We start from the raw sequence: 72,089 nt of genomic DNA, 5'->3' as shown, positions 1-72,089 counted from the left end.
CAGCTCATTACCTTTTGACATGAAATCAATTTTTTGATTCTGTAATTCTTCTATTTTAAACTAATATATATTTAATATTGATATGTTGTCTTGCAATCTATTATACATGTATTTTCTCTTATAAATAACAATAAAGACATTTGAACAAAAAAAAAAAAATATATATATATATATATATATATATATATATTCACTGAAAAAACCATAGGTTATAGACCATATATAGTTAGGAATTTGCATTTACAAAACCTTGAAAATTCACTGAAAAAACCATAGGTTATATACCATATATAGTTAGGGATTAGCATTTACAAAACCTTATTTTACTCGCACAAAACCATTGAAATTCCATATATAGTTAGTTGCACTAACTATATATCGCGCACCCGCAATCCACTGCTAATGATGTCACATATTACATCATTCATGACATGGTCAGTGACATCACTGATGACATCACTGATGACATTTCAAATGACATCACTGATGACATCACTGATGACAACACCCAGTGACTGTATGTTTCAGTAAAGTTAAAATATGTCTTACATATTGAAGAATGAGTGGATGTATAAGTGTCTGGATGAAGGATTTAGTAGGTGCATGACTGACTGTATGAGAGAATGATTAAATGTGTCTCACTGAGTGCATGGGTTAGTGACTAAACTGTCTTAATTTGGCAATCATTATATATGTTGTTCTGTAAACTGCTGCATGTTTAAATCAGTAGCTATATGAGTAACTATATGGGTTATTGAATGGTTGCCCAAGTATTTGTATGGGAGACTGAGTATGTGTGTGGGTGGCTGGGAGGTGTATGACTCTGTGCATAGATGTGTGAGCAGTTGATTCACTAAATGTAGGGGTTCAAAAGTGCATGTGGAAACAGCTGTATGGGCGGTTGACTGACTGCATGAGTGTATTGGTGAGTGAATGGATATCTCAGTGCTACATGTCACAGTAAGTACATATGTAAAACACAGTCCATGTGAGAGTTGACATATATAAATAACTGAACATAAGAGCCAGTGAATGTGAGAGTGGCTGTATCGATCATTGTGAACTTGTATCAGGGATTGTATAAGAGAGTAAATATGTGTTAGTATATGTTTGAATAAGTAAGGTGTGTATAACTGTATAGTTGAGGAAATGGAGGTGTGATTAATTTTTTGCATGACTGACTAGGTGTGTGAGTAACTCCATGGATAAGTGACAGTCTGTGAGTGTCTGTTTATACTGATTGTATCTAAGGTTATATTAGAGTCTGAAGATGTTCATTGTATTATCACATAAATGATATCATCAGTGATGTGATCAGTAATGTCAAATGAGATGTCAGTGATGTCATCAGTGATGTCATTTGAGATGTCATCAGTGATGTCATCAGTGATGTCATTTGAGATGTCATCAGTGATGTCATCAGTGATGTCACTGACCATGTCATGAATGATGTAATATGTGACATCATTAGCAGTGGATTGCGGGTGCGCGATATATAGTTAGTGCAACTAACTATATATGGAATTTCAATGGTTTTGTGCGAGTAAAATAAGATTTTGTAAATGCTAATCCCTAACTATATATGGTCTATAACCTATGGTTTTTTCAGTGAATTTTCAAGGTTTTGTAAATGCAAATTCCTAACTATATATGGTCTATAACCTATGGTTTTTTCAGTGAATGTCATTGTTTTTTTAAAAGCTAATATCTATAGCTGTAAAATATATTCTTTATTACGTGACGTATCACGTAGCCCGTGAGACGCCTCATGATGCATCGCATAACCGTGACGTATCGTCTCTGCAGCGCAAACAAAACCCGTAACGTAAGCGCGCCAGAGCACGCGTAAAGATATATATATATTTTTTTAACCTTAATTAGACAAAATACACACGTGCACATATCACAAACGTTCCAAAAACACAATATGTCGGACTCCCGTTACGCTGCCGGTTAGCTGCCCGGTTAACGTACCGGAAAGCACCTCTACCGCGAAAAATCGCAATATTTTTTTCTTTTGCCCCGCGGGGAACCTTAATAGCCCTTTCATCAATCCTAGGGGTTCAGGAGGGGTCTACCTTACCCCTTTCCTTCATTTACACCTTTTTTTTTTCCACCTCTTGTCTCTCGATCCCACCGAGAGACAAGATGGCGGCCGCTCCAGACTGTTTACAATGTTAACAGCCAATCAGCTTCTCCTCAGACTCCTGTTACGCTGCCGGTTAGCTGCCCAGTTAGCTGCCCGGTTCGCGTACCGGCACGGGCCTCTACGGCGAAAAATCGCTTTTTTTTAATTATTTTTTTTTTGCCCCGCGTGGCTCTATAATATCCCCCTCATCAATCCTAGGGGGTCAGAAGGGGTCTACCTTGCCCCCTTTCCTTCATTTCCCCCTTTGTTTTGGCCTCCTCTTGTCTCTCGATCCTACCGAGAGACAGGATGGCGGCCGCTCCGGACTGTTTACAATGTTGACAGCCAATCAGCTACTCCTCAGACTCCCGTTACACTGCCGGTTAGCTGCCCGGTTCGCGTACCGGGACGCGTCTCTACGGCGAAAAAATCGGATTTTTTAATTATTTTTTTTTGCCCCGCGTGGCTCTATAATATCCCCCTCATCAATCCTAGGGGGTCAGAAGGGGTCTACCTTGCCCCCTTTCCTTCATTTCCCCCTTTGTTTTGGCCTCCTATTGTCTCTCGATCCTACCAAGAGACAAGATGGCGGCCGCTCCGGACTGTTTAGAATGTTGACAGACACCGGAGAGCCAATCAGCTTCGCTTCGCAAAGTTCCGTTACGCGAAAAGTACGCGAACCGGAGCGCTGCCCGGAGCGCTGTCACAGATATATATCTTATTTTGAACGTTAATTTCTCAAAATCCACTGGAGCACATATATTGAGACCTAGCAAAGGCACATCGGGCTAACAGTCCCTACAATTTTGCCAAGTTTCGTGCAAATCCATTCAGCCGTTCGAGCTAAAAGTGAGGCCAACCGCCCTACGGAAAAATGAATGGGAAAAACGCGTTTTGGGACCCCCCTTTTTTCTCGGTCCCCCCTTGATGAACCCCCCCAAATTTTCAGGGGCTGCTCAGAAACAAAATGTGCCATTTTCCTGAAAATTTCAGCCAATTCCGTCCACAAACGCCAAAGTTATTAGACATAGAATTTTCAAAAATCCCATAGAGAAAAAATCCGAACTATATATACCTACTGGCTATCGCCAGTAGGTAATATATATATATATATATATATATATATATATATATATATATATATATATATATATATATATATATATATATATAACTGTATTATTCAGTTTATCAAAAGAGCACCTTGCAAATGCCAGAGACAAGAAAGACTCTGGCAAGTTAGATGCGTGATGAGGAGAAGACCCAACCCTTAGCTGAGGACAAGTAGTTGGCTGTATCTGGAGAAATGTGTCCAGTATTTTGGAGGTGGTGGAGGAGTTTAATCTTTTCCAAGGTTGTAGAGTTGTAGAGTGAATTGAGGTAAGCAGAGATAATGCTCATCATTAAGGCCCCCATACTGACTGGAAAATCCTGATCTCTATACAAATGGGAGTTTACACATGGATTTGAATTGCAAGTTTAGTGGCAATCACCATACTTTCTACAATGTTCCTCTCATAATTTTCAGCAGGTTTAACCTCCTGAAATTGGTCAGTCGAAAGGGGCATGGAAAAGACAAAACATTTGGCATTTGGTGTTGTAATCCCAGTTTCCCACATGTTATGCCTTGTTTCTCCCCAGAACATATAGTCTATGAGTTATTTACTGCATATGATGAATACCCCACCCCAGAGTGACAATCTTTCATGGAAGATGGAAATGCCATTCCTATTCAAACTCACTCGGAAGTGGAGCATTTAATTGTGTGAAAGAATAACGTTGACCACCTGGCCCTGCATTGTTCATAGACTTGTATCATAAAATTTGGGTCCTCTCCTGGACAAGATACAAAGAGAATGTGAGAGGTGCGGGCCCCTAAATTCATGGATCTCATCCTACATTATTTTTCAAAAAATGATACTGTCAATGTTTCTGGGCAGCCTTTGCAAACAGTGATCGTGTATAAAGTGGTCCCAGTCAAAGCAATATTCTAAATGCACAATCTCAATTTTTATACAATAAGCATATTTTGAAAATAACTTTTCAAGACAGAATATTCTGAGCGATGTTATTTAATATACATCCTCAAATGCAGATCAGTTGTCAGAGCAATCAACAAGAACAATAATAGACATTTAATCTTATTGCCCAAGAGGAGGGGCGTGGGAAAGGAAGGACAAGTGAGGGAAGGGACCATGATCAGGATAGTGTTAGAGTTAAGTAAGTTGTAAAGTAAATAACAAGTGGTCTTATATACATTTGAAGTTCAGTACCACATTGACATATATACATTGTCATTCAAATAATTATACATTTGATATTCCTATCCCAATAGCACAATAACACAGCCACTTCTGTTGTCAAATGGGTAGAAACAAAGGAAAAAGGTGTGTCGACGTTTCGACCCCAAAAAGGTGTAGGCTGAATCCTGCCTTACTGCGGGGTCTTCTTCAGGACAAGTGGGGGGTGGGGAACCAGGGTGGTGAAGAAGGGCACCTAAGAATTAAAACAAACTGTTCAGTTTGAGAAGATCTAATGTTACTCCTAATATGTGCAGTGTCAGTCACATCATATTACCTAAAAACCACATCTATGTCGTGTGGCACCGTCTACGGTATATGATGTGCCGGAGGGCTCCATTGAAGAGGGAGAGCGCATGAACCTAAAAAGAATTAGGCTTAAATTAGGAATGTGGACAATTACAAAAAGCGTCCCACATTACAATAGATTTTCATTCACACATCGTGCTTGAATTACAAAGCATCCAAACATACCCAGCCGGGTTAAAAAAGGGGTTGTTATGTCATACGTGGGCGGATGAACCAACTAAAAGCTCACCAGGATAAAACCACATCGTATCGCCACATTAATACATCACAGGGCTGTGGAATCTATGACCATCATAGTCAGTCTCAAAGGAAAACGAGGTATTGCTACTGGAATATACATTGTGAAGTCAATTCAGAAAAAAACAGCGATATCACTCGCCACAATTATCATATTATTTGTAATTACCTAAAGTTCATGTACTCGATCCGAGCTTCATAAGCTGAACTTCGTAGATAATCGTTTCCAGGGTATACTTAAGAGATATCGTTCGGCCTGCATGGGATGGAGTAAGGGATTCAATTATGATAAAATAAAATAAAGCCCCGTAGATTAAGTCAAACACTAAGTTACTCTACGAACAACATATCTGCCGTTCTTACCACAACAAGTTATGGCGCTGGCATTCAATGCCGACTTTAAACATCCATCGAGTCCGATTCCAGGTTGCAGATCTCGGGAAATTATGGCATAGTAGCTCGCCGGGTTTCTCAAGTCGAGTGAAACCAGGGTGACCGTATCGCGGTTATTTAAACCTGGCGTGCGCGTGTTGGTGCAGCAGCTGGATGGCTATTAATCGTTTAGCCAATAACAGACTTTTGGTAGTTTAGAAGAGAGACTACTGAGTTGTAGTTTTAGGACCGGCTCAAGTGAAGCCCACAACACCATTAGAACGAACGGTGGTTTTCACGGAACTCAAATCTTTTTGGGTAAATAAGCGGGGGAATTCGTACAAGCGGATTTATCTGTTTAGTGCCACCCATATTTTTTATAAAAGGTATATTAAAGGAAAAAAATCAATAATTTGTTCGATTCATTGTATCAGGCACTGACATTCTCAAAATATTTCTTCTTCCATTCCCGGTTAATAAGTGGTATTACAAACCACAATTGTTAAAGAAGGACACAACATAATGGAGGGTCCTACTGAGGGTTGCATGACTGTACATAACGTTATTGAAACATTCAATCGCATTTGAAGACCTGAAAAGATGTAACTTTAGTGCCGATGGTGTGACACCTGTGTTGCAACAAATTTCACGGAGGACAGAATAATACCATTCAATCTATGCTAGGTATTCAGAGTACAAAAACATCATTATAACAGGTTACACCAGTTTGATCGATACATGTTTCAAACGAACTCCTCAGTTATAGTCAACAGATAATAAAGCATTTCATGAAAACTTTGTAAACATTGTCATTCTGTTCTTCTATGCAGGATCTGAAAAAGAATTCATCCGGAAGAAATATGTATACATTTCATTGAAACAGTTAGTGTAGGCATGCTAACTGAGCATAGCTAGTGTCATGTTCATTTAACCCATGTTGTATAGTGTTCAAACGGTTCATCCATTTACTTTCCCTTAGGTCAAGAATGGCATTGATGTTGCCACCCCTGGGTCCTAGGGATACTCTCTCAAGGACCACCCATTGTATCTCTTCCACAGTGTGGCCTGCCCTTCTGTAATGGTCTACCAGTGGTGCCCCAATGACCTCACATCTGATCCTACTCTGGTGCTGGAGGATGCGTACCTTGACTTTCTGCTGTGTTTGTCCTATGTAGGCTAGGCCACATGAACATAGAATGCAGTAAATAACATTGTTTGTATTGCAATTTGTGAATGTCTTCAGGTCTATGTTGTGATGTTTGTAAATAAACTGTTTTGTTGGTAGACCCATGGGACAAGCTTTGCAATGTCCACACCTGTAGTTGCCCGTCATCACAGGTAAGTCCCACATGGCTTGTAAAGATGGAGGCTCTGGTGTTTCCAGGAAGGAACACACCACATGATCCCTTATGCTTCTCGATTTTTTAAGGAGTGCATAGGTAACTGCGATTGTCCAATCTCCTCAGATACTAATGGCCAGTACTTGTTGACAATTTTTCTTATGTTGTTAGTTTGTGTACAGAATGTGGTTACACAAATCATCCTCTCTTTGTTGTCATCTTGTTTAGGCTGTGGGTTAAGAAGTTCATCCCGTGGGCTATACCATGCCCGTTTCTGAGCTCTCTTCACGAGTCTCCGCGGATAGTAGTCGTCTTTCTTGGAGCAGTTACGCCGTATTCTGAGGAATTGTCCCACCGTAACTGCTCCAAGAAAGACGACTACTTCACAGAATCTGACGATCTGAGTACGAGGTTGATGGAAAGGGGATATCCGCGGAGCATAAGGGATCATATGGTGTGTTCCTTCCTGGAAACTCCAGAGCCTCCATCTTTATAAGCCATGTGGAACTTAACAGTGATGACGGGCAACTACAGGTGTGGACAATGCAAAGCTTGTCCCATGGGTCTACAAACAAAACAGTTTATTTACAAACATCACAACATAGACCTGAAGACATTCACAAATTGTAATACAAACAATGTTATTTACTGCATTCTATGTCCATGTGGCCTAGCCTACATAGGACAAACACAGCACAAAGTCAAGGTACGCAACCTCCAGCACCAGAGTAGGATCAGATGTGAGGTCATTGGGGCACCACTGGTAGACCATTACAGAAGGGCAGGCCACACTGTGGAAGAGATACAATGGGTGGTCCTTGAGAGAGTATCCGTAGGACCCAGGGGTGGCAACATCAATGCCATTCTTGACCTAAGGGAAAGTAAATGGATGAACCGTTTCAACACTATACAACATGGGTTAAATGAACATGACACTAGCTATGCTCAGTTAGCATGCCTACACTAACTGTTTCAATGAAATGTATATATATTTCTTCCGGATGAATTCTTTTTCAGATCCTGCATAGAAGAACAGAATGACAGTGTTTACAAAGTTTCCATGAAATGCGCTATTATCTGTTTGACTATAACTGAGGAGTTTGTTTGAAACATGTATCGTTCAAACTGGTGTAACCTGTTATAATGATGTTTTGGTACTCTGAATACCTAGCATAAATTGAATGGTACTATTCTGTCCTCCGCGAAATTTGTTGCAACACAGGTGTCACACCATCGGCACTAAAGTTACATCTTTTTAGGTCTTCAAATGCGATTGAATGTTTCAATAACGTTATGTACAGTCACGCAACCCTCAGTAGGACCCTCCATTATGTTGTGTCCTTCTTTGACAATTGTGGTTTGTAATAGCACTTATTAACCAGGAATAGAAGAAAACATATTTTGAGAATGTCAGTGCCTCATACAATGAATCGAACAAATTATTGATTTTTTTCCTTTAATATACCTTTTATAAAAAATACGGGTGGCACTAAACAGATAAATCCGCAAGTACAAATTCCCCCGCTTATTTACCCAAAAAGATTTGAGTTCCGTGAAAACCACAGTTCGTTCTAATGCCGTTGTGGGCTTAACTTGAGCCGGTCCTAAAACTACAACTCAGTAGTTTCTCTTCTAAACTACCAAAAGTCTGTCTTTGGCTAAACGATTAGTAGCCATCCAGCTGCTGCACCAACACGCGCACGCCAGCTTTAAATAACCGCGATGCGGTCACTGTGGTTTCACTCGACTTGAGAAACCCGGCCAGCTACTATGCCATAATATCCCGAGATCTGCAACCTGGAATCGGACTCAATGGATGTTTAAAGTCGGCATTGAATGCCAGCGCCATAACTTGTTGCGGTAAGAACGGCAGATATGTTGTTCGTGGAGTAACTTAGTTTTTGACTTAGTCTACGGGGCTTTATTTTATTTTATCATAATTGAATCCCTTACTCCATCCCATGCAGGCCGAACAATATCTCTTAAGTATACCCTGGAAACGATTATCTGCGAAGTTCAGCTTATGAAGCTCGGATCGAGTACATGAACTTTAGGTAAATATAAATAATATGATAATTGTGGCGAGTGATATCGCTGTTTTTTTTCTGAATTGACTTCACGAGGTATATTCCAATAGCAATACCAGATTTCCCTTGAGACTGACTATGATGGTCATAGATTCCACAGCCCTGTGATGTATTAATGTGGCGATACGATGTGGTTTTATCCTGGTGAGCTTTTGGTTGGTTCATCCTCCCACGTATGACATAACAACCCCTTTTTTAACCCGGCTGGGTATGTTTGGATGCTTTGTAATTCAAGCACGATGTGTGAATGAAAATCTATTGTAATGTGGGACGCTTTTTGTAATTACCCACATTCCTAATTTAAGCCTAATTCTTTTTAGGTTCATGCGCTCTCCCTCTTCAATGGAGCCCTCCGGCCCATCATATACCGTAGACGGTGCCACACGACATAGATGTGGTTTTTAGGTAATATGATGTGACTGACACTGCACATATTAGGAGTAACATTAGATCTTCTCAAACTGAACAGTTTGTTTTAATTCTTAGGTGCCCTTCTTCACCACCCTGGTTCCCCACCCCCCACTTGTCCTGAAGAAGACCCCGCAGTAGGGCAGGATTCAGCCTACACCTTTTTGGGGTCGAAACGTCGACAAACCTTTTTCCTTTGTTTCTACCCATTTGACAACAGAACATTAAGTGGCTGTGTTATTGTGCTATTGGGATTGGAATATCAAATGTATAATTATTTGAATGACAATGTATATCTGTCAATGTGTTACTGAACTTCAAATGTATATAAGACCACTTGTTATTTACTTTACAACTTACTTAACTCTTACACTATCCTGATCACGGTCCCTTCCTTCACCTGTCCTTCCTTTCCCACGCCCCTCCTCTTAGGCAATAAGATTAAATGTCTATTATTGTTCTTGTTGATTGCTCTGACAACTGATCTGCATTTGAGGATGTATATTAAATAACATCGCTCAGAATATTCTGTCCTGAAAAGTTATTTTCAAAATATGCTTATTGTATAAAAATTGAGATTGTGCATTTAGAATATTGCTTTGACTGGGACCACTTTATACACAACATTGAATACCCAGGTCCCAGTACCATTGGGTCAACCCTTACTTTATAACATTTGCAAACAGTGAAACATGGCTCAAGGTGAAGGGTGAAATTAGTGGTCACACTCCGGACTAAGATCTGAACTGGGGTCCATTTTCCTCTTTTGATGAGAGGTTGGAAACTCACAAGCATTATGTGATCTTTGAAGGTATTGAAGATATGTAAGTTTTGTGTATCTTCGTCCCATCAAAGGGGTTTCATTTACGGAATAAGAATCTTTATTAGTCAACAAGTTAAACCCATTTATCGTATTTAGTTCAGTTTTTATTAATTGCAGATCTTGCCAAAACAAATCGTCATATTAGAATCATGGAGTTCAGCAAGCAGATGAGAGGAAAACAGTTGAGTGGGAGGAGTAGTAAGCAAAATATGGCCTCAAACATGAAAAAAAGGGTGTAAGACATAAGTAACAAAACCTAACAGTAATATATTTAGGAGCTCACAAAAAAAACATGGGGAGACTGTGAACGACCAGTTGCCCTGTAAATGTTTGCACTCGAAAATACAAGGGTAGGAAGCAAATACACCTGTCTATGACAGAGAATATATAAAGCAATCCTCATCGTCATAGAAAAAAGGTCAAATTTCGCAGAAAGATGGTGAAATAGCTGAAGTAGTTTTCACTCTCTTCTAAACTCTATTTGGCGAAGGAGTAAGTTCAAAATCGGAGAATAGACTGCCATACTTTGGGACACTCGCCTCTCCACATAGATACTATGGGATGCTATAACACGTTTATGTCTCATTTCCCCAGAGTATATCACACATTTTCACAATCATGAATCAATGTAAAATCAGGAACTAAATTAAACAGTATTGTGCAGGAATGGTAATAGGTCTGGGGTTATGTTGAAAAAACTAAAGTAGATATGACAACTCAAGCAACCAAAACTCCTCTGTTTGGTATGCAGTGTGGGGCTTGTTGAGATGGAAACTTGCAAGATTGCAGGTAAAGGAGATGCAATATTCTGCCACATGTTAAAGCATCGATTTTCCAAATATCACGATCACAGAGGCAGATTATAAACTTTTCATTCTATGGGGGTGAATAAAGTTCCTAAACAGCATTTTAATGGCATATTTGCAGCAATCTGCACAAGAAAGGTGTTATATCCTAAGGCTTACATTTATATGCAAATCAGCCTAGGTCCTCCTAGCTGCTCAGCCAGGGTGAGAGATGGTGACGGAATGTTGGTGTGACTGTGATGAATGGAATGCCTGTGAAAGGCGATCTCTATAATGTAAAAAAAAACTTGGAAAGAGGATTACAGGAATTAAATAATGAAGTTGAAAATAGTTTTTTAGAGATGAGTACTGTGAAAAAATATTTTATTATGCTATATTTTACCAGGAGAACAGGTTAAAAAAAAAATATTATATACAGTATATTCTTAAAAATAAGTGTGTGAAAACATATTACACCACTATGAATATACATATGTACGTAAATCTTGTGTGCAGCTGGAAAGCAAATGTTTCATTCTGATTTAAAGTTTTATCCTGTATTGGGTTCACTGACAACTTTGCAAGGTCATTGTAGGCCCAGGTCCCATTACATCTTGTGAAGTACAATGCGCATCTTTGCAAGGGTAACCACATTCTCACACCTGGCAGGGGGAAGTAGGGATTTTTTGAGAGGAATAAAGTCAGTATTTGTGGATATAAGTGCTATAACTTTTAAACAGCCCTTCAGGTGCTTCCTCAGAGGAAAAGTTCTGGAAACGTGCTTGTCATACAGGTTTCTTCTGAAATTAATTCATTGTTGTGATCTGACTTTCGCACAATAACTTGTCTTCAAGAAAATGTATACATTTTAGATTAAAATGTGTATGTTTTAGCACACTGTTCCAAATTACTATTTTTAAAGCTTGAACCCTAGTAAGTTGAAATTACATTTGTATTTGATATTTTTTCTCTGCTGCCTGTTGCATTTCATTAATGCTTTTTGGAACTGGGCTTCCTTACGTGTTGTGTTTAATTTCTAACAAGTACATTTGTAGTCTTAGTACACCGCTAATTTATGCTTAGGGGTAGAAATTAAGAATTTACCAAAATCTCGAGGCTCTACATGCGGAGATATTTACAGTGAAATGGCGCAGTGCAGCGTCTCGAGCTATTTTGCAGCGCTGAGCTGTATCATTTAAAAAATGCAGGTATGCCCTATATTTACAGGAATACAGCGCATCCCTGTGCTCTCCCCTGCGCTGGTGCCAAAAGAGCAGCCGTGTTCCAACACAGGCACCCTTGCACCATCGTGCAAGGGGGCCTGCATTGCAGGGATGATTGTGTTTGTACAGGAAGGGCCAATTTGCAGCACACATGGAAATAGAAAAACACGAGGAGAAATAAAAATAGTTCTCCTTATTGCGCCCCTTTAACACCTCCCCTTAAATCACGTTAGTTTTTGGCACTACCTCAGATTTACCAAACCTTGTAAACCTGGGACATTGTAAAATAGCCTTGGGTGTTGCATGGGATCACCCACAGCGACACCCAGCAAATACTGCATAAAAGAAGGCCATATTTACAAGGTTGTGTAAAACCACCAAAGGGGCTTTGCGTGGCATTGTAAAAATGGGCCAACACACAGCGCCACCAAAACATCAAAAAAGTGATCCTCCAGTGATGCTAAGGGTTTGTAAATATGCCCCACGGTTTAGTATTCCACTAGATTGTGTAATGTCTTTCTGACTGAAGGTAGGGGGGGAGGAAAGGAGGGTAATGTATAATTTCAGAACTTTTGTAAAAAAAAAAGAGATTTTTAGATTTCTTTTGTGATGTCAGGAAAAATGTTTGTAAATAATAGAAGTGTCCATTGCAATATTTAAGCTATTCCTTGATCTCAATCGAAGCCTTCACTCAATTAAAACACTATATTTAGCACAAGAAAAAGCAAGGGACACAGATTATTTTCAAGACTTTATGTGCCAATCTCAAGTCAATTAGGGGGTCATTAGGATGACGGGCGGACTTAGTCCGCCCGCCATCCTATCGGATTACAGGACCACCCGCCATGAGGGCGGGGGTCCAGTGGGAGGGATTAGGATGCGCCCGCCACAGTGGCGGGCGCATCCTGCATTTTTAACATTGTGGCGGGCGGTGTTCTCAGCACCGCCCGCCACAATGCTAAAAATGCATGTAATGCATGTGCATACACAAAGCAGCAGGCACCGCACGGTGCCTGCCGCCTTGTGTATGCAAATGCAGCGGGGTTCTACAGGAACCCCCCATGTGCACCCCCACCTCGCCTTCACCATTGGAGCCCGCAGGGGGCCCCCAAAGTGAAGACCGCCTGCCTTTCCATGGTGGCATTGCCGCCACTAGAAGGCATCTCCCAAATTCCGTACTAATATGGACGGCGGTGTCTGATAGACACCGTCACCATATTAAACCGTTTCCACCCCGGTTGCAAGGTGACCGGAGCGGAAAAGCAGCGGACGGTGTTTCCGTCCGCCGCGGCCCCCCCGGCCATAGTAAAATGGCAGGGGGGAAATGGCGGGTGGTGGGTGGGCATGGATATCTGGTGGGTTGCCACCGCCCGCATGGCGGTGGGGATCCACTAGACATCCTAATGGGCCCCTAAGTGTTTATTAAAAAACAGATGAGGTCGAAAATAGTAGATTTCGCAAATCACTTAAATCGTCATTCTAATCTTCTTGGCATTATTGTGTGGTGAAATCACCCAAGATAAATTCTTGCATTTTTAAACCAGGCAATTCGACTACACCATTCTGAGTTTGACAGGTCAGAATGGGGTACAGTAGTTAACTGCACCAGTTTTCCTCATTTCTTCCCACTTACCAACCTATTTTCCATGTCCGTGCAGGGAGAATTCAGGGATTCAGTTGGTCATTTTGAAAAATCCTGAATTGGAAAATGTGCCTGAAATTTTATTTGCTGCCGCACTCAAAATAAAGCCCAATAGAGAAAAGATTAAATCATAAAAACGAATAGAAATAGTCAAAGGCTAAAGAAATAAGAACACAAGCTCATATCGATCTTGTGTATTGTCAAATTGCCATATTGGCAATTGACAGCTAAACGGATACATTGCACATTGTTAGAATGGGGTCTCTAGCTGTCCGAATATGCATCTTGTCAAAGTAGGGACCCTTCCTTCTAGCCAGGGTAAAGGGATTGCACATCTAAAATAACCCATGCTCACCCCCTTGGTATCTTGACACTACCAGTCAGGCTTATCTCAGAGGCAATGTGCAAAGCATTTGCAAATAACATACAGTACTACAGTGAAAACCCTAAAAAAGGACACCAGACCAGTTTTAGAGAAATAGCCAATATTTATCCATGTGAAACAAAACCACAACGATAAAAATCTATCATAAAGTTATGAAAATACAATATTGCAAAAATAGCCATAAAATACAGTTACTTGAAGTTGGGGCTATTACGGCATTGTGAATAAATAAATGTAACAGTTCAGGCTGACCGTGGCATTGAAGGACAGCTATGATATGGGAAGACCCGCAAAGGGTACCTTGGAAATGCAGGGCATTGTGGCCCTTGTGAAGGAGGTCCGAAGATGCAGCTTTGCACACATTGGCTTTGGAGGTCAGTGCAGGAGATGTCGGGCTCTTTGTGTAACAGATGTTGCAGGTTAAACTCTGTGAGCTTGAAGTCAGGAGCACCAGCAGGCTTTGGGGTTGCAGTACAAAGTGCAGGAGTGTGGTGTTCAGTGCTGTCAGGTCATGGTGCAGGCAGTGGCTCAGTGAGCGCATCCAGCAATGTAAGTGAGACCAGGGCTGGTGTGTGTAGTTGGCATTGCTCGTCGCAGTGCTGACAGGTGATGGTGCAAGCTGCAGAGTCATCGATGCTGAAGCCCTGTCGTTGGCAGCCGATCTTCAATTGCAATTTGCAATAAGTACCTGGAGACCCTCTCGGGTGACAAGCCGCACACTACAAATACAACTTGATTGATTTTTCTTTAATAAATTGTTATAAGCTAGATGACAAAATCCAAAAGCAAGCATTAGAGCCAATGGTACAACATCTCAACACATACAAATAAAGAGTGATACCCACAAAGACTTTTCACTATCCAATCTTCCAATTGCATTACCCTGGAACCCTTTGATAATTGAATTAAGTTGGTAGCAAGATCAAAGGGTATTATTTGGTACAGACATTTTAAAGCTTACAATGTTCACAGATGACATCATCATCCCGGTCTGTTACTTTCAAATAACTCAACTTTGATTCATAGCGGAGTAGGGACAAACACTGGAGTTGTGTTGCCCATATAATTACAGGGATCAGCCCCTGGATGATGGGGTGGTTAAAAAACAATGGGACTGGAGCCTCCACTCTTCCAAGAGACCAAAGTCCTGATATCGAGTTTAATTTGATAGGGTCCTCCATCACAAACATGCCAGAGTATCCTGTCCACCAAAAACTTTGTCCACCTCCTCTATTTAGAGTCAGACAAACCTACATGTTTCTGCCGGCAGAGCGTACACTGGCTCTCCAGGAGGACGTTTTGGATGAATGGCAGCATGGACATCAGACCATTGACCAATTGACCTCTTTAATGCCAGGCCTTTTACCCTCCTGTCCCACTCCTTTGTTTGGCTATTTCGGGTAGTTCGCACTTAAGCCCCCAAAAACATTTTGTCCACATAAGGTATCCATGCCTAATTTGTGTCCTTTTCTTCCAATATCTTGAGATTTTCAAAGGTACCCAGGGTTTGTGGATTCCCCGGGAGGGCACTGAGAGAATAGGCAAAATAAAGCAAAATGTTTTTTTCTTAACAAAATGGGAATAAATGTCCTGCAGAAGACAGCATCTGTTTTTTCCCTGCAAATGGTATCAACAAAGGGTTTGTCATGCTGTAATCACCATCTTCACAGCTTTCAGGAACAGCAAAACCTTTGTAAGAAAACCAAAACTTTCTACACAGTTTTGGCATTTTAATGGGACATAGCCTATTTTTCCTATTTGTTGTGCTTTCAACCGCATTTCTGTTAGTGGTAGAAATGGGTGTAAAACAAATAACGGATCCCAGAACACAATACAAGTAGACAAAATTCTGAATTCAGTAAGGGGTCATTCGTGTTGATCTTTCAAATTTTTCATAGAAACAAACAGTTGAAAATTAAATATATTGAAATTGAGTTAACAAACGGCCATTTTTGCCAACGTTTTCACATGTAAAGTCTTATAATTGTGACAGATTTTTTATAGCAGTATACTGTTACATCCGCTAGACCCTTCTCATTGTAGGGATATATAGGACTTGTAGGTTCACCAGGAACCCAAGGAACAGATAGCCAATAACTGAGCTGCGTCTTGTAATGGTTTTTCATTGTTTACCGGGTATATAGCAATTTATTTGGTAAAATATAAAAATTGAAAAATAGGTATCAAGGACACCTAAGTGTTTCCGAATGGGAACAAAATATAGAGTTTAGAAGCAGTAGCAGTTTGAACATATCCAAAAATGTGGCTACCCATAAAAGCATTTGACATATAGGACATTTTTTAAAGTGACTTCTTTTTTACACATTGTTTTACTTTTGGAAGGTAGAAATGCATAGTAAGTCAATCGGTAACAGTTGCTCTACAATTATATGTTCCCCTAAGTTGCCGTATAAAAATGGTACCTCACTTGAGTGGGTAGGTCTTGTGCCCCTGAAAGGAAATGGCCCAAAACGCAACATGGACACACCACTTATTAATAAGTCTCTAGCTTTGGATTTTGAACCCTACCTTTGCCGGCACCCAGGAAAACCCAGCAAACCTATACATTTCGAAAACTAGACACCCAGGGGAATCCAGGAAAGGTTGACATGTGGGGCTTTCACCAAGTTCTGTTACCCACAATCCCTTGCAAACCTCAAACTTTATTAAAAAAAACATTTTCCTCACATTTCTGTGAGGGAAAGTGTTGGAATCTGTGTGGATCCACAAACTTCCATTCACCCCTCATTCCCCAAACTCTTCTGATAACAATGCTGCCTCACTTGTGCGTGTAGGCCTAGTACCGTGGCAGGAAACAGACCAAAACATAACTTGGATACACAACATTTTTATAGTGAAAACTGACTGTTATTTTTTCAAAGTGCCTAGCTGTGGATTTTGAACTCTAGCTCTGCCAGCATCTCGGAAAATCTAGAACACCTTTACATTTTTTAAAATTAGAAACCCAGGAGAATCCAGGAAGGGGTTACATGTGTGACTTTCACCAGGTTCTGTTGCCAGAATCCCTTGCAAACCTCAAACTTTGTCACAAAACCTCAAATTGTGCTTAAGAAATCAAATTTTTGTTAAAGTTTTTTTGGGGGGGAGTTGCTGTGCTGGCACACATTTCCTACTACCCAGTTTTCCTCGTTTTCTCATGAGTGAAATGATACCTTACGGAAAAACGGGACTTTTAGTGTTGGGGTGGGGTCATTGGTACGCCGAATGTGGGCATCCCTCGACCCTCTTTCCTAAAAAAAAAAATCCTTGATGCCTAGTGGGATTTCTACCCCCCCCTGCCATATCAGGGGCTATCTCCCCATCTGCACAGCTAGGGGAGCAAATATTTTTGGGAGGTGTGGGGGCATTATTGAGCCTATTTAGGGCAGCCCCCACCCCGAAGTATCAAGGAACAAATAATCCTTAATGTCTAGTGGGCTTTCCGCCCCCTGGGGGGCCGATCACTCAAAAAAGTTACCTTGTGCATATGTATGTAATGGTATTTCTAGAACATGACCCAAGCCAAAAGGTAGAGGTACATGGTCAAAGGCAAGCTTAGTCAATGAGTAATACCATAGAAAGCAGGGTTGTGGACAGGGGATTTGTGATGTAGTATTCTTTAAGGAGGTAAGTCTTCATCGCTATCCTAAATTGGAGAAGCTTTGGGGCAGTCCAGATGGATATGGAAATGTTGTTCAAGATCCTGAGCACATAGATGGAATGGGCCTGTTGTCTTATTTTATCTATTTAACACTTTGGAGTCTAAAGTCTGATAGTTTCTTTACTACAGATGTGTCGAGAATTGCAAGAGATGGTGAACTTGATTCAAGATTAGCAGGACTGCTGATCTTGACAGCTTTGTATGCAAGGCATCTGATTTTGAGGATTATGCAGGCCGGCAAGGAGAGCCGATGGAGTTCCAGCTGTTTGACAATGATATGATCATATTTCTTTAGGCCCTAAATTAGACATGCTGCAACATGTATAATGCTCCAAAAGGGAACCTGTGTGGAATCTGGAAGGACATGGAATAAGGTTTATCACCATCATGGCATACGAGTTCAAGGGTTTGAAGATACATTTTGAAGTCCTTTTTAGGAAGAAGAGATCTAACTTACTATGGATGAGAGCGCTGGTACCATACCATCTTTGTGTTGTTTGGCAATGGTTTCATAGAGGGTGAGTTTGGTGTTCATGGTGAATCCAAGTAACTTGTCATTCAGTGAGAATTGAGGTTCAAAGTAATCAAATTTCATGTCATTGTGGCAGTTTTGTACTGTACCATGTTTGTTGTTATTGGCAAATAAAAAGAGTTTGTTTTGGTTGAGTGAGCTTCAGGTAGGCATTGGACATCCAGTTCAGGAGGATGTGCAAGCAGTGCTTGAGGTGTTGGAAGTCTGAAGCAGAGAAGACTTTCAAGTAGTAGTATATATCATTGGCATATTGGTGTATATTGATGCTGTCATCTGTGAGTAGAGCACCGAGTGGCTCAATTTAAAGGTTGAAATTGACAGGAGACAGAAAGGAGCCATGGGGGATTCAACACATGATTGAAATTTTTTTTGACCTAGAGGTGCCCATGTGAAAATCCAGTATTTGTAATGCGAAAAATAATCTCCTTTAAGAGTCTCAAGGCGCTTGGGGCCATCGGAAAGATTAAGCAAGTTATTGTTTTGACTCACATGGTGCTGGGTTAAGCTGCCGCTGGGTGTCAAACAGTGAACCCCATGCTTTGGAGTCAGTCACCCTGGCCGCTGAACCACACCTCTTCCTGAAAAAACTGATATTGTTTGGACAGGTAGGAGGAAAACTAATGAGAGATTGCTGGTGAATCCCATTTGTGACTCAAAGGTGCATATGAGGATGGGATGGTCGACTATGTTGAAGGTACCTTAGAAGTCCAGCAATATCAGGAGGCAGGGGTCAACTTCATCTCTGCACAAGAGGGCACTGCCTATGATACTCAAGGTGGTTGTTTTCGTGCTGCAGCTTGAACTGAAGCTTAGTAGTCGTGCAGGAGATGTTTAGTGTTGATGTGATCTTGGAATTGAACATAAACTGTTTCTTTATTGGTCTTGCTGATGAAGGGTAGGTGAGGGGGTGAGGTCATCAGGTTCTAGTGTAGGATTCTTTAGGAGATAAAGGCTATGGGGAGTCTTGACAGCTTCTGGGAAAATGCCTCAAGTGAGGGAGGCATGGGCAATGGTGGGTAGGGGTGTTAAAGCATCCCCTTGGAGAGCTTTGATGAAAGACAATGGTAAGACATCATTTTTATAATAAGTTCTAATTGTTTTGCATATTGTAACCACCTTTTTCCTATTCATTATCTTTTTCTCTATTTATCCTTGCTCTTGAATCTAAGTGTCTAGCATCATATATAAAGCTAAGTTATTCTATTTTTCATTTTATGTAAAGCACTCTCATATCTTCGGGTCTAGCTAGTGCTACATAAAACTTATATAGATAAATAACAGTCATATAAATGACACTCTTCCATTCAGAATTAATTATAATACAATCTATTAACAAAACCCTTCTACCATTATTGTATGTCACTTGGGCGGGGCAGTCTGAGTATGAAGGACAATAAATGAAGCATAGCTGCTGGTTTGTCAATAGTGATGAGAGGGCTTTGCCCTTCATGGTTGTTTTGAAGTGGATAATGTCTGGTTTGAGAATGGCTAAGCAGTAGTCTTCAATCAATACCTCTCTGTTGGTAACGGCATTAGATTGTTGCCCATTCAACTCATCGCATATTAGTATTAAATGCCTAGGCCATTTGGCAAACCACAAATACCTTACAGTCTTCAAATTCCTCTCCAATACAATCTATCCAGTCAAAGCTTAACCAAACCACCTGGACCTCAGAGGGTCAGCCAGGCAGGATATAGACATTCAGTATATCAACAAAAAACAGTTTCTAAGCCAGTAAATCGAACCTTCACATGCAAAACATTAGAAGAGAGCTGCACTGCAGCTGCTCGGTCATACTGTTCAACTTGCAGGACACTCATATAGAGAGGCCCACTAATGGACACCCCATTCTATAGAGTCCAAGAAACCATTTACATTGCTTCCAGATAAGGCCCATGTTTTCTGAAAACAGCATATAGCATGGTTGATTACACATTTTAGCCAGTCCTCATCCTCCCGTTTGCTGGCTAAACCTGCAATGTTCCAGGAAACATATACAAACAGCCATCATTGATGCAATCATTCCATTGTCCCCAGTTGCCCTACAGGGATCTTTAGCAGCAGCTGGCAAAAGTTGATTCTCCATTAATCAGTCGAGTCCTCATTTGATAGTGCTTCTACTACTGCTTGTAAGAACCGTTACTATCCATGGTCAGTCTTGACAATCTGGTTTGACCACTGTTTCTCCTGAGTTTTAATCATCCCTGAATGATCATTTATAGTACTTCAAAGATTTTCATAGATATCCTTTTTAGAAACTAGCTGCTCGTTCTTTCTGGTGCTCCTTGGAGGGCATTTTTTGTGGGGGCATGACGGCCCAGGCAACTTTTTTTGGGGCCGATTTTGCCATGGTGAAACTTTATCCCTATGTACTTGATGGATACATGGGAAACATCAACTCCTATTACATGGAATCCGTCGAGATGGTTTCAGACGGGAAACATCATTTACAACGAAGGCATTACTAGCCTGGATTTGCTGGGTGCTGAAAACTTCACTTTGGATGTTTGAACAGTGCCCAGTCCTGGCGGAGTTAATAATGCAGGTTGAGTATTACTCTCTTTATGACACCATCCTTAACTCAGGGGCGGTGTTGAAGGCGGCTAATAGCTTCAATCCGTTCAGGTGATTCATACATCAAACATTAGGAAAGAGATGAATGAATTCTAAGAAACAGGTAGTTACATTTTGGTCATTTGAGTTTACCTTACCTGCACAGGGGCCAGTGATCACAATGTTGTCCTTAGTGGGAGTTCTAGTGGATTTTATTCTTGAACAGCCCCTAACACGTCAAGGGCCCTAGCATCAAATCATTCATTCTGAGTGGTACAGGAGCCGTCATTCGGAGGTGTTGTACATCTGGGCTCTGGGGTGATTTCTGCTTCTGCTCTCCTAATGCCCTTTCTCCTAAGACAGGGTATCTTCTTCAACATCCTTTTTCCAAACAGTGTTGGCTTTTTGGTCAGATCGTTGTATTCATCGAAGCTCACTTCACTATCTCTCTCTACTGTTGGTATGCTTTAAAATCCCTTCATAACCTTTGGCCGTATGATGCGATAGATGGATGTTCATGCCTGACCATGTCCACTTTACAGCGTCAGGTCTCTTAGCACTTTTAGGGTCCGTTTTATCCTTGTGCATATTACGGTTAGAAAAAAGACATTTCAGTGAGTATACAGGGTATTTTAACCCCTTCCTTGATATTTTTACCTCTTCCTTCAGCATTCCTTACACAACTCCCAAGGTTTACCCTCCAATCTTCGTTTGTCTCCACTTTGTTGGCCTCTGGCTCGATCTTACGTTTACGTTTACATTTACGTTTACCCTTGGGCTATTAGTGCTGGTGTGACAACTACCCATGTTGCTTACTTTTTCCTCTTTTTGTTTAACTTCTTAGCTGACAACCCTTTAACATTGTTAGCTATACTTGTGTCAGATGGATTACTAAATGCTGTGTTCTTGGTCACTTTAACCACTGTTCCTCTTCCTTCATCCATCTGGGAGACTGTGGAGATGTTTTGTTTTGTTGACATTAACCCACGAAGTGATGAGGTCAGCCAATATGCTATATGCTCTGACCCACCTAGAAATGTCTTCATCAACAGGAGTGCAGGCGAAAGTACCCTATGCAGGGCATTCATAGCTTGCAAGGTAATTAATTCTTTGGAATTTTCTGGTGTAAGAGTAGTGCTCTCCACATAACCGTTGACCAGAATGTCCAGGAAAATTGAATTGTCTAATTGTAGGCCCTTGTTGTAGAGTCTGCTACTCGCCGTGAGGAACTTATCAAGCTCACCAGGCCTATCAGGTTCTGTGTCTCCTTCTGTATTATCAGTGCCAACTTTGTCTGGGTTCCTTAGGTTAATAGTATTTATAGGCACATCTGGAAGAGTGTAGTCAAATAAGATTGGGGAGCTGGCACTCAGTGGTTCATTGCTTAGGGGTCTGTAAGCTTTGTGGGCTTGGATGATCTTGTGAATATCACACACCACATTGGCGCTGTTAGCGGGTTTGAAATTCATGGTTTCGCCTTCCGTGCTAAACTTCTTGGTAGCACAGACATAACAGTTGGCTGACTATACTAGCTCGGCTACTGCATCAACAAGCAGGTTACAAAATCCAAATAGCTCAGCTCAGCTCCCTGGTTTTAATTTACTGTTCTCTTCATCTTTTTCAGTGTGTTTCTTTTCTTTAACATTATTCTCCGCTTCGTCATCGGCTTTATCCATGGCTTCATTTTACCTTTATTTTGTAGCTTCCTCTCTTTACCAGATAGAATATCAGCCAATGTTTGATTGGCTGAGTCGGTATTGATGTTAGTGGCGGGTGCTACTTCTTTAATAATCTTCTGGAAAAACTTGTTAGATGCTTAGGTGTGGATTGGGAGCAAAAGGGAATTGAACTGTGAGCACTTGGAGGTCCATAAATTGAGCCATAGTCTCCATCAGGGATACTCTTTTTCTCTTTGGAATGGTCATACTTAGTCTACTGTACACTCTCAGGGAGCATCTTTGTATCACCTGCTTCCCATTGGCGTGTCTATTCCTGATTGTCATTGCACCCTACAATTTAGTGAACACTAACTCTGACCTGACCTCTGTTTTCAAAAGCTTTTGCAGAGCTGATGAAAAACCAGGATTCCGTAATTCCCTTGTTATAGAACTCAAGGAGGGAACTTAGTGCGATATTAGACACTGAGGGCCTTATTAAAATGTCATTTTGTACACATGTCTGACTAACCTCTAGTCCGCTGTCCTGACCGCTGAATTATGATGCGACCGCACCAGCTCCCTTTTCTGTATTGGAGCTTGTGCTGCAGTCGTAAACTGGCCGCAGCACAACTCTCATATAGAAAAGGGAGTTTGTGTTCATCCCTGCACCGTGTGGCAGGCACCTCCAGGTGACGGTGAGGAATCAACCGTGCCCCCTCTGATGCTAACTGGAGGCCGCAGGAAGAAGGGGCCTTGCTCACTTTCCAACAGGCTTTCTATGTCAGAAAGCCTGGCATGGAAAACCTGTTGGAAACCGATCATCTTAATCCCGTCAGCGTGAAATCCGTCCATAGGTATTACATGCCGGCTCTAACTGGCAGACAGGCTCCTTGAGCCAGTCGGAAGCAAGACAAAATGTCTGGATAGTTTCAAAACTGACAGCATCTATTGTAATGAGGCGGTTACTTTTGAAACCATGATGAGGCTTTCTGAGCCTCATCGTAATCGGTCCCTGTGTGTCCAGAATACTAGAGCTGTAAGTCGTAACTCCACCTGACCTCCTCTTAGGCACTGTGTACCACACCTTTAACTGCACAGGAAAGCAGCATGAGCATGCTAGTTAGGCCTAATTGTGGAATGGCAGCTCTCTATCCAAGCGCAGGGGATGCAGTTGCAGACATACATAGCCTGCTTTTGTGGCAAACAAAAGTATTTTTATTCACTATCCAATAGAAAGACTTGTTTTGCAAATAGCAATTTTTTAAAGAGAACAGGAATGCAGTAAGGGTTAGGAGCAATTCACAGAAGTAAAATCTCTCTTCCTTCTTTCTGGGTGTCCAGCCAGTACTGTGAGAATGTATTGTCCAGAGGGCCCTAACACTTCCCTGCATAGACTTGAATGTCAAGACACACTGCAGTCCACAGCACAATACAGAAGTACAGCAACACTGGCAAAAATTAAATGGAGGTATGAAGCGGTGAAGCTGGAAGATCAATAGATATAGGACTGGAAAAAGAGAGCAACCTTTAGAACCACAGGCCTCCATAGGTAAGCAATATGCATCAACCTAGTGTCAGCTGCCTCCTCTCACAAAGAGTGCCAGTCAAGTATCTATGTCACTCCTGCATTGCCCCATCTGCACTGCCCCGTGTGCCACAGCTGCAGTTCTCCTTGCGCTTTGATTCATGCTCACACTTACTCTCTTGCAGCACCACAGCTGCAGAGCCGCGGGGTCACAGAGCTAGAGAGTCACAAACACACTGAAGGGACTCCAGGGCATGCACCTAGCCAAGATACGGTGAGCATGGGGCTTGAGAACCACTCACCCACATGCTCGTTTGTCAGTTTGCTTGTGGCCCCACCTCTCATGCCACTCCTCTTCTGCTCTCGGAACACTCCTCTCATTTGTGGATCAGCTTGTCCTATTGGTGCAAGGTTTTTGAATCTAAGCCTTCAGCCTCATGCCTCTCCCCCTCCTTAGAAGACCCTAGATTCTATGTTGGCTCTTGCTGATCACGTTAAGTAGTATGGATTAATGTTTTCTGAATTTCTGTTCCTACGCTTTCTTTTGTGTCTCCTATTTTGATTGTATTTTCTAATATAGGGGCATATTATCAAGGGGGTTTATCTCCGCTTTTTTGGTTTTCAAAGCCAAGAAAGCGGAGATAAAATTATCTCCCTATTACCTAGCTGTCGCTAACACCACTTAGCGACAGCTAGTAGGAGATAGCGACCATCTTGGGCCCCGCTTTGCATGTCAGTGATATTTATCACTAATGACATGCAAAGTGGGTGTGCCAAGATGTTAGCGACTGGAAACAGTCGCTATTATCGCTATCTCCTATTACCAACTTCTGGAGATATTCGCGCTAAGCGCGAATATCTCCAAAAGCTAACACCTGCCCCTGAGCAGTTCTTAGCCATGTTATCCAATGGGAGGTGGATAACATGGCTAAGAGCATTAGCTCGGTAATGCATGAATATCGCTGACTTCTCAGTGATATTCATGCATTTCGGCCGATTTTTATCACTTAGGAGATATACCTTGATAATAGCAAGGTTCCTAAGCGATAAAAATCGGCGCAACTCGGCGATAAAAATATCGCCGCTAAACCAACATAGCGATAATTATCGCTAGTTGTTGGTAATATGCCTCTCAGTTTTTAGTCTAAAATATGAGTTATTTGAAACAGGGGCATATGCAGCAAGCTAGGCAACTGCGATTCCTTAATAGTGATTATTAAAGAATCACTATTATTAATGAATCGCAATTGCCTATGGTCGCTAAAGAAATAGCGATTCCTTCACATTTCCTAATGTGACTTGCAAATTGTGTTTCGCTATTAAGAAATGCATTCCCATTCATTCCTATGAGCCTAGAGGCTCATGGGAATGAATGGGAAACCATTCGCAATTTTTTGATTACCAAATATGAAATCGCAAATTGCGATTGCAATTTCAAGTGTGATAGGGGTCAAAAGGCCACCCTCATTCACCCCCATAATTGGCATGGGTGCATATGTGCCTCACACATGCAATAAGGGCATGTGTGATTTATAAGTTACAAGGGAACCCAAGGAAGCAATATGCTAGGGACCTTAGGGTGATTATATCTATGAACAGGACAGTGGTCCCTAGACAGAGCAATGATGTCAGGTAAATATAGGCTAAATAGACACTATATTCTTTGTCCAGCTGGACAGATTTATTTTGTAATAGACAAATTACAGAAAACTTATATAAAAAGTGTTAACAGCAGGACACCAGCCGATGTCAACTGACACACTAACAAGGAAAACAGACAAGGCAACTCAACAGTCTGTGTAATAAATTCACATTCAGACAATATTATAAACACACTATTGCTAGAGTCAATGTATACATTCTAACTGCATATAGTGTGGTTCAGTCGACGATGTTTCGAACCTATAATTAATACAGGTTCATCCTCAGGACATTAGATATATGCCTTTTCACTTTTTTAGAATTGTAGCAAGGTTTAGATTAACTTGCTCAACCCCTAATTATAATTTGCCAAAACATATATATCAACAAAACATAAGAATCAGATGGGAGAGAGAAAAAAGGAAACAAACAATAACATAGATTAGGGCATTGAAAAAGATTGTCCATACACACTTATCCATAATAATAGCCTCCTTCATATTACAGTTGCCAACGTTAAAATCAACAAAGTGAAGCCACTGATTTACAGCCAATACTGGTTCATGGCATGATCTTAATCCGCGTTAGTGCAAGGATGGTTATGATTTAGACGCCCATACCGTGATCCCAAGGTACATGTTTGTAATTATATTTAAAACAACTGACTATTTAGTGTACATAAAACCACAGTGTGAAGCCAGCGTAACGACGAGGAATTGGGGACCCGTCACCTCACCTCATCAACCCTTAATAGAGATGATTTTTATGATTTTTACCTGTGGGGATGGCGCAAAAAGTCGCTATCCTAAGGGTGTGGGAGTTACCTAGATAGAAGGGCAGGAGAGTTATAATCGTAGATATTAACCCTACACCATTTTTAAGCCGGGTAACATAAAATAGGCTTACCAGATATGGCAAGGTATTGGCTCCATAACAGGGAAGTATGCTGGAAGGAAAATAAGTCGAGTTACTAACCCAGCGCTGTCGAGTTATAAACTGAAAATTTCCGAAAACTATTCAGAAGCCCGAACTGTGGGCTCTTACCTGTTTAATACAGTCAGGAGCCGATAATGCGGTCCAAGTCCGAGGATAGAATCACCCTACCGGCGTGGTCCCAGCGTCAACAGGAAATAATATCCCCGCGATCACGTGGTCTGAAAAGGACCAATCAAGGGCCGGTATTCGGCGGCCATCTTAGAGCAGTGAGGAAGTATACACTTCACTCACGTGAGGCCATATAACCTATCAGTTGTGGGTTTAAGCGGGCCATTTAGATTAAATCGGGGGCATGAACAAGTTCACCGGTCATGTAAACAAGGCGCCGGCCATGTAAACAAACCACAAAATTAATTCTGCATTGTGTTACAAAATGTTATTACGAGGGTCAGGCTAATCTATTTTGCATACACGATTATTCAACAAACATCAGCCTACATTTGAGGGTGATTGAATGTACATTAACCATACCAACACCACGAATTTCAATTGAAATGTTTATACTATCACATGGTTATATTGGCAGAGAAGTCAAGTGATATCACTTATTATTTACTTAAACCCAAATTACTCTAATAATTATTTGGGAAACAGAGGCAACAGCAAAATATATTTAGCTCTTAAAAGAAGCATGCTGCAAAAGAGCAGTCAACCAGTAATTCACCCACACAAAGCAAAAAGTACATCATATTATATACTTGCAGACCACAACAGGATCAGGTTATAGGGTTCCATTACAAAGTTCAGAGCAATGAAGTCCAATCCTCGGCTCGGTTGAGCCCATTCTGTATGCTCTTAGTCTTAAGTATCCAGTGAAGCTCTTCTTTATTCAGAAATTGTAGCAAATTTGCCCCTCTTGGAGGTATCTTAATTTGAGTTATCACAGTCCATTTGAAATCCAGTTCTGTATGGGCCATTGCACCGAAATGATCAACTAACGGTGCATTCGGTGTCCTACAGCGAATCCGACTTCTGTGTTGGCACATCCTTAGTCGTACTTTTTGGGTCGTCTGACCTATATAGATTTTTGAACATGGACACAGAATAGCATAAATAACATTCACGCTGTTGCAATTAGTGAGGTGTCTACGTTTACACTTTACATCCTCAAAACTAAATTCCTTGCCTTCAATAGTGGTATCGCACATAGAACAATTGCCACATTTAGCATGACCAGTTACCCGAGGTAAACCCCATAAGTCATTCAGGGTGTCCGTACTTTTGGTGGGAGGTAAAGCAGCCCTCACTAAATGATCCTTGATATTTTTAGATTTTTTGAATGCAAATAAGGGTCTGTCTACAGTATTGTAGTGGGCTTACATACACCCTAGCCACTAGCCATGTATCTATTCCCTTCTTGGACCTTAACATTCAGTACCATGAAGGTCGCCTTATTACAGGATTATATCGCAAACCTACAGAGCGTAATACTCTTTTAAGTTATCAGAGCCATCATCCTAGAGCCTTACGTGACTCTCTTCCATATTCACAGTTCCTGCGGTTGCGCAGGAACTGCTATATGAAAGATGACTATTTTCGTGAGGCAGCTCATCTAAGTTCCAAACTAAAAATGAGGGGCTATCCACACAGACTTATTCGGAGTTCACTGAAACGAGCATGGTATTGCCCGAGGGACATCTTACTTGAGCCAAAAGCAAAGACTACAGAGAATCGTCTGGTATGCGTAACTACTTTCTGTCCGGCATCAAATGTCATTACTAAAAGTGTTAAAAAACACTGGCCTGTAGTAAATGCTGGAGTACTTACTGTAGACAGACCCTTATTTGCATTCAAAAAATCTAAAAATATCAAGGATCATTTAGTGAGGGCTGCTTTACCTCCCACCAAAAGTACGGACACCCTGAATGACTTATGGGGTTTACCTCGGGTAACTGGTCATGCTAAATGTGGCAATTGTTCTATGTGCGATACCACTATTGAAGCCAAGGAATTTAGTTTTGAGGATGTAAAGTGTAAACGTAGACACCTCACTAATTGCAACAGCGTGAATGTTATTTATGCTATTCTGTGTCCATGTTCAAAAATCTATATAGGTCAGACGACCCAAAAAGTACGACTAAGGATGTGCCAACACAGAAGTCGGATTCGCTGTAGGACACCGAACGCATCGTTAGTTGATCATTTCGGTGCAATGGCCCATACAGAACTGGATTTCAAATGGACTGTGATAACTCAAATTAAGATACCTCCAAGAGGGGCAAATTTGCAACAACTTCTGAATAAAGAAGAGCTTCACTGGATACTTAAGACTAAGAGCATACAGAATGGGCTCAACCGAGCCGAGGATTGGACTTCATTGCTCTGAACTTTGTAATGGAACCCTATAACCTGATCCTGTTGTGGTCTGCAAGTATATAATATGATGTACTTTTTGCTTTGTGTGGGTGAATTACTGGTTGACTGCTCTTTTGCAGCATGCTTCTTTTAAGAGCTGAATATATTTTGCTGTTGCCTCTGTTTCCCAAATAATTATTAGAGTAATTTGGGTTTAAGTAAATAATAAGTGATATCACTTGACTTCTCTGCCAATATAACCATGTGATAGTATAAACATTTCAATTGAAATTCGTGGTGTTAGAATGGTTAATGTACATTCAATCACACTCAAATGTAGGCTGATGTTTGTTGAATAATCGTGTATGCAAAATAGATTAGCCTGACCCTCGTAATAACGTTTTGTAACACAATGCAGAATTCATTTTGCGGTTTGTTTACATGGCCGGCGCCTTGTTTACATGACGGTGAACTTGTTCATGCCCCCGATTTAATCTAAATGGCCCGCTTAAACCCACAACTCATAGGTTATATGGCCTCACGTGAGTGAAGTGTATACTTCCTCACTGCTCTAAGATGGCCGCCGAATACCGGCCCTTGATTGGTCCTTTTCGGACCACGTGATCGCGGGGATAATATTTCCTGTTGACGCTGGTAGGGTGATTCTATCCTCGGACTTGGACCGCATTATCGGCTCCTGACTGTATTAAACAGGTAAGAGCCCACAGTTCGGGCTTCTGAATAGTTTTCGGAATTTTTCAGTTTATAACTCAACAGCGCTGGGTTAGTAACTCGACTTATTTTCCTTCCAGCATACTTCCCTATCATGGAGCCAATACCTTGCCATATCTGGTAAGCCTATTTTATGTTACCCGGCTTAAAAATGGCGTAGGGTTAATATCTACGATTATAACTCTCCTGCCCTTCTATCTAGGTAACTCCCACACCCTTAGGATAGCGACTTTTTGCGCCATCCCCACAGGTAAAAATCATAAAAATCGTCTCTATTAAGGGTTGATGAGGTGAGGTGACGGGGCCCCAATTCCACGTCATTACGCTGGCTTCACACTGTGGTTTTATGTACACTAAATAGTCAGTTGTTTTAATTATAATTACAAACATGTACCTTGGGATCACGGTATGGGCGTCTAAATCATAACCATCCTTGCACTAACGCGGATTAAGATCATGCCATGAACCAGTATTGGCTGGAAATCAGTGGCTTCACTTTGTTGATTTTAACGTTGGCAACTGTAATATGAAGGAGGCTATTATTATGGATAAGTGTGTATGGACAATCTTTTTCAATGCCCTAATCTATGTTATTGTTTGTTTCCTTTTTTCTCTCTCCCATCTGATTCTTATTTTTTTTTATATATATATGTTTTGGCAAATTATAATTAGGGGTTGAGCAAGTTAATCTAAACCTTGTTACAATTCTAAAAAAGTGAAAAGGCATATATCTAATGTCCTGAGGATGAACCTGTATTAATTATAGGTTCGAAACGTCGTCGACTGAACCACACTATATGCAGTTAGAATGTATACATTGACTCTAGCAATAGTGTGTTTATAACATTGTCTGAATGTGAATTTATTACACAGACTGTTGAGTTGCCTTGTCTGTTTTCCTTGTTAGTGTGTCAGTTGACATCGGCTGGTGTCCTGCTGTTAACACTTTTTATATAAGTTTTTTGTAATTTGTCTATTACAAAATAAATCTGTCCGGCTGGACAAAGAATATAGTGTCTATTTAGCCTATATTTACCTGACATCATTGCTCTGTCTAGGGACCACTGTCCTGTTCATAGATATAAGGGCATGTGTGTGCGCCACATTGCACTTAGAAAAATGCAATTTGGGATTCCTTAATGCTAAGTCGCAGTCTCAAAATACATCTTGCATTGCAATTAAGGAATCACAAATTGCGATTCCTTAAAGGCATTCGCAAAATAGGTATTTGCAAATTTTACGATTACCTATTTGCAATTGGGTTTGGGCTTGATGCATCCCAAATGGCTAAATACTGGTCACAAAGGGGCCAATTCTGCGAATCGGCCCATTTGCGACCGGTAATTAGCTTGAGGCATGTGCCCCATATAGTATTGATGCGGGTGAATAGTAAAATGCTGATGTCAATCTCTGTGGATTCAATTCTGAAGGCATCTTGTTGATCTTAGGTGGGCTCTATTCAAATAATTTTCCACTGATTTTAACGAAATCCTCAGGGGTCCAGTTGTTAAATATTGCTTTTTACCCCGGTCCCAGGTGGAGTATTATGTAGCCTCATGAGTGTAACACAGAATCGAAGAGTATCAAGCCTCAAATTGAAACACAGAGGGGCAGATTTATGTCGGACTTGCGCCACGTTTACGCCGTTGTTGCGTCACGCAACGACGCGGAAACGTGGCGCATCCCTGCAACCTATTTACAACGTGACGCATCTAGGCAGATGCATCACGTTGTAAAGCCCTGCGCCACATGAAACATGCGTCAGGTTTCATGAGGGCGTTCTGTCACAGGGTGGGCGTTCCCTCATAGGAAAGCCCCGTAAAACTGACGCAGTGAAATCTACAAGATTTCACTGAGTCAGTTTTACGACGCTGCTGGGTCAAATCCTTACGCCTGCTTGAAGCAGGCGTAAGGAGTGATGCACCACGTTATGTATAGGTGGCCTCTGTACATTGCAGGAGTTGCGTCGCACTTGCGACGCTACTCCAGCAATACGCATCTTGTGGTGGGGTACACTACAAGATGCGTCACGCATCTGCCCTTCCTTGCACCATGGTGCGCCGCATTGTAAATGCGGCACATCTGTGGTGCCGCAAGGAGGGAATTGCGTGACGCATCAGTTCTGGCGCATCCCTGCTGATTTGCAGAGATGCACCAGAACTCATAAATCTGCCCCAGATTATCTTGGAATCCATTGTAATACTAAAGTATGGACAGTAGTTTGCAAAATGTCAATGCTGGACAAATGAACTTGTCAGTAAGCCAAGTATATCCCATCCCGGTTTTAAAGTACTTGGGAAAGGACAGTGTGGAAGGTGTTATAGAACAGTGCATGATAGTATGAATGACCAACGTGTAGGAAAGAAGGCAGCTCGGAGAATACTGTTGAGTAATGAGCGTGCAATCACTTGTGATAGTATTTATATTGGGAGACATAAATACTGCCTTGGTGCAAAAACAAACCTCAAAGAGAGACACCCAAATATTTGTCCCATGCAGTGGCAGCCTCTCATTAAGGGTGGAGGGTCCCACCCTTTTGCAAAGCATATAGAGTGTCTGCTAGAGCAGAGGCCAGCCTGGCAGATACTCTTCATGGGCGAGACAGGCAGCCAGGAACTTTACATGTTGTAAATGCGCAGAACATTTCACAGTCCTGTGGGCCTGACTTCCTCTGCCCAGCAAACTACAGCAAGATCCTCCCTTTCCTGAGGAGGGGGAGTGTGACTGATAACCTCGGTCCTGGGTGCTTGGTTTAAGCAGTGAACTGCCAAGGGCTGAGTGTCTAGCATGGCACCTTGTCACAGAGATAGCAACTCTCACCATGTATGTGTGCTAAGAATGGGTTGTGCGTGTGTGTGTGCACTTGTGAATGATGGGTGTACGCTTGTGAATAGATGGATGTGAGTGAGTGTTCATGTTTTGAGTGTGTCTGCCTCACCTCTACCTCACATTACAGGCCGCCACTAGTCAGGTTGCACACTGTGAGAAGCACAATGTTAATATACATGTCTTTTAAGTCATTTTCTTAATTGCATGGGCGACATCCCTGTTAATGGATTCCTGGTTATTAGGCTTCTGAGCCACGCCTCATTTAGACACCCACATATTTATCTCCACTGAAAACACTGAGCATGGAGAAGAACAGACTAACGTATGCACCTGTGCGATATGGGCTTCCCCCAAAAAGGAAGATTATATATTTGCAAGCTGCCGTTGAATTTTTACTATTGAATTTGTTAGAATCATACTGTGGAACACGGTTTTTCATTCCTTCCACATGGTCATCAAGTGAATATCATCAGCACGGTACTGAGCGAAGAGAGACCAGCTGATTTAAAATGGCGCAGGACGCCTGTATGCAAAATATTCAATAATAATAGCCTCCATAAATATTCATGCGTTTCCAACCTGTCTCCAAGATACAAATCATGTTTCAGTAGAATAAAGACCATTTTGTGTTTCTTTGCCTCTATGGGAAAGTATGTGGAAAATTAAACGAACATTGGATAATGTGTGCGGAATATGTAATATTTTCCCAAAACAGTAGTTGTTTTGTTGATGTTATCACAAGGTGAGATTATTTACTGTGCAAGAATTTTCTCACTGAGGAATGTTAGCTTTCACGAATTATGATGACGTTCTAAGCATTTATTTCTCTGGAAGGGGACTGTTCTATTGTCTGCCTTTTCAAAATGACTTGCACAAATCATTTAGCACATTTAAATAATTCAACAGCTTCGGAATATCGCCCTGCCAAGCATTGTGCTGGCGGGGTGATGGAAATTGTAAAATACAAGCACTGCTTTCTGCATAAAACACATCAATTCTTTTATGAGCAGGGCTGTGGAATAATCTACTTTTACCAGTTTCGCTATGCTGCATAGCTTTCACACACGGGAATATATACCAGGAATGGTACATTTGTGTCTTCTAGGTGCAAGCTGTCAGAAATAGATGTTTTATATTTTTGTAAAAAAAATCGGAAAAGGTTCTTGTTATTCTTCATGACATTTTCGGGGCTTCAACTGATGATAGCTGCGAACACAAAGCGCACCATCGGAATAGACACTTATGGCATCCATGATGTAATGTCAGGTGTCATCAGTCATATTATCAACGGGGTCATACAACATATCATGATTGAAGTAATATGTGACGTCATAAGCAGTGCATGGCACGGGTGTGAGTTACTGTACCTCACTTAACTCTAACGGTGAACCTCTGTGTTTTTTTTTTTGCTTTGAAATGCTATGTTTAAACTGACATTTTCACGAAACTATAATGCCACTTTAACCCTTGTTTTTTTTGTGAATTTCTAAGGTTTTTGTTAAAAGGAAAGTACAATATTATTCAAGCATCTATCTATAACCACACTTTAACCTGTGTTTTATTCAGTGAGGTTTGTTTCACAATAATATAAGTTTTAATTACCAATACGTAGCTGTGCCAGCCATGCAGTACATTGGTCAACCATCCCTGGGGCAGGCTTGCAGTGCCGCAGATGGCCAAATTCCGGGCCCTGCACCTAATCAACAGTATGCAGCCAATCCACCAAAGACACCAATAACCCTTTACAAAAAACATGTTTTTCTGATCCTTAGGATCTCTTGCAGAAGCCAGCATGCTCCGGTGTTCCAGCGAAATATATTATAGCCTTATAGCCTGCCGTAGAGGGCTATACCAACTATTAAAGGCCCTCTCCAGCGTTAAAGGCCCCGAGCCGAAGGCGAGGGCCTTTAACAAGGGAGAGGGACTTTAATAGCGGTATAGCCCATCTACGAAGGGCTATAAGGCTATTAGAACATTCTGTCACTAGAGGACAGAATGTTCTAACAAAAAAACAAAGCCTTTTGGGAGCGTGAGGGGATTGGAATCCCCTCAGGTTCCCTGAAGCCTTTGCCCACAGCCAGAGCTGTGAACAAAGAAACATTGGAATGTTGGAGCTCCAGGCTTATACCAGCCATTATAAGCCCAGAGCACTCCATTGTTTTCAATGGAGCTCCCAACATTCCAATGTTCTAATATATTTTGCATCGGGGTCTCTCTAGAAACGCCCGACAAGGTCAAGGGGGTCACAGTACCCCTGCTTGCCCCCTGATACTGCCACTCCTGTACAATTACCATTTGTATGCTTCCATCTTGTATAAATGTGTCCAAGAGGGGAATGATTAAGTTCAATTTGGAAAAAAGAGGTGATCAAGCAAGACACACTGATGTATGGCACGTCATTACTACTGCCAGGAACAGCGGTCTTTATCTGCGCAGAAAGCATTGTGCACGTTTGCGCAAAAAGGCAAGGCCAGAAAGAGGTTGATCATTTACTTATCAGTTACTCAGTTGCTCAACAAATGAAGTGTTATATTATAGTATAAAATAGGAGTAACCATGGCAAGAATGTTCAGCTCCTTCAAGTTACTATAAGCCAGACCACATGATCCTTCCCTCTATCGAATTTGCTCCAGTTTGTCAATGCCAGGGCTTGCTTTCACCCCAAACATATGGGTTAAACTTGTATTCCAAGAACAGTGACTTTAAGGAACGACTAATGTCACACAGTTTAAAAGGTTCCAATAACTTCCTGTCTAGGCAGGATCATAGTTTACTCTATCCTGGTGATGGCACCATGCCAGTGAGAAGAAAGCTTTCGCTTACTACTGTGATTGGATACCGTCCATAGCAGCTTTCTCTTGGGGAAAACAGAAAACAGCAGTCTAGGGCCCCAGGAGGTGATCCCTTATGCTTCCTTCACCTGCATTCCATCTAGTGCTATAAAGCGTTCCTCGCAGTCCTGTCACGAGGGATAGTGTCCACTGTAATTTCCTCCGTGGAACTACAGGATTCTGTAGCTCAGGGTCCCTAGAGTCAGTCACTGGTGCTTCCTTTGCCTGCATTCCATCTAGCACTAAAAGGCACTCCTCACAGTCCTGTTGCACAGGACACTGTTCACTGCAGCATTATCTGGGGGACTACAGGATCCAGCAGACCAGGGTCCCAGGAGGCGTTCTCTGGTGCTTTCGCCACCTACATTCCGTGTAGCTCTATAAAACGATCCTCGCAGCTCCATCGCAAGGGACTCGAGTGGGCAACATCGAGGAGAAGCCAGGGCCATGGGTAGGCCCATCTGGCGCCCATCAGCAACCGCAAGAGGCCATATCCCTTGGTTTTACCGCCTTGTGGGTGAGTTGCTTTGACTTTCTAAGCAGGAACTCCTCCATTAGCTTGACCGACGGGGACTGAAAAATTCTTGAGGACTCATTGACTCAGAATGTGTGTTTTGCATCATCATGGTTTATTCCTTCTTTGTCTTTGATTTTTGACTATGACCCCTCTTGCAAATATATTCAGCACAATGTGTTCCCATAGCAACTTATGGTACAGGTATATGGGACTTGGGTGAATGACTACCCTTCAAAGGGAGGAAAATCGATTCTGTCACCCCAGGTCAACTGCTAGCTTTATTTGCCACAATGAACTAAGATTAGAATTTGTGAGTGATTTTATTCATAGCCGGCAAATTCTCCTGTGGCCATCTATCTGGAGCTCAGTAGAAGCAAAACTAACTAGAGAGATAACTTTAAACTGTTTATCACGTGATAAGTGTCTTCTTGAAGTTTTATTGACAACCTCGGACAGCACAGGTGTTGAGGTGTGAGCACATCCACTGCTACACCGCGTCTGTCTCTATTACATTCTCTTTTACCTCCTACAGAATACAGAATCTACATAACATGCTAAACTCTACAATCTATTTAAAGACACATTACTACACATACCACCGCCCCCGTGAATGGACATTTTGCACACAACTTCTTAAAGTATATGTTGCATCAAATTGACTGACAATATTTGAGTCCTGCACTGTGACTGTGTGTTTACAACTCATTTTTTTTAAGTTCAGAGTAAAATTTATTGAAAATAAAAAGGTGTCAATACATTAATACAATAATATTGAAGAGGAGCAAAATAAATTGGTGAATCTTTGCAGACATAATCAAATAAAATAGCAAAGATAAAAATACAATAAAAATATACATCAGTTGAAAATCAAGTTAAAGCAAACATTGAGAAGAAAAATTGAAAAGGAGTAGTAAATCTGTTATACATGAAAATGATTAGGAACGATTAGGTCAATCAGGGAGGCTTGGGAACTTCTTGTTGAGGTGGTAACAAATGAAACGATTTTTTAGCAGAGGCATCGAGGTATATTGATATAGGGAGCCACAAAACAGTGCGCTTCATAGCCATTTGAGGAGGAAAAACAAAGGCAGTGTCTAATCTATGATTGTGACAAACATTATACCACCATGCTTTATTCGATATCTTCATAAAATCTTTCCAATTAGCAGTAATTTGTTGGAATGCAACTGCTATCAGTAAATCAATAATCCGTATGTCAAAAGTAACCTGGTCCCAGCACGGAGAGAGACTTCCGAGAAAAATATGAGTAAAAGTAAAGGGGATGTGGGTGTGGAAGATATCGTTAATTTGGGACCAAATTTGCTTCCAGAAGTTCTGAATAATAGTGCAAGAAAAGAGCATGTGGAACAAAGTAGCAGTAGGAGTAGAACAAGACCAGCAGAGATCAGGGACAGAGGGGAATCTGGTATGAAGTAGAAACGGTGTAAAAAGGAGTCTATTATAAATGAAAAATAGAGTTTGGGTGAGATTGGCAGCTCTGGACGATTTGCGAAGTTTTATCCACAACTTGTCCCAAAGTGAAATGGGCCAAGAAGTAGCAATATCACTTTCCCATTGCTCCTCTACTTTAGATTTTGGACGAGGAAGAGATTTGGAGCGCAGGAAAGCATAGATACGGGAAGCTTTGGAGTGGGAGGTCAGGAAAGAGTGGAGTAGTGAGGTAGGAGTAGGAGATGGAGAAAGGCTAGGAGAGTGCAAAAACTGGGCATAGATAGGCCGGATAGCTTCTTTCAATAAGAGATATTTACGTGCAAAGGAAGTAGGCAAATCGAAGGAAAGACGCAACAAGGGAAAAGATAGAAAAGTGGAGTGAGAAAAAAGTTGAGAAACCCAGATCAAACCTCTCTGTCTCCAGGACTTCCAATAGAAAGGCCTGCCTTTAATAAGGATAGCGGCATTATGCCATATAGTGGAGGATAAAAAATCAGCAACAGAGGAGGGGGCGGGTGGGGGATAGGATAGAAGTAACTTGGAGGTGAATTTATGTATGGGATGAGATGATGTGATAAGTGTCTTCTGATCCCCTGGATAGCGTATGTCAAGAAATCTCTGGAAGCCATTGGATTGGCTGATATGTTTTTAGACAGAACGCTGCGGGCAACAACAGTTAGAAAGCAAATGCAAGTTTTGCTGTGAAAGTAAGCTAAAGAAGAGAGGCTGAGGGCTAAAAGACAAAAATGTAGTGTTAAGTATTATTTATGTTAAACCTGGGGCTATTTCTACCAACACTTTACAGAAAGCCAATAAGAGTTGGGACAGGCTTTTATTGTTTAGCTTCTGGGTGGGTACAGTGAAATATTTTCCAGCAAGATACCAACCTCAACTGCACTCTAGGGAATGCCCATATACCATCTTGCACAAACAAACTGTTACATTCTCTCTTCTTTATATTAACTATAAAAAGTATACCATAAAATTCCACATACCATTTTGGAGGCTTAGAAATCTATGGCTATGTATGCAAGCATGCTGATTTTACTGCCATTTCCAGATGTCGAAACGTGTTGAAATGTGATTCTGTTTCTTGAAGCTTCAGTTCACGCCAGGAGGTCGATGCTTTTAGATTAGTTTTAGCAGAATGATGAATTTGCACCAGTCTCTGTTTTAAAATTTGATTTTGTTTATCCCAGCCTGTTTTATTTAGAATGTTGGTGATGATTTTATGTATTCTATTTGCATGCTTTTAATAATCTGTAAGTATTTCATAGTTTTTTACACATATCTTGCATGCTTAAATGGCTGTTCACAGCTGGATAAAGAGAATTCTGATTCAGACACTAGGGGTATATTTACAAGCCTCTTGCGCCACCGAAGTTCCACTCTTTGTTTAACACCTTGGCTGCTAGGCGTTTTCCCGCTGTGTGCTGGAAAATGCTTTATTACTTTATTCATGACGAGCTCAGCTCGTCATCAGCACAGCTCAACTGTGCATCATGACGAGCTGAGCTCGTCATAAGCATCGAAAGGGTTAAACTTCGGAGGCGTAGTTTGATGGCCCATATTTACTTGTCTTACTGTTGAAATATAATTTTGAAAATTGCAGGACCCCATAGAACTCCAGTGCACAGTGCTCAGTGTATACTACCACGCTGGGTAGTATTTTTTCCTTGTATTCACTCACTTGTACAGGCAGCAAGCGCCACACTGTAGCACCATTGTTAGTTGATCAACACAATAGGGTATGCACATCAGTAGAGGTGTGCGCCTCCTTCCCCCAATACGTCCATATTTACAAAGCCACAAAAAACTACCCTGCATGACTTTTATGGCCTTGTAAATATGGCCCCCTTTCACGCATGACTGTGCGTGAAAGGGACGTTCCTTGGGCGTGGCCGTGGATGGTCCCACATAACACCCATGGATTCTGATGCATTCCCGGATTTGCAGGGTTTCGTAAACCTGGGAATGAGTCAAATTCAAATGCCTTCCAGTGGAGGTGTAAAAGGTACAACGAGGAGAAATACCCTTATTTCTCTACGTTTTTCATCTTTCTATGTGTGATGCATTTTGCAGCACACAGAAAAAATCATTATGAATGATTGTTTTTGTGCAAGAGGGGACACCTTCCTGCACAAAAACAATCATCCCTACAACGCAGGCACCCTTGTACCATCGTGCAAGGGAGCCCTTGTCAGCACTAGGCAGTCTAGTGTGCGCCAGCACACATTGAAGCACAGGGATGCGTTGTATTGTTGTAAATACAATGCATCCCTGCACTTTCCTAATGACTCAGCTCGGCGCAGCAAAATGGCTGGCAGCGCCACGCTGCATCATTATCTTGTAAATATTCCCCTTGGTGTCTACACAGCTTTTTACTTCTTCTCTTTTTTCCCATTTGTTGAGTAGGGTGTTTTGCGTGGTTGTTCTTCTTTTTATGTGTTTGCTCTTTGTGGTTCTTCATTAGCGCCTACTCTCTCCATTATTGCTAGACCCTAGCCTGAGGCCCCTGGCATCAGAAATATGGGAAAAAGGAAAGCGGAGTTAACAAGCATGATGGACATGTGCCCCAGGACAAGTAATCTCATCTTATCATTTCTTTCCAATGTAGTGGGGGCATTATTTGAGGAAACTGTCAACTAAGAGGAACAACTCATCGAATCCCAGCAGGCCTCGGGTCCCTCACTCCCCTTTTAGACTATATTCCCATGAAAACTGTGGGCTCTTCCCTGGATCAGTTGCAAACCTCCAGCCACTTTGGCCCCAAGTGTTCCACATTATGATATATTGAGCTCTCCCTCCCAACTAGATCAGTGGAACCAAGGAGGTTGGGCGGTAATGAAGCTAAACCCAAACCCACCAGGGGGACACATAAGATCAATCAAAATCTAGCCCCATACAAAGTAGGGAGCAAGAAGAGGGGCATAACCTTCGCAGTTAGGGGTATAATTCTCCATCCAGCACACCCAACCAACTTGAAAGTAAGATCCGAGGGCTCTAGACACCCATAGTCAGAGAGTTGTAGAGCTAGAAGCTAAGGTTACCTACCTAGGAAAGTGTATTGAGGACATTTCAATACAGTTGGCTTTCCCAGCCCAGGAACCCATATCTTTGTCAACCTCTGCTTTGCCTTCCTCTGTGTCCCCAGTAGCTCTTAGTACCCTGGAAAGAGAATTACCCTCTCTCACCATAATGGGAGAGGGCGAAGCCTGGTGCCCAGCTCAGAGCTCACCCTTCTTTATATTGTTTATCTGCCCCCACCCCCCCGGCGCCCGGTCAAAAGAAAAGTAACAAGTGCCTGGGGTTTTACCCATTACATACCCCAGCCATATTTCCCTTGTAGCTGGCAAACAGAGCAAGCATATTAATCCATTAGATAGATTGACCTTGAGCTCCAAACTAAACGAGGTGGTCACCCAGCTTCCCCCATCCTGCTCACTGTACGTACTAATTCTTACTAATGTACCCACACTTAAGCACGAGGACTCAGAAACATATATTTGAGTTAAGCACAAGGTGATGCATTGGCTGTCTAAGAGACTTCCCAGCAAGAATGTCAATGCCTATACAATGAAATCATCATGCTCAGGAGAACCGTCTGGATTGGGACCTCACCAAAGTTCCTGGGGCCTCGTTTATGAGAAATGACGCATCGCTGCGTGAAAGCAGCAATGCGTCACTTTTCAGTGCACACTCCTTGCGACATTCCTGATGTGTCATATTTAATGTATGACGCATCATGTCGCAAGGAGTTACAGATACGTCAGTATTTCTGACGAATCTGTAAAAGCAAAAGTGACGCATTGCTGGAGTGTGTCACAAAAGTGACGCAAATCCAGCAATGCGTCCTTTCACATGGGTCAAGCCCCATGTGAAAGGGCCTGCGTCAGTCTTACGCCAGCTGTGAGGCAGGCGCAAGATTTTGACGCAACTGAGTCCTAAAAGTGACGCAGTGAAATCTCATAGATTTCACTGCGTCACTTCTACGACCCTTCCTTGCGTCAATAGGCCCCCCTTGCATACATTATACCTGGCGCAGGTATAATGTGTTGCAGGGGTTTACAAAGTGACGCATCTACCTAGATGCGTCACTTTGTAAATATGGAGCAACACGGCGCAGTTTTTACACCACTGATGCGTCACAAAAAGTGACGCACCGGGGCGTAAAAGTGACGCACAGCCTCATAAATGAGGCCCGTGGAGAGGGACTGTATTATTGTGAATTTTGCTAATCCTTTCAGGGCAGGCGCCATCCTAAGAAATGTCATGTTTATTCCTGCCACCCCCTTTCCTATCTCTGTTCTTCCTCTTGGGTTCTTTTACAAGCCCAAGATAGCAGGTGGTGCCTTCCAGATGGAGGTTTGTCCGTTCTAACTGATGCCAGGCACATCGAATTCCTTCTGTGGGTAGCACCGTCCCCCTCTTTTCATATTCGCTTCGAGGTGATGAGTGGTTTAAATGCTCCAGATTGACTGGCTATAGCTGGCGCAACTACACCCTATCCTAATCCTGGAGTAGCTAAGGATCTTGAGCTGGAATTGTGTGGATACTCAGGGCAAACTGGGGGACCCTGTTTAGATTGTCTTTCTCTCAAGTTTCGATATCATTAATCTACAAAAAACTTGAGACACTAATAGTGATTTACACATGGATGGTTATGTGTTCTTTAGTTTAAATTGTCTTTCCTTCTAAAAGTGGGAAAGCAAGAGGTGGCCTAGTTACTTTTGTTAAATTATATGTGGCTTCCAATCCCACACTGATTCCTTTCACTTATTTCTTTTAGGGAGTTGTTTTGCCCCTCAGCCATCACTCATCAATCCTCTGTACTAACATCTATAACCCTATTCATGCGAAGGAAAAATCAGATGTACTCTCTGAAGTGGCCAACTTTCTTGATTTGTTCTTTCTTTCAAACTCGACTAAGTTTGTGGTGCTGATGTTATTGGGGGATTTTAACCTTCATCCCTTTAAGGAGTGCTATTTGTATTATACAGATGAACCAGAAGTTCCGTCATAAGACCAGCCCCATGTGAAGTATACTGCCCAGGGAGCAAAGCTAAACAATTTGACCACACAATGTATTCTCGTCAATCTCCGTTCCAAAAAAGCCCTGGAAGCACCTACATTTAAATGCATTGATGCTGGCTCCATTATTGACTACATTTTTGTCTCAGGTTTCTTTTTCTTCATTGTTAAGCTTTGCACCAGTATGGAACCCACATAGTGACCACAGACCTCTAAGTGTAACTTTTTCTGTGATTAAATGACCTTTACAAAGCCCTAATTAAGCCCAAGGACCAGGGTCACAGGATAAAATGAGGGAATGCCATCCCTGAGCAATGTAACACTCTTAACATAACATGTGTATTTGTAAAGCACATGTTCACCCCGAACAGGGTATCTTGGCACTGAATAACAGAGGTTTTTGTTACCCAACTCAATGGTACTCATTTTATCAACCTCAGATGGATGAAAGGCTGAGTGGACCCGCTGGGATTTTAACCTGTGGTCATGAGGTCGAAGACAGGCCCCTGCAGTTGATGCATTAGTCATTTAAGTCAGTTAAGATCATTGGGAGAATAATCTTAGAGGGACTCAGTATGTGGTTGGACGAGAGGGCTATTCTCTCTAACGTCCAACATAGGTTTATGCCTGGCAGGCGTACTGTTGAAAATAGCCCTAATCTTTACCTTTTGAGCTCCAAATAAACATAAGTCAAGGGGCATGACCTCAGCTCAGCCTTTGATAAAGTTAATAGGGAGAAGCTCTGGGCTGAGTTGTAGTCTATGGAGTTGGACCAAGGCCTAGTGGCATTTATAGGAGATCTTCATGATGGACTTAATGGGGTGGTTAGATATGGATCTAATGGTGAGTGCACCCGGCTGTTTGAACTTAAAAAGAGTGTCTGGCAGGGGTGTGTCTTTGCTCAATTTTTATTCATCATGTACATCAATAGGCTGGAGGACACTTTAATTTATATCGAGGCAGATGTCCATAAGGTCGGCTGAGACCTATCCTAGTCCTTCTCTATGCTGATGATGCTGTTTTAATAGCACACACAAACAGGAGTTTGCAATATGTTTTAGATTCTTTAATTGCTTTTATGGGATCACTGACAGAACATCGACTGGCAAAATATCGAGAGGACCGAATATCGAGTTAAAAATATCGACTACAAGAATATCGACTTCCTATCTTCAAACAGGTAAGTACAAAAATATCGACTCCAAAATATTGAGTCTAAAAAAGTTAGACTGTCAAAATATCGAATTTTTAAATGTCTTAAAAGTAAATTAAAAGTAATATAATAATAAATTAAATTAATGTAAACATATTTAAAATACTTAAATGAATGAAAAATTGAGAAATAATTAATGTAACTAAAAATAATTATGTATTTTTAAAACATATATATATATATAGTAATATAACTTTATTTCGATACAGTACGTATCATAAAAGCAGTACAACATCAATAAAAACAGTACAGAATATACAATATAGTGCTTTAAGATTCGAAGGATAAAAACAATAAAAACAAGTGTGCAGATAATAATAACCTTTTCCATATATACACCAGCTTGGAATTCAGTTTTATCAACTTTACTGGAGCAGCAACAACCTTGAGGTTCTTAAGCGCCAAGCCCAACCTAAGAATTTCGCCATGCAACATGCAAAAAACGGGCGTGCATCTGAGCGCAATATACGTAGGGCTTCAACATGTGACCTTGTTCCCAAAGTCTTACACAGGGGCTTTAGCCATTTCGATCTTGGCGCTGCATAAATTACACACTCAAACAGAAAGTGGGCGACAGATTCAACCTTTGTGACACAGAACGGGCAGTAAGGAAGCGTTTGGAGCGGAGGGTTCCAAGAGGAAGTGAATAGTCCTAGAGGGAGCACACCCACCCTAAACTTAAAATACAGCGATCTATCTCCAGAATTATAAATTTGGTCCAGATAGGGTTCCCTATAAGGTAACTCCTTAACTAGCAAGAACTGGACGACAGATTTACAGTGGTTGGGGTTGGTCATTCGCTTATTATCTACCCAGAGCCAATACACCTTCTTAAGAAGCTGTTTGGGAGGTGCAGTTTTGTTGACCCAGGCTTCTCCCAAACCCAGCTCATAGAGCAGGAGTTTGACTTCCCTCAACCAGGGTACCTTATTACAGCCTGGAAGCGACAGAAGATCTCTTAGAGCATCAGCATAGCTACAGAGTTCAGGGACATTCCATATCCGAGACCAGAGTAGCAAGGGACGCAATTTTGCTTGCTCACAGATTGGACGTGTGCCTGTATCTAACAAGAGAGGGATTGTGGGGGTACTGTGAGGGAGCCTCATCAGATCTTTATGAAAGTTGTTTTCGAGATGGGCCAGGGTATCAACTCTCTGCAAACCCCACAGTTCAGCCCCATACAGGGCTGCGCTCACAACCCTTGCTCTATAGATATCAATCAGTGCCCCAATTGGTTTTAAAGATGAGGCTCGCTGTTCTTTAAGCAAGGCTCCAGTAGCCCTTTTGTGAGTCAGGAATACCTTCTGGTGGTGTGCTTTCCAGGTCATGGTATCGCTGAGACGTATTCCTAAGTAGTCGAATTCTTTGACTCTTTCCAGAGGGATAGAGTCTAAGACAGGAGGAATAACGGATATATATATATATATATATACATACATATTATTTACAAAACATATACAATATTTTTTACGTAGGATAGCAAAAGGGTTAAATTTACTGTAACGACTCCAGTGAGCGCAACAGTAGAGAAAGCATTGGATAGCGTAGGGGTAAAAATTACTATTTCCACTCCAGCGAGTGCAACAGTAGGGAAAGCGTTGGATAGCGTAGGGGTAAAAATTACTATTCCCACTCCAGAGAGTGCAACAGTAGGGAAAACGTTGGATAGCGTAGGGGTAAAAATTACTATTCCCATTCCAGCGAGTGCAACAGTAGGGAAAGCGTTGGATAGCGTAGGGGTAAAAATTACTATTCCCACTCCAGTGAGTGCAACAGTAGGGAAAGCGTTGGATAGCGTAGGGGTTAAAATTACTATTCCAACTCCAGTGAGTGCAACAGTAGGGAGAGCGTTGGATAGTGTAGGGGTAAAAATTACTATTCCCACTCCAGCGAGTGCAACAGTAGGGAAAACATTGAATAGCGTAGGGGTAGAAATTACTATTACCACTCCAGAGAGTGCAACAGTATGAAAAGCGTTGAATAGCGTAGGGGTAAAAATTACTGTTCCCACTCCAGTGAGTGCAACAGTAGGGAAAGTGTTGGATAGCGTAGGGGTTAAAATTACTATTCCAACTCCAGTGAGTGCAACAGTAGGGAGAGCGTTGGATAGTGTAGGGGTAAAAACTTACTATTCCCACTCCAGCGAGTGCAACAGTAGGGAAAACAGTGGATAGCGTAGGGGTTTAAATTACTATTCCAACTCCAGTCAGTGTAACAATAGGGTAAGCGTTGGATAGTGTAGAGGTAAAAATTACTATTCCAACTCCAGAGAGTGCAACAGTAGGGAATACATTGGATAGCGTAGGGGTTTTATTACTATTCCAACTCCAGTGAGTGTAACAGTAGGGTAAGCGTTGGATAGCCTAGGGGTAAAAATTACTATTCCAACTCCAGAGAGTGCAACAGTAAGGAATACATTGGATAGCGTAGGGGTTTAAATTACTATTCCAATTCCAGTCAGTGTAACAGTAGGGTAAGCATTGGATAGCGTAGGGGTAAAAATTACTGTTCCCATTCCATAGAGTGCAACAGTAGGGAAAGCTTTGGATAACGTAGGGGTTTAATTTACTATTCCAACTCCAGTGAGTTGCATCTGTAGGGAAAGCGTTGGATAGCGTAGGGTTAAAATTACTATTCCCACTCCAGAGAGTGCAACAGTAGGGAAAGCGTTGGATAGCGTAGAGGTAAAAATTACTATTCCTACTCCAGTGAACGCAACAGTAGGGAAAGCGTTGGATAGTGTAGGGGTAAAAATTACTATTCCAACTCAAGTGAGTGCAACAGTAGGGCAAAGAAATACTTCTTATATAAATAAAAATAATATAAATAGTAACACCAATTACAAATTATTTAAAATATATGATAATTGTGTAAAATATATTAATTAATCAATTTAAAATGCAAATACAAATTATTTAATAATAAAAATTACCTACTAATACTAACTATTTACCTATTAATAATAAAATATTTAACAATTTAAACGTATTTTGAAAAATTAACTCAATAAATGTTTTATTCAAAAATGTTATTACTTACAATTAAATTACTTCACAATCTATTCCCCCAAAAACACACAACCCACTACAGAAAATAAATTACTAAAAATAAAGTATATATAAATTAATCAATTAAAATTAATTAGCAATTATATTTTAATTAATTGCCAATTAATAATTAATTAGCCATTAATTCTAAATAAATACCCAAAAATTAAATTACATATTTAGTTAATTATAATAAAATTACTTCCCACCCAGTTTCAGTTTATAAACTTTATTCGATTGTTAATAAAAACATCATAAAAGTGTACAGAATAAAAAAGGCACTTAAAAATTGATGAAGAATGGTGAATAAAGTACATAGAGTACACAACATAATAAAGAAAGCATGGACTAGCATCAAAGGATATTAACCCACATTAGAAGACCATACTTTTTCTAACCCAGACTGATTTAAGAATAAAGGTAGCAGTAAAAAAGCAAATGTCCGGGGTGGCAAGTGTGAATAAAAATCTCATGGCATTAACAGTGGTGGATATAGAATATTTTTTAAACAATGGTTTGAGATATAAAACTCGCAGGGATTTGAACAAAGGGGATATCAGCATAAAGTGCAACGTGCTTTGCTTAGTAATTCCGTCACACGGGCAAGGGGTGGCAGAGTGTATGTTCATGCTTGGGAATGCTACCAAGTTATGCACAATGCCCAGTCTCAGCCTGGTTAGTACATATTGATGAGGTTGTCTAGTGATGACTTACAAATACATAGGAATCCCAGACCCTTCATCCAGATTAGAAAAATAGAATGCATGGGTAGAATAATCACTAGATTGTACTCTTCGTCTATTAGATTTATGGTTAAAAAAAACACCTTTAACCTCCAACTTTGGAATATCAACAGCACACTTTGGGTCTTTGAGAACATCTAGGTCAAAAAGTTCCTTAAAGGTTGAAATGACGTATTTTATCCAGGGAATCCGGAGTACATTATCCAGGCGTAGAAAGTCTTGTATTATTCCCCTGGTAAAGCTGGTTTCATCCTTTAGCCAGATGGACCTCCAGGCCAACAGGGGTCTCAATCCAGTCAAATCAGTTATATAGTCCAGCCCTAGTTCATTATGAGTCAGTTCCGTAGATGCTGAGGATGGAAGACAAAGAAGTCTCTTAAGAAATACGTTTTCCTGGATTTGGAGGTCATTTTGTTGCCTGTGGCCCCAAACCCCTGAGCCATAAAGGGCAATAGATGCACACCTGTGGCGGTAAACGTTCAACATATCTGGTATGCGGCGGCTTCCTAATTTAGCAGCAAAACGGAATACGCTTGTAGATGCTTTGCCCATCCTAGATTTAACATTAAGTTGTTCGGGGGCCCAAGATCCACCGTTATTAAAAGTAATACCCAGATAACAAAAGTTATTCACCACCTCAATACGGTTTTCCTTAAAATAAAATGATTTGAGATTGTTCACCTTTTTTCCGCATGCCATGATATAAGTTTTCGAATTATTAATTTTTAATTTCTTCCCCTGTATAAAATCATAAAAACAATTCATACGTTTCTGAAGGCCTAATGGGGTTCTCGAAAGTAAAACAGTATCGTCTGCATATAGCAGCACCGGAATTGGATGTCCCTTGACTTGCGGGGCGTCGGCTTGTACATTTTTTAGTTCAGACTCCATGGAATTTATAAACAATGAAAAAAGTAAAGGGGCAAGAACACAACCCTGTCTAATGCCAGATTTTACCCTGATTTTCCTTGTACACTCTCCCTCTTGACCATAGCGAATCTGAGCTGATAGGTTATTGTACAGTCTTGCCAAAAAATGAATTATCGCTACTGGAGCACCCATTTCGATTAAGGTAGACCACAACAAAGTGTGGTCAACCAGATCGAAAGCACTAGAGAGATCTGCAAAGCAGAGGAACAAAGAACCCTGCTTTGCTTTGGTGTATTTTCCGATAATAAGGATTAAATTGATACACTGCTCAATAGTGCCTAGGCCCTTCCTGAAACCAAATTGTGAATCTGCAAGGATGTTATTGGTATCGGCCCACTCCTCTAGGCTTAGCAACAGCACCCTACTCATGATTTTTAGCGAGGAATCCAGAAGGGAGATGGGGCGGTAGTTCTTAGCCTCTCCTCTATCTCCCTTCTTGTAAATAGGCAGGATAACGGATTCGCTCCAGGTAGAGGGGGTAGTGTCATTGACAGCGGCATTAAGCTCTAGGTGTAGTAGGGGACTCCATAAAGCCAGGTCAGATTTATACAAATCGACCGGTACCCCATCCGGTCCAGGGGCTTTCCCTCCTTTACTACTTCAGATTGCCAAGTAAACTTCTGAGATGGTAATTCCTAGACATTCATTAGAATTGATGGGGTTTACACTAGGGCTATCCAGTATACTACGGTTTGGATCAAAGATCCCGGTAAAATATTGAACCCAACTGTCCTCACTTACTTGGGCTGTCAAAACTTGGAAATCCTCCTTCTGCAGGAAAGGGCTATTGACGGTGCTCCAGAATAGTTTACAATCCCGGAGTACTGCAGCCTTGGTTAGGTCCTCCCAGGCTTGTTCTCTTCATTCTTTTTTCCTGCGTTTAAGCTCGTGTCTATAAGCTGCCCTTAATAGAATTACTGCTTCCCTGTCTCTTGGGTGATTAGAAAGGGCCCTCTTAAGTTTTTGCGATTCAGAAAAGGGGGTGGTGATGGACAGAGTATCTGAATTAAACAGAACACTCATACCCAGTCAACAGATCAGGGCTTGATCCATCACCGTTTTTTAGCTCACTGCACCATCCCAGCTCAGAACCTGGCTACATGCAAATTAGTCTGTCCCTGGCCCAGTGCATCATGGGAAGAGGGCAGACCAAACTACCAAGCCAATTCTTATACTGGGAAGGAAACAAGCTTCCGGGGACCAATTTCTGGCATTACAGCCGTCTTCAGCCCGGCTTGCTTGAATCCTGATGGTGCAATGAGCAAGGGACTCACATCTGAGTATACCCTTCCACGCTTATGGTGGACAAAACGATTCAGAAAAGGGGGTGGTGATGGACAGAGTATCTGAATTAAACAGAACACTCATACCCAGTCAACAGATCAGGGCTTGATCCATCACCGTTTTTTAGCTCACTGCACCATCCCAGCTCAGAACCTGGCTACATGCAAATTAGTCTGTCCCCGGCCCAGTGCATCATGGGAACAGGGCAGACCAAACTACCAAGCCAATTCTTATACTGGGAAGGAAACAAGCTTCCGGGGACCGGTTTCTGGCATTACAGCCGTCTTCGGCCCGGCTTCCTTGAATCCTGATGGTGCAATGAGCAAGGGACTCACATCTGAGTATACCCTTCCACGCTTATGGTTGACAAAACGATTCAGAAAAGGGGGTGGTGATGGACAGAGTATCTGAATTAAACAGAACACTAATACCCAGTCAACAGATCAGGGCTTGATCCATCACCGTTTTTTAGCTCACTGCACCATCCCAGCTCAGAACCTGGCTACATGGAAATTAGTCTGTCCCTGGCCCAGTGCATCATGGGAACAGGGCAGACCAAACTACCAAGCCAATTCTTATACTGGGAAGGAAACAAGCTTCCGGGGACCGGTTTCTGGCATTACAGCCATCCTCGGCCCGGCTTGCTTGAATCCTGATGGTGCAATGAGCAAGGGACTCACATCTGAGTATACCCTTCCACGCTTATGGTGGACAAAACGATTCAGAAAAGGGGGTTGTGATGGACAGAGTATCTGAATTAAACAGAACACTCATACCCAGTCAACAGATCAGGGCTTGATCCATCACCGTTTTTGAGCTCACTGCACCATCCCAGCTCAGAACCTGGCTACATGCAAATTAGTCTGTCCCTGGCCCAGTGCATCATGGGAACTGGGCAGACCAAACTACCAAGCCAATTCTTATACTGGGAAGGAAACAAGCTTCCGGGGACCGGTTTCTGGCATTACAGCCGTCTTCAGCCCGGCTTGCTTGAATCCTGATGGTGCAATGAGCAAGCGACTCACATCTGAGTATGCCCTTCCACGCTTATGGTGGACAAAACGATTCAGAAAAGGGGGTGGTGATGGACAGAGTATCTGAATTATACAGAACACTCATACCCAGTCAACAGATCAGGGCTTGATCCATCACCGTTTTTTAGCTCACTGCACCATCCCAGCTCAGAACCTGGCTACATGCAAATTAGTCTGTCCCTGGCCCAGTGCATCATGGGAACAGGGCAGATCAAACTACCAAGCCAATTCTTATACTGGGAAGGAAACAAGCTTCCGGGGACCGGTTTCTGGCATTACAGCCGTCTTCGGCCCGGCTTGCTTGAATCCTGATGGTGCAATGAGCAAGCGACTCACATCTGAGTATGCCCTTCCACGCTTATGGTGGACAAAACGATTCAGAAAAGGGGGTGGTGATGGACAGAGTATCTGAATTATACAGAACACTCATACCCAGTCAACAGATCAGGGCTTGATCCATCACCGTTTTTTAGCTCACTGCACCATCCCAGCTCAGAACCTGGCTACATGCAAATTAGTCTGTCCCTGGCCCAGTGCATCATGGGAACAGGGCAGATCAAACTACCAAGCCAATTCTTATACTGGGAAGGAAACAAGCTTCCGGGGACCGGTTTCTGGCATTACAGCCGTCCTCGGCCCGGCTTGCTTGAATCCTGATGGTGCAATGAGCAAGGGACTCACATCTGAGTATACCCTTCCACGCTTATGGTGGACAAAACGATTCAGAAAAGGGGGTGGTGATGGACAGAGTATCTGAATTAAACAGAACACTCATACCCAGTCAACAGATCAGGGCTTGATCCATCACCGTTTTTTAGCTCACTGCACCATCCCAGCTCCAAACCTGGCTACATGCAAATTAGTCTGTCCCTGGCCCAGTGCATCATGGGAACAGGGCAGACCAAACTACCAAGCCAATTCTTATACTGGGAAGGAAACAAGCTTCCGGGGACCGGTTTCTGGCATTACAGCCGTCTTCGGCCCGGCTTGCTTGAATCCTGATGGTGCAATGAGCAAGGGACTCACATCTGAGTATGCCCTTCCACGCTTATGGTGGACAAAACGATTCAGAAAAGGGGGTGGTGATGGACAGAGTATCTGAAATAAACAGAACACTCATACCCAGTCAACAGATCAGGGCTTGATCCATCACCGTTTTTTAGCTCACTGCACCATCCCAGCTCAGAACCTGGCTACATGCAAATTAGTCTGTCCCTGGCCCAGTGCATCATGGGAACAGGGCAGACCAAACTACCAAGCCAATTCTTATACTGGGAAGGAAACAAGCTTCCGGGGACCGGTTTCTGGCATTACAGCCGTCCTCGGCCCGGCTTGCTTGAATCCTGATGGTGCAATGAGCAAGGGACTCACATCTGAGTATACCCTTCCACGCTTATGGTGGACAAAACGATTCAGAAATGGGGGTGGTGATGGACAGAGTATCTGAATTAAACAGAACACTCATACCCAGTCAACAGATCAGGGCTTGATCCATCACCGTTTTTTAGCTCACTGCACCATCCCAGCTCAGAACCTGGCTACATGCAAATTAGTCTGTCCCTGGCCCAGTGCATCATGGGAACAGGGCAGACCAAACTACCAAGCCAATTCTTATACTGGGAAGGAAACAAGCTTCCGGGGACCGGTTTCTGGCATTACAGCCGTCTTCGGCCCGGCTTGCTTGAATCCTGATGGTGCAATGAGCAAGGGACTCACATCTGAGTATACCCTTCCACGCTTAAGTTTTTGCAGCGCAGAGGTACAAGCTTTATCAAACCAGCCTAACGTGGCCCGCTTGGTAATGCCCTTAGTGATGGTGAGGGATTTTTTGATTATGTTACCAAGTTCTTCAAAGTCCGTAATGATACAACTTGGGGTAGCATCAACTTCAAGGCAACAAAGTATCACCTCTTGCCCTGCATTCACTATTTTCTTTAGAAGTTTGTTGGAATTATTTCCCCCCCATTTGATCCGAATGCCATTTTGTCTACAGGGTATAATCTCATCGGCTATCCTTCCATCATAGCAGATCTTAGGACCCCAGATGAGGGTTCCCACCATATTCCCCCATAAACCCACAACCCGCGACAGAAAATAAATTACTAAAAATAAAATCTTTATCAATTAATCAATGAAAATTAATTAGCAATTATATTTTAATTAATTACCAATTAATAATAATTTAACAATTAATTCTAAATAAATACCAATAAATAAAAAAACATATTTAATTAATTATAATTAAATTACTTCCCACCCTATTCCCCTATAAACTAACAACCCGCTACAGAATTATATTACACAAAAATTAAATATTAATATTAACTTACCTTAAATTCGATATTTTTGTTGTCTATATTCTGTCTAGTCGATACTATGTCAATTCTATATTTTTGATTCGATATTTTTGCTATTCTAGTCGATATTCATTTTTTCTAGTCGATATTTTTGTAGTCTATAATATGTCTAGTCGATATTATGTCTAGTCTATATTTTTAACTCGATATTATGTCTAGTCGAAATTTAAAACTCGATATTTTAACTACTTACCGCTTTTATGAATACCATGAATCTTTCCACAAATTAAAAAAAAACATTTTTCAGTTTTTATGGTTGCAGGCCCAAGAAACACTAAAACCTGTAGTCTTTCTGCACAGGGTCAGGTCTTATTCAGGATAGATGACTTCTCTTTTTTGAGTCTACTGCTGAATTCCAGCTTTAGGTGGACCCCATTATAAAGAAAAATGAGAGTACACTGCAAAGAGCCATTTCTGGATTGCATGATTTTGCTAGGTCCATTGGCACCAGCCACCAAAACTTGTGTTAGAGATTAAGAAGACCAAGTGTATCCCGATGGCCACATTTGGGTGCGAAATCTGGGGGAAAGCCAACATTGATTCTATCCAGATGATAGAAAACAGGTTCCTGAAAAATCTGTTGGCCGTAAAACAGGACATCCCCAGCGAGATTGTCCATGAGGAATTGGACTTGAAATGTATTTCCTACTTCATCGGCATCTGCCCCTTCCCCTGTGGTGCTCAGCTTGGTATAAGGAGGAAACACCTGAATTGACATCATTCAGGATTATTTAGCTTTGGACAAAGTTGCCCAGATCCCATGGATCTCATATATTAAGAAATGCTTTTTTGAACTGGGTCACTCAGATATTTTTTTTGAACTTCTGGGCACTGTTAAAAAGGACTTAACCTGGGTCAAACATGCTTTTGCCCACAGTGCGGCTGCTTGAAGTGAGAGAGCTGCCTTAGCGAAACAGTTGCTTTGAGGTTATGTCCTGAGAATGCAGCCCTACATAGTTTTGGACATGTCCAACTACCATCGACATCTTTTAACATTCCTGAGACTGAACATTTTTCATCAGTTGCTATTTCCAAAGGGTGTTTGGTCTTCACAATCTAATCTGGCCCCCAGCACTTGTGACAATGTTTTTTATCTGTATCTTCATGCATAGTTTTGCTTTCTACCGGGCAACACACATTTTTCAAACTATGGTGTCTGCATGTGGATTTGAGCACATTCAAATGGTTTATCTATATTTACAGCTCCTGGCCATACCAAAACTCTGCTCATGGTTTCCCATGTTTTATCTACGGTTTTATGCAAGATTTAATAGTACTGTGTTCTCCTGTTTCAGGATATTTATTTCAAATTTATTGTGTGTAAAGTTCCAGATTTTTAATGTGATTTTTGATTTTTATCTGTTTTATGTGCCGCATTGTCGGTTTATCTACTTAAGTGTGTTTGTTTTATCATGGACACATTTTTATTGTATAGTTATAAGATTTAATTCTAAAATCGAATACAAGTTTATTGAACTGAACTGAACTACTACCACCATAGTACTCAAGTCTTCATGAATCCTGGGATCTTTCTTTGAGTCCCAATGTTATACTCTCCATCTCCATAATATTCCAGCAACAATGAACCTCTAAAGAAGGAGATTTTCTTCTTGTTAATGTCACAGAGACTGTCAACCTACAAAGAAATGACAAGTACTATTTCAGCTACGTTCAAATACGAAAGAAAGGAGGTAGGCTCCATTAGGACTGACAAAATCAAACTAAAAATAAAGCTTAAGCTCCATACCCTGTCTTGAAGTTCATCAAGAAACCTTTCCAAGAAAAAAAGAAATGGAAAAACGCAGTGGCGTAGCTAGAGCTTCCGGCGCCCGGGGCTATCCCTCAGATTGGCGCCCATGGCAGGTGGGGGGGGGTGGGCGGTGTATTTGCTCTGGAATTTGTTTGCCAACCTACAGGATGCATACTTTACTCAATCAAACTTGACTCCCGACATTATCTGTGATGGTTATGGGCCAACCGCATTTCTACCACACAATCGTTGGTTTATTTCTATTACTTTCCTTTAATATATAACAAAATGGATTTAGATATCCTATGACCAATTTTTTGCTTTTATTCTACATGTCCTCTTTCAGGTCAGGTAATAGCCCACGCTCCTTCATATTCTCACTATGATGGTGTTACTCTTTCTATGGGTTTCCCAAAAAATGGTTGCTTTATTCTTAAATCAGCTTTAATAATCTTCGACTTTTAGGTGTAAAGGTTTTGTTCCCACGTTCAACCAATGAACAGGACCATCATTAGGACAGAAGAAGTTAATTAGGACTCGTGTATGAAGGAAGGTTCAATACTTTGTTATATGACTAAATGCCCATTAATATCTTGGTAATGGGAAAGCAGAACGCTGTCCTCTTCAAACCATACAGAGTCAAGCAATGACAGGAGCAAACTGCTGCAACTAAAGATACCAACCAAACCTATTCTCGATTTCGCTGCTACTAAAACTAGAGGCACTTGGTCTGAGGTAGTTGGAAATAGAGCCCTGTAAAAAGAACTCTTTTGGGGTCATGTTCAGGGGCAGTTCTAAACCCCAAAATGAGGAGGCTCACCGCTCACCAAAGATCCCTTCCTCCCCATATGACAACCGTTTTTGGCTCTTACCTCAAGCTCTTGTCGGTCGTGTGTAGAATCCACAGTGGTGGCAGGGCCCCTCCCATAGGGGTTGTTCTGCTGAAAATCGCCCAGCACTCCCATAGCTGCCAAGGTTTCAGATTGCTAAGTGTTACATTTTCAGAATTTCTGTGTAATTATGAGTTACATTTCAACTATGAGCGGCACTATCTCCGTCACCACTGACCAGAGTCACCCCACTGTCACCGGCGAGTTAAGTGCGACTTCAACTATGTTGCGAGGCTCAGGGCTCCTGAAAAGTACTGTGCACTAGTAATGTACAATAAAGTAAGTTCTAATAAAATGTGCATCTGTCTACTGATGTGAACTCATCAGCTGAGCTGAAGCCATGCTGCCAGTGTCTACGGCTTGTATGTATAACCCTGCACCCTTTAAAAGGGACCTACCACTATCGAAAGATGACTTGAATGCACCGACACATAGAAAGTGTGGGGTGTGATGTGATCTCTGATAATCAAAGTTTAGTAAAATGTGGAGCAGGGGTCTAGGCGGGTCAGGTTATTTTTTAGACAGTTCCAAACACTACGAAGGCTGTGATGTTGACTTTTGTTCAGAGCAGTTTTTACAGTTGTGCACCAGTGGTGTCATTCTTTTGAACCATAAACACACTATAGTACCACCAGAATTTTCGGGGCCATTGCTCTCAACCTGCAAAGTTGTGAATTCCCTGACAATCAAATTGCAGGCCAAATCAAAATTAAGATTAAAATGTTTCTGCCATCACACTGAAATGTTAGGACCTTAAAATTGTTTTAGTGGAGCCAGCCAGGTTCTTAAAGGAAGGTCATGTGATTGCAGACCCACACAGACAAAGGGGTGCAGGTGCAGGGTATCGCGGTCCACTCAGGGCACAGAGACCTCTTCACTCAGTCCACAAAAGTACCTGCATTCCTTGTTGAAAAAGAGTGCACTGTGTAGTTGAATTGACTGCCAGCCCCCATCACCGTGGCTGCTACGACTCCTAACACTGTGGTTGCATGATTCTTTCTCGCTTAACCCTGAGCAAACACAGTATCAAGAGCAGCCGGTGGGGGGTCAGGTCCGGTTATGTATATCGCGTGCCAGCAGCTCTCTGCCATATTGCCGGGGCAGAAGTGTGTGCCACTGCAGGTAAGCAAAAAGCCACTGGGGTCGAGACTGTGATGTCTCAGGATACTGTGGCTTGGTGAGAGCTGTTTACATTCCTCTTCAGCACTTACACCAGTGGAGACTATAAAAACATATGGGGCCTCATTTATGAAAAGTGACGCATCGCTGCGTGAAAACAGCGATGCGTCACTTTTCACTGCGCACTCCTTGCGACATTCCTGATGCGTCATATTTAATGTATGACGCATCATGTCGCAAGGAGTTACTGATATGTCAGTATTTCCGACGTATCTGTAAGCGCAAAAGTGACGCATTGCTGGAGTGTGTCACAAAAGTGACGCAACTCCAGGAACGCGTCCTTTCACATGGGGAAAGCCCCATGTGAAAGGGCTTGCGTCAGTCTTACGCCTGCTGTGAGGCAGGCGCAAGATTTTGACGCAGCAGCATCCTAAAAGTGACGCAGTGAAATCTCATAGATTTCACTGCGTCACTATTACGAGGCTTTTTGCGGGGGAACGCCCCCTCTGCATACATTATACCTGACGCAGGTATAATGTGGCGCAGGGGTTTAAAAAGTGACGCATCTACCTAGATGCGTCACTTTTTAAATATGGCGCAACAAGGCGCATATTTTACGCCGCTGGTGCGACACAAAAAGTGATGCACCGGCGGCGCAAAACTGACGCAAGGCCTCATAAATAAGGGCCTAGGAATGTTGCCCGACCCCGCTCGTATCTCAGGAGGCAGTAGTTGAACTAAATTAAAGAGTGCCTGGCTCGACTCACAATGTAGTCACTAGCGACGTTCTAGCCATGTGCCTTCGGGTGCCTATCGCACAGATCACACCACAGCAGGCCTGTGACGGAGAGTCATCCAATGCTGCTCTACTGAGTGACGCTGCTGACCAGTGTGAACTTCTGTTACAGGGCACAGGCAGCATAGCTGCCAAGGTTTCAGATTGCTTATGTGCGACATATTCATAATGTCAGTGTACTTATGAGTGACATTCGATGACTGTGAGTGAAACTTTCTCAACACACAAAATCAAGCAATGAATGGGATGGAAGGGAATATTTACTGCAGAAGTTCAGTTTGCGTCCATTAGCTTTGCTAAAATTAAAACAAAGCAGCACATCTCACACACCTGTATGCATCTATCTGCTCCTTAAGGCTTCCCAGTCAGCCCCACTATTCCTGCTTGATGACGCAAACCAGGGGGTATCATTCTTTAAACATTCATCCACAGTAAGACGGTAAAGGAAGCACTACCACATTTATAGTGTAAGTGAAACGACTTCTATCATGTAGTGAGAGAGGGGTTTCACAAATAACCCACCACAATTGTTGTAGTGAGTGTTTCTCAATCTTTGGCCCAACCACTGCTAGTGAAATGTTCTATTTTGACATCAAAACTATTACGAATTGTCTTTAAACTTGTGAACAGTTTGATCCCTCTGCATTTCAGTAAGAGAACACCAAGTCATGTAGAATTGCTACTGGTTGTTTACTGCGGAGTTGCCATTTTGCACCATTAAGAGATTTGGGAACTATCAAAATAAGGATTTAGCATCTCTCTGAGCACTCATTTTTGTACATAGATCTCTGAATGACAATCACCCCATTTTATTTACATATGGTGTTTAAATAAAGATGGTGTCATAGAATGTTGTAAAAAAAGAAATAAATAAAAGCCCGAGGGCAAACTAGGCAGGTTTACCTTTAAAGTCTTAAACACCATTTTATTTCACATTTATACTTGCATGTGTATGTACAAGAACACCTCTGAGAGCGTGGTGTTTCAGCAGTTTCTGAGCTGCAGTGTGCTTAACCTTGCAATCTCTCAAGCCTATGTAGAGAAAATACATGTTCGTGCCTCCCAGATAATTAACACTTCTTTGTTTCAAAAACTCTGCTTGTGTTTTCCACGCAGCGTTACTGTCGGCCGAATCCCTCTCATTCCACTGAACAGTTTGAGGGCAGGCCGCAGAAAACCCTTACCTCATTCAATCCACATAGAAACAGCTGCCTTTAGGGTCTGGAAGTAAGGCCGCTATCCTGCATTGCTCTTTATTGCTATTGCTTCTATCCTAAAGCAGCACACATTTGAGTCAGTAGTAAGTTAACACATCACACTGCATGCACTTATTTCTTTGCATAGGCAACACTGCACACTTGCTGGTAGCTGCAGCCCGCAACTCGGACTCAGGGCAGCCCGGCATGATTGAATCTGAGGGCTGCCGGTGTGACCCTTCACTTCGCTGCCGGTGGGGGTTGTCGACTCTGATCAGGTGGCGGACTTCATGATTAAATGTCTTAACAGTGCGAGCAGTGCCAGCCAAAACTTTCTCAGGACTGCACCTTGGGCGACAGGAGGACACAACTATAAAGACCTCACTAAATTCACGCACACATAAATTATAAAGACCGCCGGAACGGGCTACCAGTGTAGTGAGGCCACCGCCCCCAAAATAGTGCCGCCTGGGGCAGACCGTCTCTCCCCCTAGCTACGCCAGTAGAAAAACTTTATCGTAGTTTAATTTTTTATAATGGTTTATAACGGCACAAGCAAGTGTATTGGTATTTGTTTATTAGAAAACTGTGCGATTACTTAAAATCTTTACAGTATAAAATACAGTGAACTTCAAAAATGCAATAAAATAAAATACCCCCCCCCCCCCCCCCCCTTCTCGGCCAAAACCAAGTAAAACCATTAGTGGTTATGTTCTTGAATCACCTGCCTGCATCTCAAGGCTTTTTCTGAGTCATGTTTGCCAAAAACAAAATACATTATACCAACTACTTAAAACGCAATTACCAAGAGTTACCTTGCTACTCATACAAATAGTGGACACCAATGCATTTTTATGTACATTTACTTCCTAATTAATCATTTTAAACATATATGACGTAATATATGTAGTGGTTCCAGACATTAATATTTGTTATGAAAACTAATTGCATTGTATGTCAGATAGCATGTCAACAATAGTAATCAATTTGCAAAATTTCAAAAAGTTTCCCCATGAAGTTCAAAAATCTGACTCTGGGAGTGTGGTCAGAATCCAACAAAATGGTCATGGCCAAGTGAGGTTCAATGCCTCACCTGGAATACCCTGCTAATATTCTGCACATAATCAATTCTTCAGCTGTTACATGCATAGCTCCCTGCATCGTGAAACTAGGGAGCCCCGGAAACAGAGACCGGGAAATGTCTTATCCCACCTGAGTGGGTCAGGACCCTCGTGGCCTTCTCTGCCTAAACTTCTGAGGCTGGACCTGCCAAAGTCGATGGTATTTTGGAGTGCAAAAAGGGAAAAGGAGGAGTGATGGGCTGCACCAGCTGTTTGGGAAGGAGGCAAGGAATTTATGAGATGGTTGCGCTTCTTTCCCACTTTTGAGTGACAGAAGTAGAACCAAACATCCAGACCCTGTGAGCTGCTCACTGGAAGTAGGTGGCAAAGCCTTTGAAAGACCGGTCAGATTAACACCCAGACTCATGATCCCTCCTAGAGTAAGTAAGTAATACTTTATTGTACAGTTAATAAAAACCATTACAAAAACAATTAGCAGTAAAAAAGGAAAGTATTAAAAATATTTGTAGCAGCATAGATGATGGAGTTATTCAATTTGAGCTATGTTACAAAGTGCAGTTTAAAAAAAGTTAAAAAGAACGGAGTGTCCGTCTGCCGTTAGATGCTTGTGTCCTTCTACAGAGAGGGTTTCTTTTGTCAGTCCTGACCCTCATTTCTATACATAGTTAAGTATTGCAGTGCCTATTCCTTTTTGGAAGAAGACTGGCTGGCATTTGCCCTAAATGTTCGTAACTTTTAGTTATAGTGTGCCAGTGTTTTAATTCAGTTTAAGTCTCTGAGCTGTCTTGATGTTTTGGCACTCACAGTATTGAGGGTGTGCTGTCCTTGTCCGTTTGTTCTTTCTTTGTGTTGATTCTGCTTTCTACAGCTCCGAGGTATTTTACCAGTCGGCAAGCCATTTGCACTTCATCGCCTCTGAAGCAAGCCAGAGTTGCTTGTCTGCACGTCCTGATTCCTTTTTTTATAAATAGGGGTCTCAGTAGGTTCCTGCGATCTTGATGCAGCTCTTTGCAGATGGTAATGAGATGTACTATATTTTCCTCATGAGTTCCACACAGGCGACAGTTTGACGGTTTTGGGGGCCGCAGCCAAGGGGCCATGTGGTCAGCTGAGGGTAATACTCCTAATCGTAATTTTAGGAATGTTTCTTTTGTTTTTTTAGTGAAGCTGGTCAGAAGGTATGCCTGTGGTGTGAGTTTATTGTAAGTTTGTACTGTCAGCCAGCCATGGGCTCTCTCCGTTAGTGATGCTTTGTCTTGTAGGAGGGATTATTTCCTAAGTGTATTGTTTACGGCTTTTTTAAAACCTGCCAGGCTCCCTTGCAGATCCCATAGTTGGCTTGCCCCCAGCTGTTTAATTGCATCCTCTAGAAAGAGTCTTGCTGGGCAGTTGTCTTTGCTTTGTAGATCCTTCCAGAGGAGTGCGTTGAGGGTGTTTGCTTCCCCTCTGCTAATTTTGTGCCAGGTCTTAAGGTATGCTCCCTTGCGAGCAAGCTCTTCCTTAACTTGCCCAAATTCGAGTCGGATCTGCGCCGGAGAAGTGTATCTTGGGAGGCCAAACGTCATCCGCATTGCTCTCGTAATTACTCCTTCTAAGGTTCCGGTATCTCTGCCTCTCAATGCTTCGCTACCGTATGTAATGGATGGTATCAGTTTGGCTTGTATCAGTTTTAGGAGTGGGGTGAAGCTTGGGCCGATGATCTTATTTTTCAAGTTCCTTAGAGATACAGCTATCATTAAGCCTCTCTTTTTTATCTCCTCGCATTGCGGTTTGAAGCTCCCCCTATGATCAATAGTCACTCCCAAGTAACGATATTTATTTGTGACTTCCAGTTTATTTTTATCCAGGTTCCAACTGAATGTTGGTTTCTTCTTGCAATAGTTGAGGCGCATTACTTTTGTTTTACAATAATTAATACTGAGTTTATTTGTTTTGGAGTGTTGTGCGGTGATGTCGAGAAGCCGCTGTAGGCCGATCGGGGTCCGGCTAATTAGCACCAGGTCATCAGCATAAAATAAGTTAGACAATTGAGTACCCCCCAGTTTAGGCGCATGAGAGTTGTTTTCATTTAGTGTGGTAGATAGGTCGGCCATAAAGAGATTAAATAAAGTTGGCGCTAGCACACATCCTTGCTTTACTCCTGTGTTAGTTGGAATTTTCTTAGTTAAAAAGTCGCCGGTACCTAGTTTAACCTGGACCCAAGTGTCGCTGTGCAGGAGGATTAGTTGGTTCAGTAGTGTTGCTGGAATTTTCATTCTCTCCAGTTTTTGCCACAGCAGGTTTCTGTTTACGCGGTCGAAGGCAGAGCTGTAGTCAATAAAACACAGGTACAAGGGTTGTTTTCCTTCTAGAGCTGAGTCGATCAGGAGTGACAAGGCAAGGATGTTTGTGGTCGTCCCCATGTTTTTTCTGAAGCCTGTTTGAATGAATGGAATTGCTGAGGTTTCTTCCGCCCATAATGTCAGTTCCTGAAGTAAGAGGCCAGCGTAGTATTTTGCTTCGTTGTCTAATAAGGCAATTAACCGATAGCTTCTTGGATCTTTCCTGTCGCCTTTTTTATATATTGGTGAGATTATTGCTCCCCTCCATGATCGTGGAATTGTCGCAGTCTGCCATATTTTTTCAAACATTGGTTTTAGAGTAGGTACCCAGTATTCTGGTGCCTGCTTGAATATTATTGGGGGTATTCCGTTGGGGCCTGGAGCTCCCTCTGTTCTCCCTTTGGAAATCCTATTAGTTATTTGTAGGGCCGTAATTGATAGTGCTTCGTTGGATGTCAAGGATTCTTTTAGTGGAGGCAAGTATTCTTTGCTCCTGATGTTGGTTTTGCCAGTTTCTTTCCGTGTTTCGTTGGTGTCGCAGAAGTGTGTGCTAATATGGGTTGTCCAGACATCTTCCGTCACATGGGATTCCATCGCCTGGCTTTGCTGGTTGATCAGGCCGTTAATCTTTTGCCAGAACTGTGCGCTGTTGTTTGTCTTGGCGTCGTATAGGAGTTTTCCCCAGAATGTCTCATCTGCGTCCTTTTTTAGTTGCCATATTAATTTCCTTCGGTCACCTTTTAACTGTCTTAAAGCCTGGTAGGCGGAGGGATCTGTTTTTGCTCTTCGCAGAGTGTGATTAATTTGTGTCTTCAGTCTTTTTAGATTGGTATCATTTCGGAAGTTATAGTGGTTCTTGTGTATCGCATCGCTGGTCTTGCCTGCTCGCTTTGTGTGCACTTTTCTTTCAGCGATGTCTTTCATTTTTTTTGTGAATACCTCCCAGCGTATTATCAGGTTTGATGATTCGAACTGCGCTTCGTGGAGAGCGTGCTTCGCTTGCTCTAAAAGGTTTTGTGGGTCGGTAACTTTACATTTTACCCGTTTTTCGTTTGTTGTAAAGTCCGTACCCAGGTTGTTGGCGCCTGGCGGGTTTGGTATTGTCGGTGTGATTATCGTTGTTTCCTGGGGCAGGTGGTCACTGTAATCCATTGGGCTGATGTGGAAATCTCTTACCCTGTAGTACAGGCTGCGAGAAAGGAAGGTAAAGTCAATTGTAGAGCTTGCCAGTGTAGTGTGGAATGTTGCAGACTGCTGTCGATCGCCTGAAAATCTACCATTGAGTGCCCTAAGGCCCAGCTCTTCTAGTTTGGCCAGCAGGCTCCTTGATGTTTTTGTGGTTCTGCCTCCCGAGGTGCAGTCTTGGTGGTTGTACTCCCAGGCGAACGGGTCCTCGTCGTCTTTGGTTTCAGGATCCAAGGTGCTAAGCATATTTAGATTGAAGTCCCCTGTGATAATTAGGCTATTTGTGTTCTCGGTTTTCAATAGTTTTACGAGTTCTTCCTTCAGTTGTTGTGCTCCCTTCTTTTTCTCCCTGGGGTGCAAGTAGAGGTTTACTAAGATGATGTCCTCGTTTGTGTCTTGCCCGCGGAGTGACAGTCGTATCGCTTGCAGTGCATTTGGAGCGGCTATGTTGTAGTCTAGTGGGGCGGCCTTCGTTATCACTGAAAGCGCGCTGTATATGGCGAGACCACCTTTCTTGTGGCCGAACACTGAGCTCTGAGTAGGTGGTTGAAAGATCAGATTGTATCCTGATAGCGCTGGTGGAGACTCGGACCAAGTTTCTTGCAGAGAGATAATAGTAAATTTTGTCAAGTAGGATTTTAAGTCCGAGTCTGAGAGCTTGTCGCTTAGGCCGTTGATGTTCCATGAGCATAAGCTAAGTGTACTGGTGGAATTCGTTAATTTTGTATTGTTTTGTCATTGATTTGACTCTTTTGCGTTTATGGTCCTTGAGAGCCAGCTCCAGTTAGATAAGGGCTGGCTATCGTTGGCCAGTATTCTGGTGTCAGACTGGTCTAAGTACACTAGGTTCTCTGGTGTTTTGCTTCGTGCTCCTCTTAGAACAGTTTTTATGATAGATAGCTCTTTTGTTTTCTTTTGTTGACTGTCGTATAATAAGGGGTCTGGATATCTTGTTTGAGAAGAGAGTTCTAATTTAATTCCCCAGGAGTCAAACTTTTCTTTTTCTTTTAATATTCTCTTGGGGAGTTCTCCTGTAACCCATACTGTTTTTGTTGATTCTGCTCCGGGTTGCCTCAAGATTTCCATAAATTCTACTGATTCCAAGTCAGCTGATGATATAGTTTTGAGGCTGTCTATCGTTTTCAGCAGCCGTAATATATTTCCCCTATTAAGGATGTCCATTGGGCCTCTTGATTGGTACTCAGGGTGGAATATTAGTGTGGTAATGCCGTCTTGTCCTCTATCGTGCAGCTGAGTATTTTCAGTGGTGTTGGTTAGGGTTTCTCTTTGGTTGGAAGGTTCCTTGGGTCCTGCTACATTGCGTTGGTCGTTCGATTTATTGGTTTCCTGCAATTCTTGTTTGGGTGTATTTTCCCTCATTATAGCAGTCTGCTCGGGAGTTGCTTGAGGCTGTTTTTCCTCCCTTTTCTTCGTGGGATTTTTGGTGTGGTTTTGAGTGCTCTGTTCGGTTCTTTCTTGATTTTCTCTATCAGGTGAGTCTGTGGCTGTTTGTGAGTTGTGCCTCTTTTCGGTCTTGTCTTTGCCAATCTTCTTGGCTGCTTGTGGCGGGCTCGAGGTATTTTTCTTGCTTTCGGTCGAGGTGCTGTTGATGGAACTTATCTTCGGTGCCGAGTCTATTCCAAGTTTTGTCCCAGGTCCTTTCTTTTCCATGGTGGTGTGCTCGCACGCTGATATGTCGCCCTTCGCAGTCTGACTGGCTTGTGGTGTGTTTACTGCTGGTTGATCACTGCTCCGGTCCTTGCACCATGCTATAACCCCTGTCAGTTTCCTTTGGTTTCTTCCCTTCCTTTTCTGTTTTCTTCCCACTTTTCCTTTTTGAGGAGGGGTTAATGCTCCGTCTTTTTGGTTCTTTTTAGCAGAGAGCGCTGTACTCTCTGTGGCGGGAGTTTGAGTTTCTTCAAATTGTTGTTTGTTAGTGGCCAGTGTATTCTTATTGTTTGGTTGTTTCCTGAGCGGGAATGGGTCTGTGGGTGTCTTTGAGTTCTCCTGCTTTATAGTCTGTATTTCTTCTTGCACGGATGGCGTGGTTTCTTGCCTTCTCTCCGTGTGATTGAATGGATGGTTGTTTTTGACTGCCGTCCTTATATAATATAGGAGGTTATCCAATGCTGTTGGAAGCGTTACCAGTTTGTCCACTATGGTGAAACAACAGCAGTTTGAAGCTATTAATTGAGTCTCAGATTGTGCTCTTTTTATCATGCCATTTAGCTCGGCTAGCTTGCCATCAATATTAGAGACAAATATTGCCAGGGAGTTGAGGACAGAGAGCTGCAGGTCCATCTTGTCAGATTGGTATTGAATGGCATTTACTGATAGTTCCATTGTCTGCAGGAGGGACGCCCAAATGTCTTCCTTGGGTTTTGGTCTTTCGTTTCCTGGATTATCGCGGATACCCTCTCCTTGCAGTTCTCGTTCTGTATCTGCTGGGTAGGATGCAACCAGTTCTTCCCACTCTTCCGGAGTAAGGTACGAGGTTTCAAGGTCATTTAGCCTCGGTATTGTAAGTCCAGTGCTGGGTAGTATGTCATGTAGTTTGTCATGAGCGGCTGGTTGGCTCTGAACGTTTGTACCGGTTAGTGGTGGGGCGAAACTTTGATCTGCTCCGTCCTTTTGTGGGTCAGTTTTATCACATTTCTCGTGTGCTTGGTCGTTAGTTTGAGGCGAGCACTGGCCGTGTTCCCTTGTTTCCTGTTTTTGTTGTGTTAATTGATTGACCAGCCTCATCAGGATCCGCCCAGGCATAAGATTCTTTCATGTCCCTGGAGGCAAGCGTTGCTTGATTAACCACTGTTGTTTTCCTTGCATGTTTGCAGGGTGTTGTTTCCTTTTGGGTTGTTTGATGTGTGTTCGGGGAAAGTTTGCTCGGGTCAACCTGAGGGGGCAGGTCCATGTCTGTCCTCTTCTTTGCCACTGTATAGTTCGTTTTGTCTTGTTGGGCTTGTGAAGGTTATATGATACCTCCCCATAATCGCCTTTGATACGTGGTTTATGGTTGTTTTGGCCCTTAGGTCTGCCGTTGTTATTTCATTTAAGTGGTCTTGCGCGGTGCCCTTCGCTGTTATTCCTGTGTTTGAATCGTCCCCCTCTTGTCTCTGTCCGTCAACCAGTACTAATTGCTCCCCCGGTGGTCCTATGCTCGCTTCCTCGCTGATTGCAGGTTGGGCCTTGTGGTCAGAGATGAGGTCCCTCTTTTGGGGATTAGGTTGGTTTCTTTCCTCCACCCCCACTCGTTCTGAATTGTGCTTTTCTGAGGTTATTCCATGTACTTTGGTTGGGTTAAGTGGTGATGGTAGGTCAATTTTATTGGCACTATTAAGATAGAGGGCTGCACTAGGGTCTTTGATGAATGCGAATTTTGTATAGATTTTTGGTTGAAAGCAATGTTTGTTGCTGTTGGTACTGCATGGGTGTTCGTAAGCTTTGGAGCCTCCAGGGTTAGTGAGCAAGGGGGAGACCAAGGAGGATCCTTCCTCTACTTCATTCTTTCCCCGGTCCCTTCCGCTTCCATCGCTTTCATCGCTCACGTCCATTAAGTCCCTCTTGAGCTTCTTCTTTGTTTTCCTTAGCCTTTTCGGGGGGTTTGTGGTCGTGTTGTCCCTTTGCCTCCCAGACCTCATTTCTAGTGTTTCTGGTTTTTCCCTTTGTCCCTTTTCGGGCCCTTCTGCCTTTTCTATCCTGGGTCTCTGTGTGTCTCCTTATGTCTTCTTATGCCTCTTGCGGGCTGCTGGCTCTTTGCAGCTGCTGCTGCCTCCTCTACAAAAGTTCTGGCCAACTTCTGACTCGAGCTCTGAGCCTTTTGCACCTTTGATCCTCGAATCCCTCTAGCTTCTCTGGCTCTATTTTTGCTGGTGTTTAAGCGTAAGGGTGAGGGTTGGTAGATTGAGGGGCTTGAAATAGGGTGGAAGATTGAGGTTGGAGCTTAAGGTGGAGGGGTTTTTTCGGGTTTAAGTTTCCTTTGCCCCCTTTGTTTCCCTTTGTTACCCTTCCCCTTGCCGCTTTTCTGCAAGCAATCGCGCAACCGGACCTGACAGCAAGAGGGCTATGATGTTGGGGGGTGCTGGGGGGGGGGCGCACGCTCACCTCTTGCTGCTAGCTCAGCCTGCACCGTCCGAGAGGAGGAGGAGGAACGTGGAAGCGGTAGGTCCGCGGTAGGTCCGCTGGGCTGTCCGACTGCTGACTGCAGATCACCGTAACCTGGCCCCCAGCACATCAATCTCGGGCAGCTCGGACACAGGAACCTCTGCTGTCAGGTACGGCTCAGAAACGCCATCACCTGCTTTTCTGCTTCAAGACTGACTCCCCTGCACCAGGACTGCTTCGGCGCGCCGCACCCGGTCCTCTCCTCCCCTCAAGGACCCGATAGGGGCTGGGTCAGAGGCTGTGGACTGGGAGCTGGGAGCCTCAAGATGAATTGGCAAGCACCATGCGTGGGAGCGTAAGGGCACGTTCTGCGAGCAGCTGTTCTCTCCCGTCTCCCGTCTTTCCCCTGCTGCACACGCACCGAGGATCCTCTGCAGAAGGTTGCCAGAGCTCGCTGAAGTTGTTACCGCCAAAGGTCACTACAAGACCGCGGTCAGCGGTCAGCCGGCGGCAAACCCGGCAATGCAGACTCGGCGTCTCGGCGTCTCGGCGTCTCGGCGTCTCAAGCCCCTGGTGCAGTGGTAGCAGGTAGTGTCTGTTCTCAGCGCATGCGTGTCCAAAAGTGAACTGACCGTACAACCACAGACAAGATCACATTGCGATTCCTCCTAGAGGATGGGTAGGTGGCCTCACCCTGAGACATAACCTGGTTTCAGAGGGACAAGACACATTGCCAGAGATTCATCAGCTGCAAGGACCAAGAAGGTTATTCCAGTGGCAAACTAGTGGGACCACCACCAGGGTCAAGTTAGACATGCACAGACAGCTAGGAGTGAGTACTACCCAGATTTATCATAGCTATAGAGATGCAACATAACAGCTGGGTAAGCAGGAAGCTGGTGACCACCTGAGGGGTGCCAATGCATCAACACAATACTCCATGTCAAAATTCAGGGACACCAGCTGTGCTGGACAAACAACAAAATACTGTGGGCAGAGAGAATGCCAAACCCCCTCAATAACACAAACTTTGCAACTATGTTTTCCTGTATAGCAAAGCACAAGATGAGTCTGAAACAGTGGTATGACCACCTGCCAGATAGTAGCTTGAATGGTGACTGGTGCTTAAAACTTAGAGAGGCCCTCTTGTCAGTAAAAGCCACCAAAGCACTATGGAGAATTCATTAGACTCCATGAACATGGAAATGAGCCTACCGAGGGTTGATGTGTGAAAACAAATTGATTAATACTCTCGAAATAATACTCCTTGGAACTACAAGTGAGGTGAAATCTCCAAAGACAGTGGTTGAAAAATGAACAATATGCTTCTACATGCCCAAGTGAAAGACCCAAAAGGAAGCTCAAGAATAATTAATATAAGACTAATTGGATTCTCGGAAAGAGCGGAAGTGTTGAGTGCCAAATTGTTTTTAGAGGAGTGAATGAAAATGGTTCTCAAACCCAACTTACTTTCCAGTTTCTTTTCTGATAAAAGAGCACAAAAAGTCCCCCACCATCTGCCAAAATAGTGTGCTTCCTCAAGGGAAAATATAGTAGGCCTATTCAGTTATTGAGATAAAGATGATATACTCAATGTAGCCAGGAAATATGGCCCAATGCAGTGCACAGGATTCACCATCCACATATTTCCATAAATTACATTGAAGGTTCAAAAGCTAAGATACCTCTTTGATCTGGTAAAACATGTCCTGACAGAGAGGGACTTGTAATATATGGTGCTCTTTCTTGCGCAATTGTGCTTAGTAGCAGAAAGGAACCCATTGCATTGACGATATGTGACATTGGCTAGACTGACGGAACACCTGAACGTAACTCAGATTTAGACCTTACCGCATCTGCAGAGGGAACAGATAAATAAGTAATCAAAGGGCCCATAGTCTCCCTGCCCTATGTGCAAGTCAAATGGAGCATCAGAAATATTGAAGGGATATTCCATGTTTTCACACCAGATGGCAGCACATAATATGATGGAAGAAGTCTATAGATAATTCAGGAGGTATGAAGGGTGCATTAGCCAACACTGAATGAAAGAGGAGGTAGACAAGCTGACTTTTAAGAGAATTAATATGCTGTCTAGATAGTATGGGAGTGCGAGAAATGGCTTACAGGTTGAAAGGGATGGTGACCTGATTTCTTCATATTTTAGTGTTTGGCGATGACATCAACATGCAGACCCAGAATGTCAATGGACGAGAAAATGAAATTAAAAGGGGAATGGTACAACAGGAACTTCTCAGGCACAGGGTAGATGTGATATACCTCCAAGAAACCCACTTATTGGATAATCTATCTTTCAGTTTATTGGGTGAGAACGATTTATAGTGCTATGTCACTCTGGGCACATAACTGGATCCAGAGTTGTAGTGGTAATACTAATGAAGTTGATAACTTTCCACCTGGAGTGCACCTGGACAGATCACTTGAAAAAATATGTAGCTGTATCCAGAATATTGGAAAGGGGAACATGTTCTTCTTATTAATGCATGTCTAACTGCTGGTCTACCAATTGGCACGCTGAAACCCTTTGTGTCACTAATCGCTGAACAAATAGGTGCATTTCTGTTATTAGTGAATTATTATAATTTTGTAAAGAATTGGGTAAAAGACAGACCACATAGGACCTCACAGGAAGGCTCACACATGTTTATGCTTCCTTACGTTTTAAAACAACTAGGGGTTTTGCTAGGGTGATAGGTTTGGTGGATGTTTTGGATGGAACTCAATATCGGAGACAAATATTACTCTTTTTACTCAGAGGCCCATAATACTTATTCCAGAATAGATTACATCTTTGCCCAAAAGGTCCATAGGTAGAGGCTCAATAATACCCACAGTATTGCTAGAGGGGTCCACAATCATTCCTTCTTGATGATAAGACTAAAACTGAACCCTTGGAGACCTAATCTAGAGTGGCAACTAGACACATAGCACTTATGTAACCCAGAGGTGATAGATGAATTGCAGACAGGATCAATATCCTGCTTTAAAAATCAATAAAGGCACATAGACTGTGTAGAGATGGTGTGGGGGCATATAAACAGTACTTATGATTCAACTCTGAGCATTTGTTTTAAAGGTATAATGCATATACCCACAATCAACTGCTGGCCAGCAGGGATATCAAAAGCAGTGAAAACAATTGGTAGGCTGGATAAACAATACTTCAACGGCATCTGATCTCAGGGTCAGCAGCTGTGAGTGAGAGAGGGCAAAGCAGAGTACTTGAGTAGCACATATTTAAGCTCAAACAGGCATGTGTGCATCAGCCAGACACCAGAAAGACAAGGGAGCTGCAGGCCAAAAGGGTGTAATTAAAAAGAATATTGCCTAACAAGGCACACAACTATCACATGGGCCAAAATGATGGTCTTTGTGAAACACGTGGCATAGCTGGAAAATTCCTTGCATGGTTCGGCAGATGAGAGAAAGGTAATATATACATAAAAAGCACCTGCAAAAATAATAATTTCGTTGTATAGGACAGCACTGCTGTCGCAGAGGCATTTATTGATCACTTTGAGCACTTTTATACAGCTAGGGCTGAGTGTGAGGATTTGGAACTAGATGAGTGCTACACCTGTCATCCTTAGGGTGGTCTTCCACCAAACTTTTTGCCCCCCACTTTTTGTTGAAATTTTGTTTTGTTGGTCATAGGACTTTGTACTCTTTATCACTGCTCAACACATCCTTCGACACCGCCATCTTCCCCGAAAGCTGGAAACACGCCGAACTCAGCGCTCTACTCAAGAAACCAACAGCAGACCCCACCGACCTCAAGAACTACCGCCCCATCTCGCTTCTCCCGTTTCCAGCCAAAGTCATCGAGAAGACCGTCAACAAGCAGATGGCCGCCTTCCTCGAGACGAACGGATCCCTCGACCCCTCACAGTCCGGCTTCCGAGCCAAACACAGCACCGAGACCGCCCTCATCGCCGCCACCGATGACATCCGAGCCCTGATGGACAATGGAGAAACAGCGGCCCTCATCCTCCTAGACCTCTCCGCGGCATTCGACACGGTCTGCCACCGCACCCTAATACAGCGCCTCAGCAACATCGGAATCCAGGACAAGGCGCTGGAATGGATCATCTCCTTCCTCGACGGAAGAACACAGCGAGTTCGCCTACCACCGTACAAGTCAGAGGCCTCCGATGTCATCTGCGGCGTCCCCCAAGGATCATCACTGAGCCCCACCCTCTTCAACGTCTACATGAGCCCCCTCGCGACCATCGTACGCAAACACCACCTCAGCATCATCTCCTACGCCGACGACACCCAGCTGATCCTCTCCCTGACCAACAACCCCGCCGCCGCCAGAGCCAACCTGCACGAAGGGATGAAAGAGGTAGCCGAGTGGATGACGACCAGCCGCCTGAAACTGAACTCGGACAAGACGGAGGTCCTCATCCTGGGCTCTTCACCCTCCGCCTGGGACGACTCCTGGTGGCCTCCCGCCCTGGGCACCGCACCCAAACCGACAGACCATGCACGAAACCTGGGCTTCATCCTGGACTCCTCCCTCTCCATGACCAGGCAAGTCAACAGCATCTCCTCGGCGTGCTTCAACATCCTACGCATGCTACGGAAGATCTTCTGGTGGATCCCCACAGAGACCAGGAAGACCGTCACCCAGGCCCTCGTCACCAGCCGACTGGACTACGGCAACGCCCTCTACGCCGGGACCACCGCCAAGCTCCAGAAGAGACTCCAGCGGATCCAAAACGCCT

This window comes from Lissotriton vulgaris, chromosome 1_1 (assembly GCF_964263255.1).
Source record: "Lissotriton vulgaris chromosome 1_1, aLisVul1.2, whole genome shotgun sequence".
Lineage (NCBI taxonomy): Eukaryota > Metazoa > Chordata > Amphibia > Caudata > Salamandridae > Lissotriton > Lissotriton vulgaris.
Note: the sequence above shows the minus strand (reverse complement) of the source record.